This window comes from Trachemys scripta, chromosome 17 (assembly GCF_013100865.1).
Source record: "Trachemys scripta elegans isolate TJP31775 chromosome 17, CAS_Tse_1.0, whole genome shotgun sequence".
Lineage (NCBI taxonomy): Eukaryota > Metazoa > Chordata > Testudines > Emydidae > Trachemys > Trachemys scripta.
The window spans coordinates 19,315,703-19,387,791 of record NC_048314.1 but is presented as its reverse complement, the minus strand read 5'-3'; positions in this window follow the sequence as shown (position 1 = coordinate 19,387,791).

Here is a 72,089-nt window from a genome sequence, read left to right as displayed (position 1 = left end):
CAAGAGGAAAAAAAACCCTTTAATTTGTCATGGCAGTTGCCTCCAGTGCTGTGTGAATGGGCAGGTGTCCTGCAGCTTGACTGATTGGTAAGTTTAGCTGACTTCCCCCTGGCGACACACCACAAGACAGATTTTTACAAGGGATCTAGAAAACTTCCTGTAACAAGGAGAAGCAGGATATTGCTCCTGGCAGCTCATCGCTCGCTCTTTCTGTTCATCTTCCAAGGAATCCAGACGCCTCCACTTGCAGGAGATACTACTGAGGATAGCACAGCATCAGCAGATGCATCAGTTAGAAACCCTCAAAAGGTTTGGACGTTCAGTTTGCAGGCGAGAGGTTTGGTCTGAAGAGTCTCTGAATGATCTGGGTCGGGGATGGTCATATGAATCCACCTCCAGAGGGGATTTCCTTCTGGAGTTTCCTGTGCCAATAATGGGGTTTCCCCTCATAATAATCTGGTCTAGTACATGTCTGTGTCTCCCTCTACTGGTTGTCCCCAGAGACTACAGTAATTTACTACTTGCCCACGGGTTAAATGTTCCCCTTTAGCTCCCCACAGGTTCAAAGCTGCAAATCACTGGGATGTTTGGTAAGCGGTTGGCTGCAATTCACTGAATTCTTCCTGAAGGAGAAAGCATTCACTTTGACAATATTACATTTCCTTTTTTATCTTAGTATTTCAGCGGCGCCTAAAGATCCCAACCGAGATCAGGCTCCAATCGGGCTGGGCACTGCACAGAGAGACTGAGAGTTCCTGCTCCCAAGAGTTTACAGTGTAAATGGAAAAGGCAAAGGACAGGAAGGGGCACAGAGAGGTGAAGTGACTTGCCCAAGATCACACAGTAGGTCAGTAGCAGAGCTAGAACCCAGGTCTCCTGGTTCAGGGCCCTGACCACTAGACCATGCTGCGTTGCCCATTACAGCTGATCACTAACCTGCTAACCCTTTCCTTTCCAGAGAGAGTGGAGATGTGACAGCTACTTCAGCCAAAGGATGTAATCAATGATCGCCGAGTCAGAATTTCAGAAACTGCAATGCACACAGGAAACTGAATCCTCTGTTGTTAACGACAAAGCAGCAGGATTGGGAGCTTGCTCAACCTCTTGCAACAGCAAGAGTTAAACTCACTCTGCGGCATTGCTTGCAAGCCTGTCCTCACCTGACTGTCAGAGACTGCTGGAAGCGCTCCAAAGGCAGGGTGTGGAGCTCAGATTGCTCTAAGGTGACCCCTTTCCCGCCAGTTCAAGAACTGCAGGCAGCTCCCCCAGCTAGGAGCATGCTTCTTGAGGCTAGAGGGGTCTTTATGTCTCCAACCCGCGGAAAACCAAAGCAGGTCATTTCCTGAAGCCATGGATGATTAACATATTGCGGGGGGTGGGCACCAAAAGGGAAAGTGATCCCTATGGGAGATGAAGTATTTTAACACAGAGAGTCTTTATTAGAAGATGGAGCAAGAGAATGAAAGGAAGGATAATGATAGTTCGGCTGATGCATTTATATTCGCAAAAAGGCGTTTTGCCTGAAACATGAGTCATGAACTCTCTCGTGCTCTACACCCCATTAGGCACTTGATGAAGTTTGCACACCATTAGAAGGGGCTTTTGAACACTAATTTTTTTTTCTCAGTTGCAAATACTTTCACCCTAAGTCACCTTCGCATTGCAAAGACACAGTCATTTCTCTCCCAGCGGTTGCAGTGCAGGAAAGACGACAGCATCCCTGTTTCCAGCCTCTATGGAAAACTATTCCAGGGCTGTCTATCCGCACAGGTGAGAGAGCATTTCTCAGCAGGCGGGGCTGGGTGCAGGAGGCAATCGGAGACTTCTGTCTCTCTAAGGCACTGTGTACCACACACATCTTATCCTGACGTCTGGAACACGATATTCAGCTCCCCCATGAAGGTCGCACATAACAAAGCAGACAAATAGAGCTGGTTCATTTGGTGTGATCAGTGCTGCCAGAATATAATGCCTCCCAGGGAATGAACCATTTGGAGGAGCAGCCCCTGTGCCCCCTTTATTAAATAGACACAGGTTGAGTTCTTTTTGCTGCAACATGCAACCGTAAGATTAGACTGAGGTCCCATAATCAGACGTTTTACACTCCAGGCTGGGTTTCATAAGGCCCAAATCCCATTGAAAATTGGGCACCTCTCTCCCCTTTAAAAATCCCCAGCCCTGGGGAGGGCTGGATCAGATGAGAAGCCAAGCCCCAGGTATTCTCTGATGCTACAGCTGGCAAATGGTCTCTAGAAGCTAAGCGTTCATTTAAAACCAAACCTGTTTCTAGTTCTCCTGGTTGCCAAGCAAACCTTGCAAAAGCGCCATGCGTGTGACTGGTGTCATCTTCATGAATCTGCAGACAGCCATACAAAGCAGCTCGGCGCTATGGGTGCCAATTGCCAGACTTCATCTCAACGGGGCGTTAACTCTGAAACCTAACAAGCGCTGTTCAAATGCCCAGCCAGTTAAGTATTTCATTGCTGATCATTTTAGCAGAAGTATCTTGCTAATGAGCTAATCCCGAACTGCCTCCCCAACTGCCTAACGCCTCCATGTCCGCCCTCACCGAGCTCCAGAACCTGCCTCTGATCCCAACAACTTCTACAATGCCGTTTGCTTAGCTTCTTAAACACGTGTGTTTGTTGCTTTAAATGAGGCCGCAGCAGAAGTTCCAGACTGAGGCAGGAGCTTGCCTCTGAATCCAGGGACTCTGCTGCAGAATCCAGGCCCAGTTTGCCGCACAGTGCCCAGGGCTTGGTGCATAACACTCCTCTTACCCACCCTTCAGGGAATGTGAGATACGGTTGCCCTTCGTCATCATGTAACGTTCAAGCATGTGATGTCCAAATCTGTGGGCTCCACATGCTTTTCAGCCCCACCTTAACTCTTGGTGGAGAGGTAGGGATGCCTGTTGTGCACAGCACCATTCCTGGCTGTAGCTACCCGTCTCTGTCCCAAGCTTTCAGGAGGCCCAGACATTCGCTGGACTAGCTCAGGAAAAAAGTGTCAGAGCAAATAAATGGCAGCACGCCACCGCCAATCTCCCTGGAGCCAGGGGCAACCGCACCTGCTCACACTTGTTATTTTAAGCAGCAAAGTGAGTCTTCCAACAGAATATTAGGCAGACTGTGCTCTAGGGCCTAGGGCCGTGGTGTAATCATTACCCACATTTCCCAGTGGCATTTCTTCCGTCTCCAGAGACACGATTCCTCTGGGGTATTGCTGGCTCCAATGAATATTTAACAAGAGACAGGAGGGGATGGCAGGAGAGGGGAGGAGACCTGGCTCATAAATCACACACATGCAGTGAAGGGGCTCAGAGGTCACAGCTGGGAAGGGGAGGGATTGGAATACCTTTCAATGTGTGCAATAGCACCGCACGCTGGCCAGTGCCAGAGGCCTCAAGCCTGACTCATGCCTACAGCAGGTTGGCATGCGGGAGGTGGTTCAAAGTGTGAGGCAATAGCACAACAGCAGAGGTCAAAGACCCCCCCCCTCCCCAAAAGCTGCAGCCAATGGCAAGGACGCATGAAACTCCCAGCAGCGTGAGGCCTGCGGGTTAGACTGAGTCGCTGCATCTGATTCCATGCCAAGATTTCTGGAGAGCTCCGTGAAATCTGTTTCATTCCAAGTGACTGAACCTGGGGTGGGATTCCTAACCTCCTCTCTCAGGGTATGTGATGTAGGGATGGGCGAAGTGGGCTGGAAAAATTAAGCCTCCCCTAAAATACACTTTCCCCCCCCGAGGAGATTTACCTCTGGGGCCCAAAGTGGAGCTGGGGAGCTGAACGCTTTTTGACCCTTGGAAAGTCCACATCCGAATCCGGCTCAGTTCAATGATGGAGCCAAACTGGAGCTCCAGCTCCAAACCCCCACCAAAGCTGGACACATCCTGGCTGGACGTCTGCAGAGAATTTTGAACACTGGGGCCTTGGATAAAAGCTGCAATGGCTTCTTCAGAGCTGGTCAGTTTTCCAGAGAGGCTGGAAAGTCAGAGCAGATCTTCCTTGGGTAATCTGACACATGGGATCCATGTGGTGTGACTTCAATGGAACTGCTGCAGTTCACAGCAGCTGAGAACCTGCTCCCTTCTGTGTATCCAAACCTGGGTCCCCCACCCCACAAGAGCCGTTCCATAAGCAGTTTTTGCCATTAAAATGGTATCTCTTTCAGCCTGATGCGGAACCACAAGTTTCCCCATCAGCGTTTCAAATCCATTGCTCGCTCGGGGCACTAGGTGAATCTTCTCCCTGCATCAGACTCACTTTTGGCACAACGGTAGCGTGTTTAACACAGATATCTTAGTCATTTGCTGGGACACAGAAGGCACAACTCCAATTCCTTGTTAGCACAGACAAAAATCATCTCTCCATGGGGCCCTTGCTCCTTTAAAAAAAGAATCTGCATGTAAACACCATACTATTATTTGTCCTCAGGGGGAAGGCAGCAGGCAATAGATATCTCTATCCCCCTCACATGGCCCACAGCGCTTTGCCCAGCTGACTTGCTTTCTTTGCAGGAAGGAAATCACAGCTGCATTTCCCATTTGGATCGGGCCACCCAGAATCCTTGCTCTGTTGAAAAGGTGAGAGCTGCAGAGCCAGAGAAATGTCTCTGTTGTTAAAGACTTGCTGTGCGTCTCATTATTCCCCCCCTCGCCCCCGACAGTGCCACGGTGGGAATATAAACCCATCGTGCAATATTTATAAAGCTTCCCAAGCGGACATTCTGTTCCACTAACAGCAGGTGAGCGTCAAGCGTAAATAAATAAAACCCCAGTGAGGAGGACAATTCATGGCACTGCTGGGCACGGGGAATATATTCTGAGATAGGCCAATGGCGGGGGGCGGGGGGGGGGAGAGGGAGAGGGCTGTGGAGAGATGGGTGCTACTTTGAACTGCTCCAGACTATAAGAATGGGGGAAGAATGGGGTCACAGTCGACTGATTTGAGCACGATTTCCTACTCATCTGCAAGCCTGAGACACTAGACAATGGGAAAAGGAGGGAACAGGGAGGAGGGGGCCTAGAGGGAAGAAAGGAAGGGATGTCATTAGCGACGGGTTTGGAGGGTTTTCTTACAGGTGTCTGGATTATCTCTGGTCCAGAAATCAGTGCCTAGACACCATAGTGGTGGGCATATTCCTATATGCCTAGGAAAGACAGAGAGTGTAACAGACTGGCAGTGCTTGCTGAAATACCATGTCCTCTTAGCAGGTGTGAGTTTAGCTGAGAAAATAGGTTTAGCTAAGTTAAATAGGCTTTGCTGACTCACTGAAAGCAGGTGCCTCATTATCACACCCAAACATAAGGGATGTGGAGTCAGGGGAAGATCTGGGGTGTGGGCTGAGCTGTCTTGAGGGAGGAGTCATGCCTGGGAAGAAGGTTTGATCTGATCTTTACGTTACCTTTGGGTAGTTTTCTTGGTTAACAGAGTCATTCCTCAGAAAGGGAGCGAGTTTTGGATTTTACACAGTGTATGGACTTAAATTTAGAGCAGGTTGTGAAAGGCATATGCTTACAGACAGATGGAGACTGCCCTGGAAATTTCATAACCAAGCTCCAGTTTCTAACTAAATTCTTTATTATAGTATCAGTCACTGTGCCGACTGGATCTAGGCACCGAATACAGGAATGTTATGGAGGTTCAGTGTGATCTTGGTGGAACTAGACTAGTTACTTCTCTGCAGGTTCTTTGCCTCTTTCTTTCCATGACATCACACTGGTCCCTGGATGGAAACAAGGTCAGGGAAAAAGAAGAAAATTGCATTAAGGTGAGTCAAGGCAGCTGTGAACAGTTACCCCCCCTTCTGGATTTCTTTGTTAGCATTTGACCTTTTCCATCCAACCTCCTGGAAAATAATGAAGTTATTAAAATTGAAGCTTTGGAAGTTTACCATGATGCCCTGATCTAAACCAGGCCCTGTCACTGACTTTTTATGTGCCAAAGCCACTTTTATCTCTCTGTGAATAACCACTAGGACTGTAGGTAACAAAGTCTTGCAAGTACCAGCGACTTCTCCCTGCTCTTCTGAAATGTCAGTTCGGTGAGGATGCTACTGCCTGCAGGGGTGGCTGGCAGGGAGATGGTACTTCCAGAAGTAGTGGCAGGTGTCATGGGGTGACGGGAGGTGAGTAGCGCATCACTCTTTGTTCTGCAGGACAAATGCCATTAGAGAACCATCTATCAGTGAGTTGGTTGGTACCTTCAGCGCTTAAAGGTCTCGTCATTTTCCCAAGGAGATAATGGATAGTGACATTTCTATGTGAACTCCATGGTGCCAGTAGAGCTGCTAACTTTCCTGTTTACCGAAGATGCTGTTTAGCCCAGGAGGCTGGATCTAGAAACTTGAAGTACTGGGAGAGGGTCTGAATGCATCCTCTCGCCAGAGTACACACAACAAGCTTGTCATTACGAAACTTCTTCCTATACACCCAGCCTGACCTGAGCTGACTCTCTTGGTCTATTTGCTAATTCAGTAATGGGCCTATCCAGAGATTGTCACTTTCACTGACAGTCTGATTTCGTGCTCACTGCCATGGGAAACGGTCTGGGAATTTCTAAATTAAAAGTACCTTAAAAGTAGACTGGAACCAACCCCCCCCCCCCCCCCCCCCCGTTTGCCTGCTGGATATAATGCAAATACATTCTACCAGCCAATGCCAATGTAGTGCTTTGGAATACAAAGTCTGTGTCAGCTGATTTTTCACCTGATCCCTTTGCTTTTGCGTAGACGAACCTGCCAAACCCGGAAGTGCTCACTCGGTCTTTATTTCTATTTATTTCAGTGGGAGTTTGCCTGTGTGAAGACTAGTAAGGACTTCAGGGCTTGGTCCCTAGAAATCAGAGATTGTCCCATCTAGTTATCTTACTTGACCAGAGTAAGATTGTTCCCAACAGTGGACCACAACCTCAGCTGGACTATACCCATTTACAAGAGCTGGCTCTAGACCAGGATATTTTCTAGAGCAGTGTCCACTCTAGTATTAAATGTCCCAAGGAATAAGGGTTTCCACCATTGTTTCACTCACAGTCTATTAGAACTGAGTGTCAGGAGACCCAGTAACTTAAGCTCCCACTCCGAAATGTCTCCATCCATAACCCCCTCCATCCGCCATCCATCTCCACACATAACCCTCTATCTGTTATCTGCTCATACAGATCCCCCTGCGTGTCTCTGGCTGATTGAAAATTAAAGCAATTGTGTTTAAAAAAAGTTGTAACACTAACAATAAATCATGTCCACTGAAATCAGCCTCCCATATCCCAAGTCCCTGGGAAGTAGCAATGCAGGAATGTTACACAGAGCTCTGATTCAAATCCTCACTTACATTCTCTGGGGAAAAGCGTGGGTCACCGGTGAAAAATTAAAGGAATTAATCTGGTGCAGCAAACCTGTATGGCTAGCTCTAATATCCCTGCAGCCTCTATGTAGATCTTTTTTTTTTTTTGGTCTGCTAATTATATTGCTACTGTAGGCCATCGGAAGTAGCTAATCCTGATATCCTTGCAATCAGACGGCTAAACTCCAAAGAGCCCTGCAAATGAAAATGAAATTTCTCTTAATAATGGAAAATAGTAATTAACAAGAGAGCATTAGATGCTGCCTGTGCATGTGTGGCTCTGCTGTGTTTTACGTTGCAAGGAGATTTACCGAGAGAGAGGCTGGAACCCATTACAATGTTATTTTAAAAAAATATTATTTTAATCCAAACAAAGCAACTTTTTCTGTTTTGCGGTCTGATGGCTGGGAAGGAGACGCTTGGGTGGGAAGATTAGTAGGGGAAATTGCCTGATTTCAATGCATGCAAAACAGAATTATTCTGGTTCCAAGTTATGCAGATAAATTAATGATCCCTATTCATTACTTCTTAACTTTCAAGCCAATGGGCTGCTTCACCCTGTGACAGCAAGAGGGCAAAGCACCACCACTGAGCGCCCATGGCCAAATCCTGTTTGTATTGAAGTCAATGACAGAGTTTCCATTGACTTTAATGGAACCAAGATTCGGCTCATTGATCATGCAAGGTGCTGAGTGCCTCTGGTTCCCATTGTTTTCTAGTCAACTTTGCAGGATGGACCCCACAATGCGGAGATATTCACACAGGAGCAAACCTGTAGGTGTAGGCCAGCTCTGAATGAGGCCGAGGGGGAATGTGGGTATGATTAGGGTGGGGTAGGAGTGGAAGTAGGGAACATCCAGAGAATGCCCTTTGACAGCCCTGAAAACCACCAGTCTGGTTCCCCCAAGGAGGAGCAGTGGCTCACTGGACTGTGCATACAGTGAGAGTAGCACAAGCAACCCGTGGATTCTCAATGGACATTATCATTGCTTAATGCCTCCTGACTAGAGCTTGTTGATGCAAAGGTTTGCTGCGGGAAAACAGGGTTTCTGCCCCACACTGTATTTTGCACAAGAAAAATACCACTGACTTTTTTTGATTTTCCAAACTTTTTTGATTAACTTTTAATTAAAGGGTCCTGGAGTGAAAAGTGGATTTTCCTAATTTTCTCACACTTCTTTTTGCCCTTTCCCCCTTCCCTTTTCCAGTTGGGGAGGGGAAGGGGGAAGAAAAGGGAAAGGGAAAAAGTGGAAATGAAATAATGTCTGAAGTCAAAATGAAACAATTTGCTTAATTTCAAAATTTCCCGCTGGGTAATTGAAGTTCTCAACCAATAATTGTCAACAAGGAAACCTGTCCTGCAAAGTTTTCCTCAGAAAGAAACAAAACCAATTTTAATCAGTTACACTCATGATACGGGCTGGATGCAGTTTTTTATCCACCACCGCACCCTCCCATCCTGCAGCTCGCGGTGTAACTTTTACTTGGTGTAGCTCCATTACCACGAAGAATCAGTGGATCCTGAGTAACAAAGCATCAGTCTCTGTGCTGCTGGGACACAAACCATCGGGCACGTATAGGGCAAATCCAGCCATGTCAGCGGAGCGCCCCTTGGCACCGTAACCAGCACAGTTCTGTTGCTCCAGGTGGAATATATAAGGGGTGCGCGCACTGGCTGCACAGTGCCAACGTCTGCCTTGTGCGATCTCGCAGCCTGGAATCCCACGTGGAGTAGGAGGGAAGGGAGGTGTGCTTGGATCAGAGGGTCCTCCTCCTGCAGGAAGGCTGCACAAAGGCCAGTGGAGGCTATGAAGTTGGCAGGAAGAATTCCTCTGCTCTGCTTCCCATGCCTGGGGCCAGGCACTGGGCTTAGAATTAACTTCTCCCCCTTCGTGAATAATTTAATGTTACGAAGACTAGCCAGCGGCCTGTGCAGAATGCTACTACTTATTCTGATTGCTAACCTCTGTCTCCGCTGTGCCCCTTTCTTTGGCTGAAGTTGCTATGCTGAGCTGACAGCTTCAAGGCAGGTAATAATTAAGTAATATCCCACTGCAGGACTGCAGGTCACTTTGCTCTCTTGTCCCGGTAGCGCTGTTTTGTTCCCGTGACTCATATCGCGCAAAGCTCCCCTTCCAAATGGCATAAAGTTCCAGCCCCAAACGCATCCCCATTTAGCTTCCAGTTTTTGTCATGGTTTCCTTTGCCGACGAACAGACTTCCTCATAATGACTGCACAGCTAAACCAATGACTCCACAGTGAGCAGGTCGTCTTTTCTCCACAGAGCCAAGTCTCCTGGGGTTTGGCTTGCTCTGGGAAAAAGAAACAACAACTTTGCACTCTGAACAAATGGAGGTTCACCATAGTGTCACGGCTTGTAGCTAATGACTGCCTGCTGTCTGGGAAGATGTGAGATATATATTATAGTAATGAGCTTGCAAGCACTAATGAAGGGGAGGGGAAGAGGATGTGATTGCGCTGTTCCAAACTCATCTCAGCAGAGGGGCTTCCGGCTTGCCAGATGAACCCCAGTGGCACTACAGAAATAATTAAAACCCAGAGAGGGTTGAGCTGGAGTCAGACTTTCCCAGGGGCCTGTTTTGTAATAGAGAGATGGGTCAGCCGTGAAGCTTGGAGCCAGGAAGGCTACATCCAGGGTTTTGGTTCAGGCCAGTCTCTAACAATAAGAGGCTAAGGGATGAATTTGGCCCACGGTGTACGCTCTATGCATGATGAATTCCCCGGGAGAAAAAAGGACCTACTCTAGCACGACCACAGTGTAAAAGAAAAGCAGGCCTCTTCTTCAACGGAAGGGTACAGACCGCCCGGTGCAGGTTCCTCGGCTGTCTTTTTCCTCACACCCAGAAATCCAGACTTCAACAGGCCAGATTCTCAGCTACAATTTCAGTAGAGTGATGCCAGTGATGTTGGCAAGAGGGTTAGCTTGGTAGCAGTGACATTCTCTGGGAGGAGACTAACCAGCTGTGATGCCCAGAACTTTGGGAGCGCTCACTAGGTCAGTAGCAGGGGTCACGGGTGGAGCATCATTATAGGCTTGCAGCTGGCTGGAGCTAACCTGTGGATCAGTATTAAATGTTGCCTCAGAGCACCTCTGTGCAGTCAGAGCCACGGCTAGGCAGGCAATTTGACTTAGCGCAAACTAGGCGAAATAAATTCAGCGCACGGAAGGGACGCCTTTAGACTCCAAATGCCGCTGCTAGGCACAGTAAATGGGAGGCAGGAAGACAGCAAATCTAGGGGAAGTCACACCACAGCCTCAGATGGATAAATAACCACAGCACGGAGCCCCGTTAATCCATTCCGGAGGTTTAAATAAGGCAGTAGTGAGCTGAGACCTAGCCTTGGCTGCCCCGGCTGAAATGATGACATTTCCAAGGTTCCCACTCCCGTGTCACTGAGATTTCCTCAGCTCATGGGGTGGAATTCACCCCCATGTAGAATTGGTGTTTGAAGGCTTTTGTTTTTATGGCATCCATCAGGGAGATGCGAATGGTCCAGCCCAGCCAGGCTGAACAGGGAACTGTGTGTACAATCCTGTAAGAGCTGTGGGTATTGTATTTGTGGATTTTGTTAAATAAAGGCGAGAAAGAAGGGGGAAGACAGCTTGAGGCATAGGAGAGAGGCATGTATGACATGCCTTCCAGATACCACCTCAAGGGAGTCGGGCTATTACAGACAGGCGGATCTAGCCCTGTGCAGGGAATGTACAGAAATCCTGTCTTGTCTCTGTGCCACCTGTGCAAAGTGGAACAGGATAGCTGTCGGCATAAGCAAGGAGAGGTGCTCAGTCTGTTACCCATCTAGGGAGCAACTCATTTGGTAAGGGGTGGGGAGGAGACATGGCTGTGACCCCACTCCTTCTCCATGGATGCCCATGCAATGTGGCACTGGTGTATGTGTGAGGGGAAGGAACAAACACCAGGAAAGATGATTATTTATTAGTATTATGGTAGCACTGAGAGGCTTTAACTGAGGTCTGGGCCCATTGTGCTAGGCACTGTGCATACAGATAAGAAAAGACAGTCCCTGAACCAACGAGCTCACAATCTAAATAGACTGGACAGACAAAGGACGGGACTGAGGCATGGAGAGATTAAGTAATTTGCCTAGGCTAATACAGGGAGTCTGTGGTGGAGCCAAGACTTCAACCCAGATCTCCTGAGTCTCAGCCCAGTGCTTTAGTCTTAAGACCATCCTACCTTCCATTGTGTCTCATGGCTATTGATAATCTTTTGACATGCTAAAAACTAACCATTTACTCCTACTCTCAGCCAGTTTCTGATCCATGACAGGACTTTACCTGTCACCCCATGACTGCTTAGTTCCTTAAAAGATTATTGGGAGGGACTTTGGAAAATCTGGTTCTTGCCCAGCTCTGCTTTGACTGTTTGTGGGAAATGCCATGATTTTGAAGGGTTTCCCATTCCCAAGCAGTAGAAAACCACACATATCGAAACGTCCCATGAAATGACATTGTGAAAAAAAACATATGGAGAGTTTCAGGTTGATGGAAACACTTTGTTCAGATTTGATGTTTTAAATTTCTTTTTAATATAAAAATATTCAAAATGAAGTCACTTCGAAACAAAAGAATGAAACGTTCTGAAAGTGTCCCCAAAACAACATGTTGTTGAAATTGATACATTTCTGTGAAACATTTGGCTCTCCATGCGTTGGCATTTTCTGTCCAAAAAATGTTAGCTGGAAAACTTCCAACCAACTCTATGTCAAAGACTTTTAAAAGTCCAAATAAAAGATCTGCGGGTTCTCTTTTCTCCATTACTTTGTTGCCATACCTCAAGAATTCTAGTAGATTGGAGAAGCACTCTGACTTATGCCATCCTGTCTAGCATTAATTGTAAGTTCTTTCAGGAACGGACATAGGCCAACTTCTGATTTCTGTCACATCCGTGGAAATCCAGAGTAACTATTGACTTGGGTGCAGTTACTGCATATTTTCACTAAAGAATTTAGCTGTCGATCTTTTCATGAGCTCCATAAAGCACTTAGCTCACTTTTTTGGGCAATGGAAAAATAAATAATAAACTTCTCAGTAAAATAATCAATAAATGATAACTAAATATTTACTATCAGAGGGGTAGCCATGTTAGTCTGGATCTGTAAAAAGCAACAAAGAGTCCTGTGGCACCTTATAGACTAACAGATGTATTGGAGCATGAGCTTTCGTGGGTGAATACCTACTTCGTCAGACACATGCTAAATATTTACTTTATCTTGTAGCGCGATCTATTATTTAAAGTGATGTTAAGCCCCCAATGAATAAGAAAAGCTTTCCTCCAGTGATCCCTGGAGATGAATGGTGTTGCTTGACCTAATACTGCCTAGTAAATGAAGGAAGTAGTGCTTATTTATTTAATTGTTTCTTGGTCTGAATCCTGGCTTTAGTGATACTGTCTTCTTGGCATTTTCACAGTCCAGGCACGGTAGCTTTGCTTCTTCTGAGTGGGATGGGACTTCCACCTTCAACTCTGTGTGCCAAAGAGAAAGTCTTGGGGGTAATGCTCAGGAGGATATTTCTGTTGCAGTGAAAGGATGTGGGTGAGGAGAGGGTGCAAGACTGGGCCCGTTCTTTATCTGTACTGATTTTAGATAGTGCCATCAGGACTTGGGTAGTTCCTCCTTCAGGTCCTGAGCCAAAGACTCTTGAAGTTAATGGAAGACTTTCATTGGGCTTTGGAATCAGAGCCTTAGTACCTGATCCAAAGAGCAGCCATGGGTCCCACTGACTTCACTGTCTGTGGGTTCTTGAAGCAGCTAGCACCCTGGAGTGAAAAAAACACTGCAATGCCATTCTGCAGAGGGAGAACATATGGAAGGTTTTAAGCTAACAAAGGCAGATATTTACATTGTGCAGGTCATTTTATGGAGGACCTTTTACCTCCCTGGGCCATATCTGCTCCCCCAATCTTGGGACAACTGTGCCCAGCCCTGTCCTCTAATATGAGGGAGAGCCGCTTCAGGATACTTGGGTACTACCCTTGATTCTGTCACTGGCTCTCTGCTCATCCATTTCCCCCATCTGCGAAATTAAGGCACACTTACCCCAGCTTAGCAACGTGTTATGTTTCACGACATACAAAAAAGGGAAGTTAGATGAAAACATAAAAATACTCTCGCTGGAAGGGTGCAGTGTATCACTGCTTAATTTCTTCGAATTCAGAATGACCACACAAGAACCCCAAAACAGAAAGAGACAAAGCAGGCTGCTCCCTAAGGCAGGCAGGTACAACCCAAGCCACCATTTTCTAAACTGGCTCTTCTCACATTGTTTGCATGCAGTGCCCATAGCCTGCAAGGTGGACCACGAACTCTCCCACCCGACTCTTAAAGTGATAGCTTGCAACTCCAACACAACCCTCAATAAACCACACACAAAGTGCTGTGGTGTCCTGGGATAAGTACAAGCTGTGATTTATTTCCCACAATTCTCTGCTTGCTCCTGGCTTCTCCTACTCAGAAAGTTGATTCCATCTTAGAATTCCATTCACAACAAGGTCACATCAAGCTCATGGGTTTTATTTAGTGTACAAGTGTGTTCCTGTGCTTTACCATTAATACGGATGCTTTTAAATATGACCTCCCATTTTGTTTCTCCACAACAGCTTTCTCTAAACCTGTCGTTCCCCACATTCCACCCATACTCCCCCATCTCTGCTTTCCCATCTCTCTCTCAAGATAGGGAAAATCGCCGCAGTCAATGGGTGTAAATATTTCACAATTTGTAATTAAATGTGAGAAACAAATAGAGACTATGAACAGGGCATTTTGGAATATGAATTATACAGAATCCTCCTCCCCAGATGTTCGTTCCACCCATTTACGCCTCCAGGTATTTCAAGCAAATAAAATATAAAATAAACCACCTTTAAAAAGAACTAGCACCACAGCTGAGCCTTCCTTCCAAACCTGCTTTGCAAAAGGGAGGGAAATACCCACCCTGTTTGCTCTTAATTACGTGATTGATTTTAATACCATGTGCATTGGAAGGTGTTTGGGTCTGGAGAGTCACAGCTCAGCTATAGAAATGATGGCATCACAGCTGCACAAAACTCTTCTCTAATGTGCATGCATCTGCTCCTGGATGCAGCTGCTCACGAGCCTTCTCATCACAGAGATTAGAGTCTGGAAACTTGCATTAGCGCTGCTGAGTGCCTTGATTAGTAGCAATTGGTCTGTGGCAAGGGGGGGAGGGAAAGAGAGGCTGGTTATTTAATTGCATCAAACGCCCCTCACTAGAGTTCTAAGGGTTCTGTTACCACGGCACAAACTCAGCGGAGCTCGATTCTGTAACCTGGCCTCACAGAGCAGTATGTAAGACTGAAGTCAATGGGATGCCTCGACGGAAGGGATGCAGGATGAGACCCATTGGATCGTACTTCTCTCCACATTGACATAAATACTGGAGTGCAAATTTCTGGCAAAGTGCAAAGGGTGAAAATCATACCTGACAGTGATAATCAGGTCTGCGTGTGTCATATGCCCCCACTAATCCTCAGAGAGGATAACTGTCTACTAGTGCTACCACCAAAGCAATTATTCTGTATGATGCCAGAATATAGAATACTTGTTTAATTTTTTAATCAAATGGTCAAATTAATAAAGTTTGGAAACAAAAATGTCCCCCCCCCCTTCTTACACGGCCCTTTTATAACTTCAAATGCCCACGTTACTAGTGAAAAGTGGAATTTCTTTTCTCCCCAGCCTCTGGGAAAATGGGATGCTTTGCAGAAAGGATGCTAAATTTCACCAAAAAAGTAGCAAGATCGGGACAAATGTCATACCTCATCTTTCTCTCTGGTCAACTTGACGGATCAAGATTTGTTGTCCTGACATGAGCAGAAGTTCCATATGGAGTGGATCAGAGAGGCTGTTTAGCTCCTGAGTATTTTAGAATTATCCTTACATTTTTAGAATTGTCACAAACATTTTACAAAGCAAAGACCTCAACCTTAGAGCTGTCCCAGAACCAGAATTTGATATGTCCCGCTTCAACATTTTTTAAACAAAATGTTTCAATTTTTCATTTTGAAATTACTTTTCTTACATTGTAAGAAGTTTTTGGAACAAAATGTTTAGCTTTGCTTGAAAGGAAAGATCTCGACTGACTCTGAATGATTTTTTTAGAATTTCCTTTTGCAAGAAATTTCAAATTTTTATTTTTGCTTGGTTTTGGAATGGAAAAAATGTAAAAATCACAAAATTTCCTGCGAAATAGAAAATCTGGTTCCAGCCCAGACCTACCAAAATCACTAGTTACTTCAGAAAAGATTGTTGTATGTTAATACATTTTCTGTAGCTCTTTGAATGAAGACCTCAGCTCTAGTCCCAATCAAGTGGTGCTGTCCAGAAACAAGATTAAGGTGAATAGAATGGGCCAGGATTGACCTCTATGGATCTATGCTGATTTACGCCAGTTGAGGATTGACCCAAATGTGTGCTCAGGTTATGTTATGTAGTTTATTGTTCTTGTAAGCTTGGAACACTGTTCTTATCAAGAGAGTTTTCTTGTGCCCAAGAACAATCAACAGAAAGCTGCGAACTGTCCCTGATTGAGCGCACACTGAGATACACATTGCATAGGCAGATATTGGGCAGGCCATATGGCTTCATCCTAGGGTGAGATTCAGCACAAGGCCTATGTCCCACTTCAGCACCCCTTAATTCCTATTTTGAGGGTGTAAGTGATTCAGAGGCTTTATGCTGGATCTCTGGACTGGTCTGAATTTCACCCTAGGTACGTTTACATTTAGAAATCATCCTACAAAGTCACCCAAATCTCCTTTATCTTACCAAACCTGCGAAATTGTTTGCGGTGCTGTGGCTCCATTGACCTAGCAGAAGTATGGACAATGCTGTCTGAGAAGAACTGAAAGAGGCTAGGAGAGGGTGGGAGTGAGCTAGCGCGGAGGGAGGATAGCAGCTCAAACTTACTGCTGTCACCGTCATGGTTTGCAACTTGGTTTTAAAGAAATTAACCACCATAACCACTGGGTGCATTCATTTCCCCAATGAGTTGGTGGATTTTGAAGAAAAGCCTAATTAATCTAAATCAAGGCACTTATAGTTGTCAGGAAGCAAAAGCAGAGCTTTACCCCCCCCCCCCGCAAACTTTATGAACCCAGAGGGAACAAAATAAAAAGAGTTCTTTATTCTGCTGAGATCAAACATACGTTGTCAACAGTTAGTGGCACCTTACTCCTTGATGCAATGGAAACCAATCTCTCACTGATGAAATACATTATAAATGACAAACGAGACTCTGCCGCACATCATAATAATTCATGCTGCTCCTAAGAGAAAAGGGCTCAGAAACTTGGTGAGAATTCCAAAGGTTCAGAGTGATTCCATGTTCCTTAACTGCAGCGTAGCAGCTCTTATAGTTTAAAGACTTAGGGTCAGATCCTGAATAGGTGTAAGTTGGTGTAGCTCCAGTTCAAATGAGCAGAGGATCCGGCCCTGGAGCCCAATCCAGACTTCATACGGATGGGAAGTAGAAGTAACTGCACGGAAGTCAATGGAGCCGCACTGATGTAAAAAAGATCAAAATCAATCCCTTCAACATTGCAAGAGTCTGGAGCCATGCCAAGAAAATAGATCATCCTCTTTATAGAGCTGCTATTTGGAGCGAAGAAATGTAATAGCGAGATTACAAGAGTTTATGTCATTATTTGCTGTTTATAATGAGACTGGCTTTAGGTGGCAGTCTAAGATATATTAGCCTTTTTGCTACTAGATTTCTCTAATAATAGTGCCCTTAAGTGAACCTTCATCTACTTCTAGCTAGATTTATAATTGCGATTGATCTGAAAGATGCTGAAACTTCATTTGATTTGTTCAGCTCAGTTTCAGGTAACTTAGTTTCCCTTTCCCAGGCTTCAGGGCTAATATTTTCTTTGAATGGTTAGTACCAGGCAAGTACCCATTAATGGAAAAACTTCCCGTTAAAATAAGATCCTCCGATCCCAGGAACTTAGTTCTATACTTTCATTCAGCCAACAGTGGGCCAGATGCTCAGCAAAGCTGACCCACAATGAAATATTAGACACTGAGTTTAAAATAAGTTGTTGTCTAGGGAACTCATTGATAACCTCTAGGAATTGTCTGAGTCATTCCCTTGTCCCCAGAATCTGTTCAGAGGAACAGTTCTCAGTGTTCGGTCCATGGACCACTGTTGCTCCACAAAGAGCTGGTAGATCAGATGGAGCTTCTACTGTTTCCCCCAGCTTCTAAATTCCAATAAAACCAGTTACAATATGTTAAATATTCCCCCAGTGTAATTGCAAATGGAGCACTGTAGTTGACACAGGGATGTTACATTATGGTGAAAGGGAAAGGTGATGTTTCCCTTTGACAATGTCTTTGTTAAAATGGGCTCCATGCGATGGACTCTTGGATTAGAGCATGTGTCATGTGTTGGAGCCCTTAGCAGCGCAACTTGGACTGGGAAGCAGGAGCAGTATAGAAAGTTAGCTTAAGGAAAGTTAGCTATAAATGTGCATAAATCACTAAATCCCCATTTCTCATGGCTTAAAATGAAAGTGAAGGGAGCTGGAGGGAGTTAAAGAAACGCAGGAGTATCCCAATTCTCAATATGAACATGAGTGTGGATATCAAGTTCAGATGAACAATAATTTCAACTGACGTACATGGAAGTCAAGCTTGGTTTTTATTGCACGTTGTGCTAAGATTCATGGACCCCTTTTGCACACCTGGGCGGAGTTTGGGTTTACACTGAATAAAACAGTTTCAACTGAGGATTGAACTAACCCAACACCTCAAGGTCAAATTTGTAAACAATTAAAAAGGCTCATGGGAACTCAGTTGCCACGTTTTGTGCAGCCCTAGTTATTACGAAGACAAATCTAATGGGATGTAATCTAACTGGGCGCCAAAGAATGGTGACGACCAAGGGCTGGTACATCGATCTGAAACAAAACATTTTGTTTTGACACGTCAAAATGTTTCATTTTGATCCAAAATGTGGACTTTTTCCAGTTAGACATTTCTGAGCTGAAACTTTTGGGGGGATTTTCTTTTTGGGTAAATTTTTGATATTTTGATTTGTGTTTTGTTTTGTTCTGATTTGGAACCCGGAAAAGTAATTTCAAACCATCAAAATTTCCCCTAAGAGGAAAATTCCATTCTTTCAAACAGCTCTAGGTCTCCCTGCGACGAGAGAGGAGTAAGAGAGATACTGTCCCCACTTGTGAGACAGTATTATGGCACGGAGCCATCTCTTGTTGCTGAGAATGCTGTCTGATTGCTAGATTTGATTTCCAGACATTTACAAGTGCAAACCTTAAAGGATCCCCCCTCCCCCCCAGCTCACAATCCTGATGATTCACATTTGCCACTAGTAGTCTTCCTCTTCGGTCTCATAAACAAAAGTTTCAACTCAGTGAAGGATCTTTTGGTCAGCAACTGACCCAGATTGCAACCCACATCAACGACTATTGGATAAATATACAATGTAATTGCTTGCTTAAAGGGCCAGTAGGCTCTCTATTACCTTTAATTAGCTGCTGAAAGAAACCGGGGGGGCTGTTGTTTTTATTTTGGAGCTCTGGCTCTTTGGTCAATATCCCTCTCCTCTGAGAAAGCCAATCCAGTTCTGCACGGACTGCTCAGCACTAGTGATGTCCCAAGGACTTTGTTCTGAAACATGAGTCTTTGAAATGGAATCAACAGGCCGTAAGGCAGGTGAGTAGGGGGACCACCTTTTCAAAAGGCAAAAACAGGACCTACGCGGAAGCCCCACCCCCCCGCTGTGGCCCCCACCCCCTGCTCCTCTTCCCTCTGAGGACCCTGGCCAAGCCGGAGCCTGGTAATAGTAACAGCCGTCCAGGGAGCCTGGGCTACTGTGGGGAGCCCTGGACCCTCCACCTGCCCTGGGTGGGGACTGGGGTGCCCAAGAACAGCCCCTGGCCCATCTCCCCACCCCTGTGGGGCATGCTGCCCAGGGCAGGTGGATGATCTGGGGCTCCGGAGTTCCCCACAGTGGCCTGGGCTTCCTGGGCAGCTCTTATAACTGCCCAGCTCTGGCTTCTGGCCTCGCCAAGGGTGAGGCCTTGGGGGGAAGAGGAGGACCAGGGGGTGGGGTCTAGTGGCAAGGGGGGGGCTAAGGCCCACCTCAGCCCCCCCACCAGGGAGAAACTGTGACCTCCCCTGAGCCTCAGGCAGGCACAGAACCGCGCCGCAGGGAATCCAGGACAAATGCTGTCCTGGAGTCATTCAGCCTGGGATCAGGACTTTGTACATTTTGGACCTGTCCTGCCCAGTTCGGGATGGGTGGTCACCCTACATGTGAGGGGTGGGAATGTGGTCTAGCGCTTAGAACGGGGACGTGGCATCCGAAATTCCTGAGAACTATTCCACACTCTGACACCAAATGGCAGCCTGACTTTAGGCAAGTCCCCATATCTTTCTCTGCTTCCGCTTCCTCAGATGCACATCATTATTATTTGTATTATCGTAGGACACAGAGGCCCCCAAGCCCCAACCGAGATGGAAGCACCATTGTGCCTGGGACTGCACATAGGCATAGTAAGAGACAATCCCTCGCTCAAAGAGCTCAAGGGAGCTAGTGGATATTATCCCATTTTACAGATGGAAGCACAGAGAGAATAAATGACATAGGCAAGGTCACAGGAAACGTGAAGAGGAGCCAAGAAATGAACACCAGGTCCATCCTGTCCAATAGCTTAACCACAAGACTGTTCTCCTTCCCCTTAATAATATGTTAAGCACCTCATTGGTGATGTTGTGGTGATCCTTTGCAAAGTACAATATTATTATAATGAACATCGTGACCTTAATATCCTTTCCAGAGAGTCACAGTACATGTCAGAGAAACCCTTATTCCTGTCACTGCAGCAAAAATAATCCCCGCCGTCTAAACTAAATCTTGCTTCAGAGCATTATTACCAAATCATAGCCTGCATATCACATTCTTTTTTTAAAAGATGGATTTTTTTTTGCATAAAAATCCGAGCAAGCTGTCGCAAAAATAATAACAGATGAAACATGTACGCTGAACACATTGTTATTAGCTGAAATGGTTTGGCTTTCTTTCTCTTTTTTTCAGTCATGCTGTCTGCAAGCAAAACCAACCAGCTTCATTATGTATAATTTATTCTAGATTAGATCAAAGGAGCAGTTTATAGGGTGGTTTTTTTTTTTTTGCTTTTCTATTTATTTCAAATATATATTTATACATATTTTTTTCCATCTTCCCCTTCTCCCTTTCTTTCCTGAACAAATTATAAATTATTCACCATGCAGTATCACAGAAGTGCTCGTACAGAACCGGCAATAAAATCAACGGGCTCCGGAGAGTGGGGGCTGTTGGTGGAGGAGGGGACCGCAGCGGAAGCGCGCTCTGGAGTAGCTTAGGACTGTTGATAGGAATAGCTCAGTGGTATATGGATGGTGGAGTTTGGTCCAGTCAATGACCTTGTCACTCCTGCGCCCTTCCAGATCCAACCTCCCAGAGCATTGCTAGAGGCACTGGAGATCCTGGAGCAAAGCAGTCAGAACTAAGAGGCATGGTGGTTGCAAAGGGCATTGTCTGCATCACCCTTTGCACTCTAAGGGAGGAGACGTCTTACTTTTTCATGCTTGACCCTGGTCCACTCAAGTCAATGGGTGTGTTTCCATTACTTTCAACGGGTTTTGGATCAGGCCCATAAGGTGCTGAATGCCCTCAGTGGAAAGTGGAAAGGCAGCTGTGCACCTTGTAGGACTGAGCCTACAAATCTGTCCAATCTAGCAGGGTCAAATCTACTTTGCTGGTTTAAAAATAGGTCCTGCCTGGGTTACTCCATATAGGTGAGGCTGGGATGGATTTTCATTTGTGCTCTGGAGCTGAACAGGGGTAGTAAGGATTGTTGGCCACCTTTTTCTAAACATGATGGAAGTGAATTCGCTATTTGGCACCTTACACCAAAGGATCTCATAGCAATCAAGAAATACTTGTTAAATAAATGTCCCAGCACCTTCTGTTGGTGAGGTTAGATAAGGGCTCATATCCCCATTTTGCTGATGGGGACACTGAGGCACAAAGAGGTGAAGAGACTTGCCCAAGGTCACGACACAGCAAGTCAGTGACAGACCCAGGGAGAGAATGTAGGAATCTAGATTCCCACTCTCCTGCTCGGACTAGAAGTCTTCATTGCCACTGTTGCCAAGGTGAAGCCCGGAAGAAACATTGGTCTTTATTCTCTTTCTTTCCGAAATGTTTCCCACTGCATCACAGAGCTTTGTAGCAACTTGCTAATCGCTGCAGGGGCAACCCAGGCAAGTGTGAATGCAAGAACAAGGGGGGCAGCAAATGGTTGAGAAGCAGAAGGATAAATAGTTGGATCTGAGCTGGGAGGTTTTAAAACTATAGTCTTTGAACTTTGGAGCAGAAACTTCCATACGTATGAAGTTCCTTGACCTCGGCTAGATGATTTTCATCACCTAACAAAGAAAGTCTCTGCCCCAGAGAGCTCATAATCCACATGATGGACAGTAGGACAAAACAGACAAATAGGGTGGGAGGGTGAGGTGATGAAATGAGCAGAGTTAAGGAGAAGATTGGAGTTTGTGAATTGCCTATGCTCCACAGAAAACCGGTCTGGAATTTCTCCTCCCATGTGTGACAGTGAGATGAGTGACAAAACAGAGGTATAAGAAATTCCCTGGGCTAGTCATATTTCATATCCCATATCAGGTATTACATAGGGAATACAAGAACTGACGTGCCAGATAAAATCCATAGTTAACCTAGTCCTCGTCCCCTGTGCTACCTCTAAGAGTGGCTGGTCCCAGAGGACTCAGACAGAGGAGAAGCAAGAAACTCCATCATGTAGAATTATGGAATAACCTGCCCCTGAAATGCAGCATTCGGTAGCATTTTGGCTGCAACACATGCAGGGAATGAGGGCAAAATAGTACAGGCACAAATGGTGTGTGTCTAGCTATAAACAGACGCTTACTTTAAAAGGAGTTTGTGAACTTTGATGGGGCTGGGAGGCAGCGTACCGGAGCTTTGCAGTCAGATATTGTTTATTATGCACTCAGCACCACAGGTATGCAAGGGCACTCTGTAGACAAATAAACAATGACAGGGCCCTACCCTGAGGAGTTTACAACTAAATCAAATTGAACACAGCAAAGAATGGTGACAAGTAAAGGGTTGGGAGGGGGGTGGAACAGGACAAAGGGCTACACCAGTGAAAGCTCCTGAGATGAGATCACTGCTACGAATGCACCTCTGAAATAAAATTCATTCCGTATAACAAAGGTGACCTTTCAAGTGGCGTGGGCCCTTCTTTTGAGGGTATAGAGACAGAATTTTTTAAAGGCTGTTTTTATGCTTATTTTTTACATTAGAAAATCAGGTCCTTTTCCCTGGATGACTGGAAAACTTGGTAAAATTATTACTTCCTGGACACCCTACCACTGTGTCTCCAGCAACAGCTCACCACAAATACTCAAACACACCATTTCCTTCTCCCAGAGAGGCCTGTCTGTGGTGGATACAACGGTCCTGGCTTGCTTTGAATCATCCCCGCCATGGACTTTGTTTTTGTGCCAGCTGTGCTCTTGGAGTTAAGGTCCTGAACAATGACTCTAGAGATCTGGGTTCGATCCCCAGCATACCACAGCTTTCCTGTGTGAACTGGGGCTAGTCACTTGGGCATCTAATAATTTACACCAGCTAGGGAATATGCCTCCACGTCTCTCTGGACCTCATCTCATCTGTCAAACAGGATCCTAATACTCCTTTTCTTCAGAGGAGCAAGGATAGATTCCATTAATGTTTCTGAGGTACTTGGTAACAGGTAAAATGGTAGGTAGAAAAGACCCCATTGAAAAGAGCTGTGCTTCTCAACAGCACATCTTGTCTCAGTTAGCATAAAGTACTGTAGGGGTCTTCTTGGATCCTATAGCATGTGGTGTTATAGCTGATGCAGTCCAATTTATTACAGAGCAATGTCCTTTTTAAAGCCCAGCAGAATGGCGTGCTTCGCGAACGGAGTGTCTGAGAAGCAGACAGCTTGCTGGCGCTGTAATAAGCTAATGCTAATTTAGCAGGAAGCTGATCTAGGGAGGCATCTGCCTGCCTAAACTATCATAATCCCTAACCCGCTGCAGTCTTATATTTAAGAATTACCCGCTCAGATGAGCACTTCCTGCAGCAGACAGAAAGCGCCGGTGATGTATAAACTCCACCGGTGCTCACTAAAATAGGACTGCAGCAGCATGCAAAATCAGGGAGTGAATGCACCAGCAAACACACATAGTGAGTTCCCTGCACTCACAGAGTTAACAGCTGAGATCGGAATGACAGAGGGACCGATGCCTCGTTATTCTTAATCTCTGTTAAAACTGGATTCCATACTATAGCTTGGCATTAATATTCCTCCCTGGAAAGATCCCGATGACAAAGGGGCTATGGGAGGCCACATATGCCGGGAAATTGATGAGTCCTAATTGCTAGAATGGGAGCCCCCTGTGGCTGCATTTCCACATCTCCTTCGGTTGTCGCACCACCATGGACGGAGCCAAGATCACAGGAGGCGACCGAACAAAAGTGCAGGACCCTAAAAGTGCCCTTGGAAACAAAAGAACTGCACATGTGATAGATGGGCAGGAGCTGGGGATAGTAATAAGGAGCCGTTGGTGCCTCCCCGGGGCCTGCCATCCAGTGATCTCGAGTGGAGGTTTCAGTGGATTGAGGCAGGATGCGGGAGCACACTTCATGCCACCCAAGGAGAACGTGAGTTGTGGGGGAATGTTGCTTATCCAAGCCAGGGAGAGCTCCCTGCTGCTTTGAGAAGAGGAGAGAGAGCAATGCTGACCTGCTTTCCAGTGCATTAGCCCGTGATCTCAGGCCCTGAAGGGTATGTCTACACTGCAATTAGACACCCGCGGCTGGCTATGCCAGTTGACCTGGGCTCGGGTAAGGGGCTGTTTAATTGCAGTGTAGACATACCCTTAGAAACATGAAGTCTCACAAGCAGTCCATGAGCTGGGTCAGCATGATCATCCCTTTTGTATAGATGGGGAAACTGAGGCAAGAGAGGGGACATGACTTGCCGCAGGTCACAGAAGAGGTTCATAGGAAAGTAGGGGCATAGAATTTATGCGTGGCTCCCACTCCGGCGCTTTAACGGGCAACACCATCCATGGTGATCTGGCCATTATGTGTAATTGTTATGAGCTGGATTAAAAGCTGCCGTTTTAGGACTTGGGTAAAACCTCAGTGAAACTGACGTGTGAACATGCCCTTCATGTAAGATTGCTGTACGAGACAGTTAAGAGGCCACATCCCAAAACCGGCCTAACTCCAGTCTGCCCAGAAGCGAACACCAGGGGGGCAGAGAGTTTTGCTCTGACCAGTTGGGTGGGTGTGTCTGTGGGTTTGTGAGAAAGACAGGCTGGGGTGCAGACATGTAAGAGAAAGAGACTGAGAGCAGAGAGAGAAAGCCAAGCAACAGCCCATGAGCATGGTGGGACCGTGGGAGAAGCCTGGAGAATGGTGCTGAGTCGGGGAGTGCCGGCTGAAATAAGTTGAGCTTGTAAGCTAAGAAACTGCTCTTTTTGTGCCTGGATCCTTCTGGCATTACAGGAGAAGGACTTGGTATGTTTCTTCTAAATAAATAAGACTGCATCAAAGCAAATACTAGACTCCATCAGCAATTTGTAACCCCAACTGGAACGTCCCAAGGATCCCCAACTGTGACTAACTGCTTGGGGGGATATATATTATCTAGGTTCTATACTGTGACCATCACCATGGTGTTTGAGCACCTATTCAATAGGTGAACTTGTTCAGGGGAAGAAAGAACTGACCCAAACCATCTACTAAGGCCTGGTCTACACTGGAGGGAGGGGGGGATCGATGTAAGATACGCAACTTCAACTACGGGAATACTGTAGCTGAAGTCAAGGTATCTTATTCCGACTTACCTCCCGTCCTCACGGCGCAGGATCGACAGCCGCGGCTCCCCCGTCGACTCTGCTACCATTGCTTGCTCCGGTGGAGTTCTGGAGTTGACGGGGAGCGCGTTTGGGGATCGATATATCTCAACGAGACGCGATATATCAATCCCTGATAAATCAATTGCTACCCGCCGATACGGCGGGTAGTCTGGACGTACCCTAAGACTCAAACTGATTTTTTGTTAAGGTTTAGAAAGTTTGGCTAACTTATTTTGAAAATTATGTGGCGTTTTCCTAATCTCCTGCCGTTCTTTTGGTTACAGTCAGGATTGGATGCTTCTGGGGATAAGACCACAGATAGATAGACGTGGAATTGCCCGATTACCACAAGAAAGGGTGTTGCCCCAGCATTCCTGACCCAACTGGGAGAGGGACATCCTGTTGGGATCCTGTTTACATGACATTTCCAGTCCAAGCGGGTTGGGTGCATAGAGGAAGACGCCAACTCTTTGGGGAATTGCCCATCAGTTAGTATAACATGAACCCCCCAAAAAGGATTCTCTGGGGTCCCTCAAGGAATGTGCACTCCATACTGCCAGGCAGAGGTGCACCTCAAAGATTGGGCATTATGGCTGAGGTAAAATGTTTCCAAGAACATCACAGTCTAATGTTGTCTGACCTACCTAAAGGTTAAAGAACCCAGACATCCAGCAGAGATAATTTATCCTAAAGACCATAATCAACAAACCAACAAGACATTGGGTCTAATTCTGGTTCCTAAGCAGCTCAGAACTCACTCTTTCTGGGCACTTATCACCTGAACCTGCTTACACCAGAGCTCAGCTTGCTATTGGAAGGAGCATGGTATAAGTAGAATCCCTTCAGCTGTGGACCATGATGAAATTTACCGGAGCTGGAATCTGTTTGGTCTTAGACTGAGAATTCCTAGTGACCGAAAGCCATTTTCTTACCCAGATCTCCTGAGATTGGTGCGAACCCCACATTACCACCTAAAAGCAAATGCTAAATGCTGCCAGACCTCTGCAGGGGCCAGAGTTCTTGCTCCATTTCCAAGCCTTTGCAGAGGGCTCCTGGTAAGTTATCAGTGCAGACTGAATGTAGCCCGCTGCAGGGGTTCTTCATTAACATTTGTGTAGCAGATCCTCACAACAAAACTGGTGTCACATCTGAAATATACATGGATCACTGAGCAATGAACTGTCTGACAGGAATCCGATTTGCTTTCCACCTGTATGTCTTTCATAAATTGCTTCCAAGATGCCATTGCAGCCAGCATATTGCTAGCGAGGAGCACGTGCAGAGGGGTAGAGCATCTGACTCAATAGAGACATTGTGACATACAACAACAGCGTAAGTGGAGCTGTCAATGTTAGGCAAATCAGTTCTGATGGAACAATTGACCTCAACCTTTTATGCTTTTTTACACTTTCTCATGACTTCTAGTGTCAGTCAGACCAGAAATATAGAGCAATACATTCATTTTTACTTTTCATCTAAGTCAGGATTCAAATCTAGGACTTTAAATCTAGTATCCCATCGTGCCAGCTATCTTCTTCCCCCTCACACAGCCCATTAATGCAAATGCACCTACCCAGAAGAGAGATGCCATAGAAATAACATAGATCAGAGGATGGTTTTGTGGTTAATGTATAAGCCTTTTAATCAAGAGATCTAGATTTTATTCTTGACTTCGTTACTGTCTTGCTGTCAGACTTTGGATGAATCACTCAGCCTCTCTGGGATTGAACTCACATGCACCAGTTTCAAAAGCACAGGCTTCTACCATTTCAGGTTAAGGAGATTGTCCATTAGTTTATAGTAGTATTGGGTCTATGGCACAAAGTTGAGCAGTTCTGATTCTGTCTAACTGAGAGCAGGGTACACACGCACACACACACACACACACAATTATCCTTGCAGAAGTGGAGTTTTTACAGAGCCAATGAGAAACAGAATTCTCACTCTTTTGCTCTTGTGGTTTCAATTAAACTCAATTGAATCAATCATGTAAAAACTCAGTTCTTCACGGCATTTCTAATTTGCCTCCAGACTCCTAATGATCTTTGCTCAAACACAACAATCCCCCATGCCTGTATTATATTTTCCCTACTGCAGTTGCTTGAATCTGTCTCGTGAAACAATGGAGAGAGACTATTTCTATAAACAAAGACAGTAGCACGTTGTGCGGGCTGTAACTCTGCCCGTAGATTTTCATTGCATACAAAAGGCATCTCACTTGTTGGCACTGATGAATGGTGAGCTAACATTTTTTATGTTACATTTTGTGGATGCAGAGTAACCGGGACGGCAATAATTGGGAGCGTTGCAAGGAACTAACATTATCTGAAGCGCAGCAAAGCTTCTTCTGGCCTTTAAGTGAGATATATTTCAGTGTAACATAAACAGAACAGGCAATCCACAGCGTTCACATTAAAGTGCGAACAAGTCCTTGAAGAAGCAATTTAATTGCTCTGCCTCAGGGAAGGTACACTTGCCCACCCTTCCATTTCTGGCCAGATGTGGCTCCTTAATAACACCACCAGTAAGGATCCCTGAGTTAGATAGCACCTTTCACTCCCCCTTGGAAAAAAAAGAAAAAAAAAAAGCCCCCTATTTGGACCCCGGTGGACCCCATGTTCATAACTAGTCCCCAAACTGCATGTACAGATCCTGCAGTTGTACACATAGCTGGGCACTTAGAGCTGCAAATGTCTGTTTGCATGGGCAAATGAAGACTTTTGTGAGCAGTTCAGGTGGCCAGTTTTGGGAGTCTGCCTTCCAGTGCATCTGTATGTGGATGTGGCTCATTTACTCACTACTGAAGCGTAGCCCTCCCTGGGAAAGGAGATGTTGCCTGAAATATTTCTCCCAGCATGTCACAGTGCAGGACAGAACCAGCGCCGTGCTTTTCCTCTCATGTTACGGGTAACTAAACCTTTTGCTTGCTGATGCCTGGCTATTGGGACAAGTTTGCCGGGACTGTGTTTGTGCCCTGTTTGCTCTTTCCATGAATATTCTAGCAATACTGACAGGAACGCTGGCAGAAATAGCAAACTCAGGGCTCAGCTGTCCAGTGTTTGGGGAGCACATACTCCTGCCAGTAACCCCATGGAAAAGAATGGGTGAGTAACCACTCACCAGTGGAAGACATGTCTGCACAATCCAGCCCTCCTTGTACACCCAGGAATATTTGCAGCAGGCCAAATTTGAAATGGCGTATTCTTACCCGAAGCCTGAGTCTAAGAGTTACCCCGATCCAGCCCGGGATCAGAAATATCCCCTGTGGCCTATGCATTCAATCAAAGCCCCTCCCATTTGGAATATTGGCAACGTTCATGAGTGAGCTACAGACCAAGAACTGTTTGAGGAGATAATTCAGCGGATAATTTCTAATCATGCCTGAAACATAGGAGGAAATCGCCATTGTCTCACTGGCAATTTCCAAAGAGGGAGGAAGGGCATTGGGTATGAGGGGATCATCTGTCATGGCCAGCGTCCCTGCACACTGCAGGCTTGTGCGTTGCAGGGATCCATTTGCAGCAGCGTGCAGGAGTGGCCTGGGGTGAAGTCAGGCTGAGTGGGGAGGAGAAGGGCATGTTCAGAGGAAACAGGTCTGTGCAAATGGACCAGAGATCCTCCTGTGCCATGGAAACTACTACAGGACATGGACTTTGGAATGACTCTGCCTAGGCGCGGTGCCCTCCAGGGGAAGATTTCTGACCTGCAAAGCTTCCCTGCAGGGACTAGACTTTGTTCCTAATACAGTCTGTTCATCAGCCCCAAGCGTGTCTTGTGCTTCTTGTGCCTTTTCATCTGACTTTATTTACCTTTTTTTTTTTAATGAACTGTCTTAGGGAGGAATGAAGAGCCAAGATGGACTGAAAACAGGGAGGTGCCTTTTCTTTACAAGCTCTAGCTGGATCCAATCTGGAATCTTACAGGAGAATGAAAATTGGCTTAGCCACTGGGCCTCTGTGGCTGCCTGTTATTGGTGGATCTGCTCACAACTTGTGCTGTGGTACGAGGGAGTTAAAATGCCCGGCATCTTTAGTAACAGACACAAATCTACCTGAACAAAGGCCTGAGAGTTCAGCTGGACAAAGAGTTTACTCTGACTCATTGGCTTGGATTTCTCATGAGGGTTGATTTTTATAAGGCCCTTCTAGTCTGTGTTTGCAATAGCCCCCAGCCCCCATAAGGATGATGCAGTCACCTGTCACAGCCAGAAATGGAAAAGCGATAGCGACTGGAAACTGTACCTGCCAGCATTGGTGATGGGGGTTGTTCTCAGACTCCAGGTTACACCAGCCTTTCTGTCTGGCTGGGGGACAAGGGGAAGGGAGGAGAAGTGGCTGCTAATATGAAGATCCACCGTATTTCACAAAGGCTTTGCAATGTATCCTCTCTCTTTCCTCCCCCACAGAGGCTACAAGGGGTGATGATGTACATATAATGAAATATGATTACAGGAAAGGAACACAAGCAGCCTCTCCACCCTACTGCCGACAGATGCCAGTTTCCTCTGCTTTGCCAGACATCACCATTGCCAACTTCCCGTGGCAGCAAGAGTTATCTTTGTATTATTCATTATCTATATTGTGGGATAACCTAAAAGCCCTGACCAAGATCAGGGCCCGCATCATGGTAGGCGTTGTATAAACACATGCCATAGTAGAAGTACCGCCCTGTCCCAGAAAACTTACAAATTGAATAGATAAGAAAGACAAAAGGTGGGAGGAGAAACAAAGGCAGTGCGTGTGTGTGTAGGGGGGGGGAGTGCCTGGCCCAAGGTCACACAACAGGTCACTGGCTCAGGGCCGCCCGGGTAGCGGGGCAAGTGGGGCAATTTGCCCCAGGCCTTGAGCCCTGCAGGGGCCCCGCGAGCCCTGGCCAAGAATCCCTTTCCTCACCCGGCGGCGGTCCGGGTCTTTGGCGGCATTTCGGCGGCGGGGGGCCCTTCAGTGCTGCCGAAGACGCGTAGTGACTGAAGGCCCCCCCGCCGCCGAAATGCCGCCGCCACAGACTCGGAGTGCTGCCCAGTGAATACAAGCTCCCCCCTTTGCCCCAGGCCCCCTGAATCCTCTGGGCGGCCCTGCACTGGCTAGCCCAGGAATAGAACGCAGGTCCAGGGAGTCTTGGTGCAGTAGTGTAGCTACTCAGCATTCTTGGAAAAGCCAACTCTCTTGCCAGTCTTTTCAGCGCACAGGCCACGAGGGATGGCTCAGGCATGTATTTTGTGGGGATGGCATGTTCGTCTTCGATCTGGGCGCCATGAATATTAGATATTCCAAATGTGAACTGGGTTGGTCGGTCATGTGATGCTGTTTCTGATGCCTGGCTGGATGAGCAGAACTCGTAGAGTCTGGTTTCTGGTTTAAATGCTCCTGTTTGCTAGTTCAGAATTTGTTTTCTGCAAATATTCTTTGCTCTTCACTTAGAACCCATTCTTTCTGCAAGCATTCCTGCCTGTGCGCTCATTTACGAGGGTACTGGTGGAAAACACCAGCTGGTAAGTCAAGTCACTTTTTTATTGAAGGCAATATTGTCGGGAAGCATTTTCGGGCACTTGTTAGGCCCAGCAGTAGGGAGGAATGACCCTGAGCTAGCCTTAGTGGTGTGAAATCTTCACGTGTAAGTTCATTTGGGGGTCTCCTCTGCTGCCATCACAGCATAAGAAACATGAAATTTAAACATATCTATAAAATTTGTGGATGATTCTTCTGTTACACATACCTCAGAAGTGAGAATGCTTCTGAATCACAGCTTAAGGGCAGAGATCATTTATACAGCACACAAAAGTCTCACCTTTTAACCACACAGAGCCATATGAAACTCAATCTTAATGTCAGGCTAACCGGCATCCATAAATTGACAGATTGCATAGTTTGCAACACCCTAGCGCAACATGTTTTACAATTCAGTTCCCAGAAGTCCAGTGCAGACCTTGGTCATGCTGCGTCTCCTGTGACCTGGTCTTTACATTTCTGCGGCATCACAGACAGGATACAGAATATTCAGGTTTTCATTACCAAATACATTGCACAAATAATGCAGCATGTGCTGGGTCCTGAACTGTGGCAACCTGGTATAACACAGACTCATGGGACATTGTGCATTCATAGATAGGATTTTGTGCACATAGGGTAGGTCTAGCTTGGAGGTGTTACAGAAAGCTCACTGTGGCCTCAATCCATGCAGTAGACCTGTAAAATCCTTTGTGACCTAGTGTATGAGGTGATTTTAATGGTGGTCTTTGAGAATCTAAAGAATGTCGGTCCTAACAGAAGTGCTATGAAAACAGTCTGGAATGGAACCGTGGCCCCATGGGGACCGTGCCACGTCCCCTCTAGGTGTGTGGTCTCAGAACACTTCACGTGTAAGAGACATACCACGCTCGGTTCTGTGAGTCCCCGACACCAAAAGAGAACATTCTATATGGGGAGAGATGGAGGCCTCAGCATGGATCACATGGCTGACAGCTGGAATTTCCATACATCCCCAATACAATCAAATCATAGAAATAGCAGAAGTAAAATCCTCGACTCAAAGCCCCTGGAACTTCAGGGGGCTCAAAATCTGGACTTAAATATCGAGACTTGGGCCCATTTCCAGCAAATAGACAGCTTTTCATTGTGCTCACAAAGGGTTGGAAGACTAAACAAACAAGGAGAGAACCAGTCCCCAGCCACCCTTTTGTGGGAAGGAGGAACAGCTGAATGTCCCATTCATTCATGATCTCTCAGCACTCTCCAAAGCACGATATCACTAAAGAGCACGTGCTGGTACTGGTGGCACACCATTCTTAATAACACAAGTTCCTTTTGGTGGATTCCCAATGGGCAGTAGAGAGGAGCTGAGACCTAACAGAGCTCATGGCACCTATGTTTCCATGCCTAGGGCAGAACCTGTATACCAGAGGAGGAACAAGAAGAGCTTTGCTCACAATGCTAATCTCATTCCTCACTGTAGGCAATTAGACGTGAATGTGATGTGTTCCAGACCTGTGCAGTGGAGTAATGCGGCGCTGAATATTTTAACTAGTACGCTCCCTCCTCTTCTTTTCACCTTGGTAATTTGTTTCTTCTTTGTTTCCATCCAGGGGAGTGAAGGTGAACACTTTGCTCAAACCGTGCATCTAACTCTTGCGATTTCTCTGAAGCCGCCTCCCCGCGATTGTACTTGCACAGCATAATAAACTTGGGGAAACGGGGAGTTACTCATCTGAGTATTATACGGGTCTTAACATTATATGGGGGAGGATTTGTCAAATTCATAAATTGTGTTCCCTCATTGAGCCGACAAAGGCAGCCAAAGGCGCCGTGGCTCATTTGCTTTGCCTGTAATGATTTTATTATAAATCTCTTCCGTTATGAATGGGGGAGATGTAGTGCTAGGCTCGTTAACAGAATGTAGATTTAAACAGTGTCCAAATTGGACGCGGGCGGGAGACATTATTTAAAAGCTCCTGCCCTCTAAATAATGCCTTCCCGGGGGATATAGACCAGGCTGCCAGCTGAGCTAGTTTGACAGCCAGCCTTTGCTGGTGGTTGGTTTCGTTTTTAACCCACCCAAATGTTCACTGCTGTCCTGATCAGAGTGAAAACACTAGTGTTCATCAGGGACACAATGCTGCATAGCAGTCATGCACTCCCTAGCAACGCGGCCAAGTGGTTAGAGCACGGAACTGGGACTCAAGACACCTGGATTCTATTTTTGGCTCAGACTTCTGGGTGACCTTGGCAAGTCACTGCCCTACCCCATGGCCTCAGTTTGCCCATCTGTAAAATGGGGATAATGATACGGAGTGCTTCGTAAAACACTTTGAGGTCTACTGATGAAAAGGGCTATATAAGAGCTATGTGTTGTTGTTATTATATTCCTCATTTCTTATCACAACCCTTCAGAGGAAAGTATTTCACAGTGGCTAATGAGGTGGTGTGATGGTAGGTAACGATCCCTAAGGGTTTGCCTCTCAACCAGTAAGAGGCTTCAGAAAAGCAGCAGTGGAACTTCAGAAGTTGCTGGAAAATCCTTCTCTTCCTTCACCCACTGCCTTGCCCAGCAGGGGCTACCTGAGAGCCTAGAAAGTAGTCACTGGCCATGGGAGCATCTCACCAGTATAGCTGGCCTCGCTGACTGACTTCTCCCTTGCTGGGGAGATTCTGGGAGGAGCAGATCATGGGACACAGAGCTATGACTAGGTTGTCATGACAGCCTTATCAGACCACGCAGGCCCAGGGAACAGCAGACAGAGAGGGGTCAGTAAGTTGCTGGGAAGGGAAAGTGTGAAAGAGGTAGAAGATCATCCACACGGATGACAGCTTAAGATGGCCCCTAGCTGCCAAGTTCAGATCCAAACACCCTAAAGTCTGGGGGCAGGGTGGTTCGGCTCCAAGGGCATTTCTAACTTCAGGAGCGGGAAGGCTGCTTTTATAATTAAGGCATTGGACTGGGAATCAGAAGAATTAGGTTTAATTCCCAACCCTGCTACAGATTCCCTGAATGACCCTGGGCCAATGACTGGTCTTTCTATGCCTCAGTTCCTATCTACCTCACAGGCCAGGTGCAAGGATGACTCGATTAATGTTTGTGTGGCAATCAGACATTGTGGGCACCATATAAACACCTAGACAGAGCTATCTCCATCACTTGCAGTCTTTAAATCCAGACTGGATGCCTTTCTAAAAGATATGCGCTATCTCAAATAGAAGTTATGGGCTTGATTCCAAAATGACTGGGTGAGGCTCTCTGGCCTGTGTCATGCGGGAGGTCACACTAGATGATCATAATGGTCTCTTCTGGCCTTAAAATTAAGAAGCTGTGAAGTCAGTTGGCTTATCTCAGAGTAACGGGATGGCTGTAGTACAGTTAGAACTAACGACATTTGTCAGGTTCAGAGTAGCAGCCGTGTTAGTCTGTATCCGTAAAAAGAACAGGTGTACTTGTGGCACCTTACAGACTAACAAATTTATTTGAGCATAAGCTTTCGTGGGCTACAGCCCACTTCATCGGATGCATAGAATGGAACATACAGTGAGGAGATATATATATACATACAGAGAAGATGCTGGTATGGCATCTTCTCTGTATGTATATATATATATACACTCTTATTATATGTCCCATTCTATGCATCCGATGAAGTGGGCTGTTGCCCACGAAAGCTCATGCTCAAATGAATTTGTTAGACATTTGACAGACACACTGGGTACTTCCTCCCCTCACAGATTTCCCATGTTAATAAACTCTGAGAGCACCCACCTCTGAAAGCAGTTACTTGTAGCGCAAGAGTATCATCACTCCTCATCCTCTCTCTTGGTTGGAGAGCCCTGCCCAGCTTTTTTCCAGCAGCCAAAGTCAAAACAAGCACCCTGTGTTACAAGGAGCTCATTATCGCAACTTCTTGCTAAATGAGATCTGCGGGAACAGAGTGATTCAGGCTGCGCTGGTCTCCTGGGAAAAAAGATGGACTGATATCTGGCTGTTGTGGAGATAGATCTATTGTTGATCTGTAACCCCTGACCTGATCTTAGGGTGCAAGATGAAATTACATATCCTGTGCTGGGGCATTTTAAAAATGTGTTAAGCTAGCAAAATAGAAGCTATTAGACCTGTAATGCAAGGAGGGAAACATAAGAATATGTAAAATAACTAAGGTAGGCTTTGCAATAAACTGAGGCCTGCAAGGCCTGTTAGTAGTTCTGATAGCAAAGGAGTTCGCATGACTGCTTAACCTAAGGTTATAAGATTTAGCAATATTTAACAGTAAGTGCAAAAGCTTTTTTTCTCCCGCTGATAATTGCTCATCTTAATTAATTAGCCTCTTAGAGTTGGTAGGTCAACTCCCACCGTTTAATGTTCTCTGTATGTGTATATATATCTCCTTATATATGTTCCATTCTATGCATCTGATGAAGTGGGTTGTAGCTAGGGTGACCAGATGTCCCGATTTTATAGAGACAATCCCAATTTTTGGGTCTTTTCTTATATAGGCACCTATTACCCCCCCACCCCCATCCCGATTTTTCATACTTGCTGTCTGGTCACCCTAGCTGTAGCCCACAAAATTTATTAATCTCTAAGGTGCCACAAGTATTCCTGTTCTTTTTGTGGATACAGACTAACACGGCTGCTACTCTGAAACCTGAAAAAGCAAGCTACCGCAAAAAAACCCAGTTTATTCTTGAAATAACAGATTTCTAGGGTATTTTTTAGTAAGTATAACCATAAGGCTAGACTCATTAACATACTGGAAACACTGGGAAATGTATTAATGCAGTATTGATGCAAATAACTATGTCAGCCATCGGAACTCTGATTATGGGTACTTGGAAAGCAACCTCTGGGTAAAGGGCCAAGACCTAAGTAAATATGGTCACTGATATGTAAATGTATGAAAAAGGGCTATGAAACCTTATATAAATCCTGCATCTTGGCAGGAGGTTAGACCCTTGCAGTCCCTTCTAGCCTGATGGTTTATGAAAACCTGATGCATGAATGATCACAGATGGGAACTGGAAGTGACTGAGTGGCAACAGCCCAAAATGTCATCTCTTCTTGTGGTGTGCTCCGGTAACTGTGTCTTCTATCTCTGTTTCTAAGGGTTTCCATAAGGTTATAAATATGTCAGCACTGGGGGATTGCTTTATCTTGTACCAGCCTAAGACTAAGTATGTACGATCCAGGGGTCATATTTTGCTGTACTTATTATTCTGTTTTTTTTATAATTTCAATTATACTCACCTTTACTACATAAAACTCAGTCTCTGTGTGTGGTTCACCAATCTCCAACTCAATAACATTTTGGCATTGCCGTCTGAGTAAAAGAACCTGTTATTAGTGACTAGTGCAATTTGCACTCTAAGCTTATCACTATTAAAGTCTTTGGAGGACAGGCAGAAGGGACTAACAGGAGCTTCTGTGAGAGGAGATTGGATACTAATGGAGTGTATTCTTGCTACTGTACTGTGCTATGAAAGATCCTCATCATTAGAAATTCCTCCACATTGCTGAAAATGGGTTTTCTCCCTTAGAGAATCTTAAATTATTATTGCAGAAGGGTGAAACCAGGCCAGTTCGGTGCATAGTTGAAAGAAAAATGTTCCTTCTTCTTGGGCTTCCTAGAGACTCAGATGAAGTTATCAGAGCCAGAAGGCTGTATCGTCCTTGTATGCCAAGTCAGCAAGTGCTGGTACATGGAAGGAAAAGAGTTTAGCCGAACAAAACCTCCTTTATTAATGTCATGTTTTCCAGATAGAAAGAGCAAGCCTGTTCTCTCAGCCTGAGTGACTTATTTTAGATTAAGGGGAAAACAATAAATCAAGAAAGAACAAAACTAAAATCCCAGTGAGAGGGAGAGAGCGCAGTGTCTCTCTCCCTGAAATATGCTGCAGCTACTTAGTGATGGGAGGATAATGCATAACAAATAAAAACTTGTGAACAACAAATGATGAATGGCAAGTACTTTTGTCAGTGCCTGAATTCCCTTGTTTGCATGTGAACACTGGCATGTGGATGTATAACCACCATTCCCCAAACATCTCTGTGACCAAAAACCCACCCAGTTACATTACACAGGGTAAAAAATGCATAAAGGATATGAACCCTCAAGCTTCAGGATATAAACCAACCTCTAACTAATGGGGGTCAGGAAGAAACTTCCCCTTTGGATAAGTTATATTACATAATTCTCCATAATGGAGTCCACGCACCTTCCTGAAGCATCTCCTCAGAAACATGGGCTACTGCCAGCCCACCAAACCTGCCCACTCTCTACACTGGCTTCTCATTGAACATTGAATCAAGTTCAAGGTCTCTGTGCTTCTTCAAGGTGCACATGGCTTGGCCCCAGCCTATTTAAAGATAACCTAGAGCCCTAGGATGAAGACTGCGGTTGACAACTCTGCTTCTGGTAGAATGGCACTTTCTACGATAATGGTAGAGCTGGTCTGTGCAGGAGACAGAGCGTTCTCGGAGGCTGGTCCCAGACTGTGGAATGAATTCACACAGTGACTAAGGACCACTACAAAACTCCCTGCCTCCCGCTCCAAGTGCCAGGGGCACTTCTCCGACCTGCCTTTATGAAGATAAACACACAGCAGCATGTACACTTAAAAAACAAACAAAAACAAACATGTTGTGAGTTCTGCTTCCACCTCGCCTAATCACCATCATTCCCAGAGCTGGCCACCTCCTCAGATGTGCTGATGCAGAAGAACACAAAAGACAGTTATGTTGCCTTCTGCTGCAGGAGAACAAGGCCAGAGAAAATGTGTGATAACTGAGAGTGGACATAAACAGGAGGGATGCAAGCTTATTTTCTGGTCTCCAATGCTGCAGCCTGATTCTCACAAGTGGACCCCCCATGCCTGCACAGAACCCCAATAAAATTCAGCTGCAGGATCCGGGCCTACGAAGAAAGTCTGTATAGATAAAGGTTAGAGAAACCTTTAAAACCAAAAACTGTAAAAAAAAAATAATAATAAGTAACTGTAGTAAGCCGAGAGCGGCCTGTGACTGCAGCAGAGATGCACCAACTCGCTAATGTATCCTGGTGTGACAATTAAAATGAATAAATAATGCAGCTCTCTCCATCTGCCTTGCCAGATCGAGATGGAATCTCATTCTTTTCCAGAACTTGTCTCAGTGGAGCGCCCCAAAAGTAAAATTACACAAGTTATTAAGACTCTTCATATCCCTCAGGAGGTCATCTTTTCTCCCCGCTGCTTGCTACCCCTCCCCAACCCTTCTGTCATTTGCTCGCTTAGTCTCATTCCCTCCAAGGTCTCTTCCTTGCTCGGTTTCTGTTGCAAGGCTCATCCCACCACTGTTACCATCCTGCTATACCACAGCTGCTCACCTGTAACCTCCATCCCGTGCTATCTTCCCCAGCAATCCTGCCTATTTGTTACCAACTGATTGCCTCGGAGGATGCCTTTGTGAACGTTTTCGCTAACATCTATCGGGGCCTCTGAAGATTTGCAAACTAGAAAATCAGATGAGCCCGTGAAGCATAGCGAAGCAAACTCTGAGCTTTCATCCACAGATATGGTCACAAACATTAGTTTCTATTCCCCAGCTCTACTTAGCACCGTGATTTAGTATTAAATACATGCCGTGATAATGCTGCTGCTCACAAAACCATATTTTCATTCCCCGAGTCTGAGAATATTTAAGACCAAATTTGGTATTTTCTGTATTACTGTGATGTCCTAGAGAGAAGGGGAGAAACACTGATACGTATTGTACATTTTGAGTAAGTCAGAGCCCAAAAGCCTGCTAAGTGTTTATAGTCCTGCTCTTATGAAATGTACAGGTCTGCCAGGAGTCTAAGAAAAGGTGCCAGAACACATCGAGACTGTGTATACAACCTTAGACACCTAAGTGCTATAAGACAGAGCATTAGTCTTATGGCTAGCTTCAGGGAGGCCTATTGTCATTGCATGCCCAAAGGAAATTTTAGGAGGGTATTGCCACTGCTATGATTTCTTATATGCCTTTGTGTTCCACATGCTGTATCTCCAGTGCTAGGCTGCCAAGCCAAAGGATATACCATCTCATCAAAAGGATCAGAGCCTTTATATTGCAAGATGCATTATATGCCTACATATATATTATACATACGCACACCAAAAGGAAGTTTTCCCCAGTGAGGGCTGAAATCAGAGATTTAAAATCAGATATATCCCTTATTTAAATTTTGATCCACAGTGAAGTCCGAATGCAGCTGAGCGAGAGAGTGGGATTAGTTATAATTGCCACGAGGAAGAGGTATGTTTTAGACATAAGAGCAAGCTCAAAAATCCAGATCCAGATTGAATTTGGAACACCTGCAAAATTTAGCAACATTTAGATCCTGGGTTTTGGTACAGGCCCATCTTCATTTCTGTAGCCTAGGAGCCAACCTATTCTAATTAAAGATGCATCTGCTCTGAGGCCAGAGATTGCACCAATTTGGAACAAAATACTGACCTCCAACTTCTGGGCATTTGCCACCCAAATCAAACCAAGATTATTAGATGGTTCCTGCCAGGACCGGAAACAAAAGCGCAGAGACCTGTTTGATAAGATTCCCTGTATGGGTCTTTGTGCTCCAAAGGTTCGGCTAGTTTGGGAAAAGCTGGAATAAGCCCTCAACTGTGTATGCTTTTTCAGGATCAAAAATGGGACACTCCTCCACAAACACCCAGCGTTGGCCAACGCATCACGACAGCCCCAGCAAATAATTGTCTCTGAGAACTCATCACCGCCAGCCTTTTTTGAAGCGAGATGTTTTCCCAGCTGACGAAGGCTGCATTTTGATTGTGGATATTAAATAAAACACTGTATGGCCAAGGTATTGTTGGGTTCCTAATTAAATGTCATAATTGTGCATGTGCTATGTATTAATAATGCTAGCATCTCGTGTGGGTGTGTGTGTATGTATGTGTTGCTTATTTATTTTAAAACATGTCTTTTTAGGACATGTTGCTCGAATCCTAAAATACTTGGTGCCCCAGCCAAAAGAGACGTGCTGAAAGGAGACACAATGTGTCGGAGACCATGTCAGACTAACAGCAGAAATGTGTTTCTTGCAGGGTTATTATAACAGCTGAGACAGTCGTTTCACTCCACGTTCCAGCAGAAGCAAGCGGTGCTGCAGCTGCACGGCGGGCAAATGCATCGTTCCATCACTCTCTAATGCATGCAAACAAAGTGACACATTCTCGACAACTTGATGTTAGGTTTGATGATAGCAGGAACATGGCTTATTTTAACGCACAGAAGCTGCAAACTGACAGTTACCCAGAGAAGTAATGAAGTCAGAGGAACATATTTTCACCCGGAATCAGACTGCTGGGCCAAGTCTAGCATCTTGCCTGCAGCCACACTGAGTAAAATTAAAAAAAAAAAATTAATGGAGATATCCCATCTCCTAGAACTGGAAGGGACCTTGAAAGGTCATCAAGTCCAGCCCCCTTCCTTCACTAGCAGAACTAAGTACTGATTTTGCCCCAGATCCCTAAGTGGCCCCCTTAAGGATTGAGCTCACAACCCTGGGTTTAACAGGCCAATGCTCAAACCACTGAGCTATCCCTGAGTATCTGGAGGTAACTCCACCCCCATAATTCACACAGCAGCCAGCCAAAGACGGGATTCCCATCTGACCCTTGGAAGTTATCAGGAGCCAGACGCATCATTGCCCATATTCTCTTAGCACATATAGCTACATACATTGCTAATGGACATGAAATAGGCTTGGCCCTCTCTCTTATATTCCCTTAACAGTATATATACACTGTGTAGGCTTCCAAGGTAATTGTTAAGTTTCAGAGTAACAGCCGTGTTAGTCTGTATCCGCAAAAAAAAGAACAGGAGTACTTGTGGCACCTTAGAGACTAACAAATTTATTAGAGCATAAGCTTTCGTGGACTACAGCCCACTTCTTCGGATGCATATAGAATGGAACATATAATGAGGAGATATATAGGTAATTGTGTGCGGGAGGGGTGACAAAATAGGATTGATCCACTTAATAATTTAAAAATATATTTGAAGGCTCATGGAAGAAGGGAGGTGGCATTTGGTCCATCATGTACCCTTTGAAATAGGCTGATGGTTTCTCCTGAAACCCTGAACAAGCACTAACAGCCTATGAATACGGCAGTTCCAACATGATGCTAGAACTATGCGCTTTTGATTACTGGGCCTATGTGAAGACGCAATAAGTACATCAAGGGCTAGTAGAAGTGGGTGGGAGGTAGATAGCTAATAGGAGGTCTCCAGAGATGAAAGAGGATTTGGAAATAGGTTAACTTTACCTCTTGAGAGTCCATGAACCAAGAGGAAGTTGGGCCTCTTAAGAGAGACAGTTACTCCCACAGGGAGGCAGGCAAGAGAAACAGCATGACAGGCTCTCAGCGAGGAACAGAGAGGATCAAACAGAGGGATCTTTGCTTCTAAGGGAATATAAGCTTGTTCTTCTCTAAATGAATCTGAGAACCTGTCTTGGGCTTAGCATTCAGGCAATGTAACCTTAGGTACATTGATGGAACTATTATCTTTTGTTTAACATATTTTCCTCTGTGCTTTTTTTTGATCTTCAAATACAACTTGTTTTACGAAGAAATCTGCTGGCTGTTTGGAAAGAGCCGCCCAGGTCTGTCATCTCTGAGAAGAGTAACCCTGCAGATATTGGCAACAGACAGAGGTCGGAGGGCCTGAAGGCACCTAAACCTTTGTTCTGCTGCAAAGGGCAAAGACAAGCGAATCCTCTCCTAGGGAAGTGCGTTGTGGATGGCTAAGGAGGGTAACAGCCAGGGAGTGAGAGACCAAAGAGGGCAGTTTACAGTAGGGTTGACTGGATGACCTGCGCTCGAAAGCCCTAAGATGGACCAAGATCTATCCATCTAGGTTTTCACACTTTGTTCATTATCATAGCATTTAAATGCCTTGGCAACCGTCTGATCAGTTAACAGGATGGAGAGCACTGGGGGTAAGGAGACACTGCTCTCAAAACAGCTGCCAAACGGTCATCTCCATAGACCATGGAGACTGTTTACATGGACCTGTCCTAGGCGTCTTATTTCAGCATTTCAGATCCCTCCATTGGCAAAAGTAACAAGGGAAAGGGCTAGTGCTGTATTTTCAGGGGTCTTTCAAATAGTGATGCTGTCAGTTTGGGGCCTGGTTACCTGAGAGACCCTTTTCTCTCCCCCCTTGAGACTCTGCCACAGCTGTGATCAGTGGAGGCACTTGACTAGAGCTCATTTGGGGATTGCTGGGCAGGGCATTCCTTCTGAGAAGATCCCTTGGTTTTGAAAGGTGCAACCCTCTTGCGGCATGGATGCATTGACTTTCCAAGCCTGTCTTTTCCCTTGGGCGTTTGGGGAGGAATTGGGTTTAGAGGCAGATGTGCTTGGCATAGGGGGAGTTTAGTGGGGGTGGTGAGCTCCTGAAGGGAGGGATTGAGCCTTCTTTTGTTTTTCTACAGCACCTAGCACATTGCAGGTGCTACCAGAAACAAATGACAATAACTTGGCTGCTCTAATAACAATGGTTGGAATTTGTATATTGAAGATTGTGGGTTAAAGTTTGCATGGGGCCTAGAGTATAAGAGATTGTGCTATAAAACTCGAGAAAACACATTTTTGGACTGCTTCAAGTGAGTCTTTGGCCAGAAAAATATCAAGTTAGAAATAAGGGCTGCATTTCTAACAATAACAACAAGGAGTCTGGTGGCACCTTAAAGACTAACATAAGGTGCCACCAGACTCCTTGTTGTTTTTGTAGACACAGACTAACACGGCTACCCCCTTATATTTCTAACAATGAGAGTGAGTCACAAATTACAAGGGACATGGTGGATTCTCTGTCTCCTGAGGACCTCATATTAAGACTGGATGCCTCTTTGGAAGATTTGTTTTAGTCAAACACAAGTTACTGAGCTCAATGCAAGGGCTGCTGGTGAAATTCTACAGCGTGTTCCACAGGAGGGCAGACTAGATGATCAGCTAGTTCCTTCTGGTCTTATGATCTATGAATAGTGTGTCAAACTTCCTGCTAACTGCATGCACAAGAAACTCCAAATCCACTGTTAACTGAAATCTTCTGACTTATATATCTTTCTACTGTATTTTCCACTCCATGCATCTGATGAAGTGGGTTTTAGCCCACGCAAGCTTATGCCCAAATACATGTGTTAGTCTCTAAGGTGCCGCAAGTACTCCTCATTCTTTTTGCTGTTACAGACTAATATGGCTACCACTCTGAAACCATCTCTTGATCTGGTACCCCATCCTTGCATTTTTCTCTCTTCTTTGTTTCCTTATTTCTGCCACATGTTAAAACTGTCGCCATGACATTGAAATAAAACAAAAACATTCATTTCCTGCAAATGAGGAGGGTCTCCTGGGTGTGGCACTTTGGCATAGTGTGTGGCTGGGCTGATTTTCAAACAATAGCACCATTCATGTGGTAGCATGGTAGGGTAGCTCTGGGCTCATTTCAAGTATCTCGCCAACTCCAGCCTCCCGCCTCCATAACCTCCTCTCCTCTATAAGAGATTTTTGATTGCAACATCCTTAAAACCTCATTGGAAAGGTGAAAATGGTCTTAGTGGCAGGTGCTGTGCAAATCACCCAGATTCATTACCCCACTAGGAGGAGAGTTTAGGAAGATGTCGGAGAATTTTTGAAGCGCAGAATTCAATGTGATCGGATTTGCAATGACTTTTGTAGTGTGTTTTCTACAATTCTTGATATGCACATTGGCATCTCTCTCTTCCCTCCTTCCCTATGTGCCCTTGATGGAAACGCCAGCTGCTGTTTTTACTGCACTTGTTTGCCAAGCACAGAGCCTGGCTGTGGCACTTGTATGAGTGTTCATGCAACACAGATCCGCAGAAATTCAAAGCCCCGGGCGTGTTCCTTTTTCTGCAGAATTTACTACATCACAGAGCCCCTTTCGCTGGGATGGCCCTTTGCTTCTCTGAGCTGGGATGTATCTGCCATGCCTTCTAGCAGTGGCAGGTAGCAAAAGAGCATGGCATCCAACTGTAGGTGCTGCACATGGTATTTGTAGCATATAGGAATTGGGTAGTTCCTCTCTAAAATAGTCTGTGAGCGCTCTAGTGGCCCTCGCTGTTTTCTGTGCTCCAGAAGCCACCAGAGCCCTGCCAAAGCAGCAGCGTATGTAAGGCCCTAGGCCTTGCCTATTGTGTGAAGTTAGTAAATATGGTTATTCGGACCCAACTGTGCCCCTTATGATTCCTTCGCATTATATTTGCGTGAAGAGCACGAGATGCAACAGTGTTCGAGGCTGACTCCCCATCGCAGGGCAACGCTACCACTGCATTTCTGTGACACCTGCCGCACAAGAATCAAAGAGGAGCTCCCCGTAAACACCCACAAACCAACCTCATTATCCTCCTCAAAGCACTTTCCTGGGATCCCGACAAAAAAACACCTGACAACACTTCGGCTGCTGAGGTGTGCATAGACCACTGGACATCACGCTGACCATTTCTGCCTCATTGTTTCCTTATACTCCGCCATCTGGCTCTATCTACTTGTTGTCTCTTGTCCTATAGTTGGACTGCTAAGCTCTTTGGAGCAGGGCCTGTAGGCACCATGGTAACACAAACAGTAATAAATGCAGAGTGCCCTTGGGCAGGTCTAGGTTGTAGCAGAATCAGAAACCCTGATCATCTGATCCCCAAGTCTATCCTTTAGCCACTGCTAGAATGCTTCCCCTCCGTGCTTCAGAAGCCACTGAAAGGCCCACAAGTTAAAATTTACAGCAAGGCTTGGTTCTGAGTGGCACCTATGGCCTATAAGTCCTCCTTCCCCACAGTCGGGCTACTCTACCTCTTCCTTCAGTCCTCTCAAAGCGTGTATTTGACCTTGTTGGAATAACACTGTAGAGATGTCATACACCCTGACACTATAACTAGCTAAATTCATGTTGAGGAAGGCCAGGTAAGTAGAGAAAGGGGCAGAGGGGGAAGCTCTTGGTTCAGAGAGTTGATGCAAATGACAAAATCAAAGAGATTCTAGTAGTCAGAGCCAGTAAAAATGCAGAGGCTGCTCTCCCTCCAAAATTTCACTACAGGAATGAGAGTAACAAGGGTAAATCTGTCCCCGACACTTCCTCAAACTCAGAGAAAGCAGCTGTCCTCGGTGATTCCTCCGTTATAATGTCTGAGTCCTCTAATGATGCCATTAACCCCAGCTGAGTTCATTCCTGTCCTTCCTAATGGAGCAATTCACTCCAGCTGAGTGCAGAATTCTCATTCCTTTCACTCTCTGTGCCCTGCTTGTTCACGGATGGTAATTTTCCACCTGACCTTAACCTCTTCCTTACTGGCCACTGGGTGGTGATAACTAGAGATGGGACTGAATCCACAAGCCCCGATCTGAACCACCCCTGAATCCTGGGTAGGTTCAGAGGCAGATTTGGATCTGAACATCATGGCTGGCCCCATTTGTCTATAATGGACCAAAGCTAAACCCTGATCCAAAAAGCTCCTGATATTTGGGGAAGTTCACATCTAGATCTGAATCTAAATTTGGCTGCTCAGGCCTATCTCTAAAAATAACCATTCTGGAAAGGAATCTGCTCTGTTATTACATGACATTGGCAAGCAAACCCGATCGAGTGGAACTTGGGAGAGAAGTGACGTCCTCCCTTACAATGTGATATTCATCCAAACAGAACTTCTCTGGAAATGGGCATGAAGTTCAGAGAGTAGTTTCTCCTCCCAAGCTGCCTGTCTGGCTTTGGTAGTGGGAAAATCCTGGTTCCACATCTTCTGGTTCACAAAAGACCAGCTGGATTTGTCCCACCAGTTCTTATTGCAGTCCTGGGGCTGGGGCTATTCCCAGCTCTGCTACTGCCTTCCTGTTGACCTTGGGCAAGTCACTTCACCACTTTTTCTGCCTCGGTTATCTGACCTGTAAAGTGAGGCTAAGAATATTTATCTGCCTCGGAAGGCTGTTTTGAGGATTAAGGGATGTGCTTTGGAATACAAAAGAGGTGCTAAGAATGAGAATGAAAAGGCTTGCAGCATCTGTTCTGTCCCGTCCCCCCGTCAAATCAAGAGCATGTCTGCTCATCTCTCCTTCACTCCACTGCCCTGTTCAGCACATTTCAAATAATAAAAAAACGGCCAGGTTTGAACTACGTTCTAAATCTCTTTAATCGCTTGCATCACGTCTGTTTTTAAAGAATCGGTGTCAAGATAAAAGTTATATTGAAAATATACCAGGCATAACTATTCAGAGGTTGGGGAGGACAGCGCCGTGTGCACGTGACATCCTGCTATAGGTCACAACACCAACCTTCTCGCTAGCAGCAGGTTTTAATTTAATACAGGGATACAGGTTAGCTGCTTGATATAAAATAAGCAAGTCCAAGACTGAAGCCATGACGATCAGAATAATAGCCGTTAGCTCGTCTAGCTTTGTCCTCCCATCCATAGGTGCCAAACTGCACTAGAAAGCACAGAAGTCTCATTATCTTCATTTTACAGATGTAGAAACTGACATTCAGAGAAGTGACCTGTTTGGTCCCAGAGAGCTGGGAATAGAACTCACATCTCTTCACTCCCAGGGCAGGGCAGAGCCTTGGCCACCGGACTGGCTACCTCTTGAGTGTGTAGGGAAGCAGAGGTGGATTTTGATGCCTTGGCATAATCAGACACTTGGACATAAAAGCCCAGATCCCATAAGGTATATAGGCACCTAACTCCCATGGATTTCAATGCCTAAATACATCTGAGCATCTGGGCTCAAGTCTCTGTAGGAGAAAATTTGAACATGTTGAAAAAGATTAGGTCGACAGCTTGTGCAACCTCCACCCATGGCAGGTTGAGTTGGAATCATTTAAAGGAATATTTGTGGGAAAGTTGCCCAAGCAAAAGGTGCAGGATTGAGACCCTGAGATACGCCTTCTGCAAGCCCTAACAGAGGGGTGATAACAGAGCACAGAAACCTGTCAAGAAGAGGCCTCAAATATCGCCAAGTCACTCACCACCAAGGACCAGCATAAAGTCAAGCTGCAGCCAGGGTGAAGAATTCAGGGGGGGTGGCATTAATATTTTTCATTTAGGGCCTTTAAGAAACTGGCTGTGAATTCTCTCATGCCTCACCTGTGTACTAAAGGCATGAGTTCAAAGGCTCAACGGCCAGTGGTTTAAGCTCTCTGGGAACACCCCCTGCTCCAACTGGAAAATTGGCACTCCCTCCTTCAGATGAGAAATTTACTTTCTGTGCCTCAGCTTTCCCACCTGTAAAGTGGGGATAATAATACAGACCGACTTCAGAAGTCTGTTGTGAGGATTCTTTCACGCTTCACCATGGAAATGGCTCGTAGTGTTGCTGAAAACATTAGTCACTCACTCACACGCAGTCTCAGAGGGCTTGTCTACACAGCAAGTTAGTGCACAGCAAGCCAGGGGGTGAACATACAGCGCACCAGCTTGCTGCGAAGTAGTTCACCACAGGGATGCTGCTACAGCGCAGTGAAGGAGCCAGTGTACAGCTTAGTGCTGTAGTGCTCAGGGTGAAGGACGCCAAGTTGCACTTTGGGACTTTCAGTGCGCTGAAGCAGCGTCCATGGTGAGTTACTGAGCAGCAAGCTGGTGGGCTGTACAAACACACCCTGGCTTGCTGCACAGTAACTTGTCACGTAGACAAGCCTGCAGTCCTATCTCAGTCACCGGCTCCCTCCCCACTGGGCTGACGTACTCTGCTGCCCGTCAGTCATTCATGGGGTTTTCCCCCCTGAGTTCTGCATTCTGGATGATCAATTATTTAAACCAAGTGGCACGTTCCTGAGCTTGTAACTAACCAAAGGGGCTGTCACCCTCTCATTAGGCATTTATTAAATTGAATTTAGTGAGCTGAGGCCAGGGCGCTAATGGGATTGCAAAAGCACTGAAGGCTGAGCGACTTCTGAACGACACACACCGGTGGGCTTGATATGGGGAGCTTCAGCTTCTTTCCGGTTCGGATTTTGTTTCATGAGGGCAAGGGATGGCGGATATGGAGCCTAGGTCAGATGAATCCCAACTATTAGCTGAACCTGCGAGGGAGCGGGCAGGGTGAAAATTGGGTTAACCCCTCCAGGTAGCAGCAGGTGGGTGAGGAGTGAAGCCTGCTCCCCAGCGTGGACATATACAGGGCCAGTTCTGTGCTGGTGTCAATGTAGCAGTGCCTGTTTACACCAAGCGAGAATGTGGCAGATAGAGTGTTTACTCCTGATTCTTCTCACAGATACTGGAGTAAAGCAAGAGTGACTCCATCAACATTAATGGGCAAAAGCCGTGTGGGAGCAGAATCAGGCCCCGAGCAAGTCTCCATATAGGAGCAGGCTGGCTGACATAGCACTTGGTGAAATAGATTCCCATTATTACATGAAAGTTACCAACAATCTATTAATGACAGGTTTCAGAGTAGCAGCCGTGTTAGTCGGTATCCGCAAAAAGAACAGGAGGACTTGTGGCACCTTAGAGACTAACAAATTTATTAGAGCATAAGCTTTCGTGGGCTACAGCCCACTTCTTCGGATGCATATTAATCTATTAATGGTGCAATCAACACCATTTGTGAGAAGGGTAGGAGTACTTCCTCAAGTCAGCAGGGTGCACAGCAGAGATGACTGTGCTAAATCTGAGAGGAGGTTAAATTCAGAGATGATACTGTTTGCAATAATTGCTTTGGTAGCATAGTCCATCTCGCCACCTACTAGCTATCCAAAGCCGCAACCCTACATCAGGCTTGATTCACATTAGTAATGAAGCCTCAAGGAACGGCCTGGCAAATTAATCCATTGCTGTCTTACTCTGATTTAGAAGGGTTTTTTTGCTGCTGTCTAATCTAGTACTCCCCATTTTTTAGTGACAGGCACATTATTCCTTGTTATCCCCTCTCTTCAATAATTCTGCTGACTCTGTTTTTGTCATCGCTGCTCCTCAGAGCCTGTTGTAATGAGACGGAAAACTTGGGCCAGATTTACCAAAAAGTTCACAAACGTTTGGGCAATCTTAGGCTGAGTTTCAAGAGAACCTAGTCGAAGGGTGAAAGCCTGGCCCCATTGAAGTCAATGGGAATTTTGCAATTGATTTCTATGGGCCAAGTTTTTACCCCAAGCCTCTAGTGAAACTGGTTTGATTCACAGGATATGTCTACACCACAGTTAAACCCCCCGGCCAGCCTGTGCCAGCTGACTCGGGCTCATGGGACTTGGGCTATGGGGCTGCGCTGTAGACTGTCGGGTTCCGGCTGGAGTCCTGGCTCTAGGACCCTGTGAGCTTGGAGGGCCCCAGAGCTGGGGCTCTAGTCAGAGCCGAACCATCGCAATTAAACAACCCCTTAGCCCGAGCTGCTCGAGTCACCTCACACCTAGTTTTGCCTAAATCTCCGAACGAGTCTTTGGATTTATTTGAATCCCTTGAAAAACAAAAGCAAACAAAATACCCATTATGCTCAATGACTGGACACCTCTTTGTTTCACAGGGCGATTACACCCCTCAGTAGCTTATAGATGGTCACGCTAATCATCTGTGTTTCATTTGCTAAAATGTAGAAGGTTCGGATTAGGGCAGGTTGAAAATATTCTGGTTGACTCTTCTATGGCAAATTGGGATTTTGATTAAATGAAAGTGTCTGCTTGCCTCCAAAAATGTCATTTTTTCCTTGAGAAAACAAAAACAAAAATGGGGGGAGAGGGGAGCCGTTTTGGGGTTTGGGCTTTTGGGTGAAAAACTGAAATTTTCCATGGAGGAGGGGTGGGAGCCCATTTTCTAACCAGTTCTAGTTGGGATTCCCATCAGTAACCAACAGAGAGGGGACAGGTTTAGAACCTAGCATTGTAGTGAGGGAATTGGAAGGACAGAGTGGAGCGCTGAGTGCACGAAGGGCCAGTAAGGTAAAAGAAAGTGCCAGATAGGAAGTTCCTATACATTTACTCCATGAAATGAACTCCCAAGGTTGAAGAAAGGGTTAAGGCCATTATTATCTTCAGTCGGCGTGATATGCATGATAAATGGCACCATGCATTCTTCCAATAGATAAAAATACAGATTGCCCATAATCCCGAATATTTCTGATCATCCCTTTTTATCTCGTTGCTAAAATACCTTTTTGGATTTACTGTAGTGCCTTGAAAGTGAGAGTCTGATAGCTCTGAGCACACAGGTGCATAATGGAAACAGGCTTCCCTCAGCACATGATTCTTTCAATACACCCCATCCTTGATCTGCATCAAACCTGGCCCTCTCCTGAGTTGTGTGCAGAGACCGACCTTTTTGGCAAGCTGCTTTGTGATGGGGGCAAACATCCACCAGGGACCGGTATGAGACACAGTGACTCATTCTCATTTAGGAAGGACTCCACAGGCAAAGAAGAATGCATCCGAAGAAGTGGGCTGTAGTCCACGAAAGCTTATGCTCTAATAAATTTGTTAGTCTCTAAGGTGCCACAAGTACTCCTGTTCTTCTTTTTCCACAGGCAAAGTTGCAGCCAGGCCCCTGGAAGCAAAATGCTAGCACATTAATTCATTGTCACCTAGCCCTGATTGTAATTTTGGGACTGGCTGTCTTACAGAGGGAGTTGTATAGCAGTTAGTGATTCCGATGGAGCAGATCCTCCTTCCATCCGGGTGTGATCTGCTGTCATTGGCCACACGGCTGTAGGATCCGACAGATCCTTATCAAAGAAAGCAACAGCTCTGTGAGCTGGAGCCAAACAGGGTGCTAAAAAAACAAACCAACAACCGCCACTAAAATGCAGCCCCGTCACAACCGGCTGCAGGCAAGGCAGGCTCTTCCCGGATTAAAATGCTATTCTTCATGGTGCTCCTCGGCTTGTGGAAATCAGAGTCCATTGAAAGGCTGTAAAATTTGGCTGATTGGAATTTTATGAGGTTTTGAGTGCAACAAACGGAGCCATTAACAGCTCCGCCATTAGAGTATTGAATAGTTTAAGCCTTATTAGGCTGAATTACTCTCCACCCTGGCACTTTGTATACCACACTGCATGGAAGGGAATAATTAAAATGAGACAAAGGTCCCCACATTGGCCGTGGCAGTTGTATACCTGTGTAACCGCACAGAAGTCTGTGAAGTAAGGTGCGGAGAATCCGGTCCAATGGATGCTGTTCCCCAGAACTCCTTCGGCGAGCGTGAGGAGGTGCGATGGAAAAAGTCAGCAGCAAAGGAAGCCAAATCCTTCAGAACCAGCCTTGTTATTGCTTTGCAAAAATCACCTGGGGAAATGATGAGCTTTATCTCCGGCATCAGGACGGCTTGTGTGAACGGTGATTAAGATATCCACAAGGAGTATTGTCCTGCCTGTAATGAGCGGAACCAGTTGCTTGCAACCTCCTTGATGTGCAAATTCTGTTTTGATTCAATCACACTGTAAAAGAAAAACAGACTAATAATAATACGTTGCAATTTCTCTAGGGCCTTCCGAGGATCTCAAAGCTCTTAACAGACATTCACGAATTAAACCCCAGCTCCCCTCTGTGCAGCACGTGTGTTATCTTCATTTTGCATGATGGAAAAATGGAGGTACAGATTATTATTAATTATTATTATGATTTGTATTATGGGAGCACCTAAACCAAGAATCTTGCCCCATTGTACTAGGGCAGATGTATAGTAAGAGATGGTCTTTGCCTTTTTGACCATATGGGTTTTGCAGGAAGCAGAGAAAAAAAAGTACTATTATCTCAAATGTACAGATTGGGAACTAAGGCACAGAGAGATTAAGTGACTTGCCCAATGTCACACAGGAAGTCTGAAACAAAGTTACGAACAGAACAGCTCCCAATCCCGTGCTTAACTATCCTTTGTCCCCTCCACTATTACATCACAAATAGAAACGTTGGGCCGAATTTAACCCTGTTGTGATATAGCATGTAATTCGCTCACTGTAGCGCTTTGTCCAGTCTCTAGTGGTGTCTGGGCCTCAGGCAGAGGTTGATGAACCTGCTACAACCTTGGCTAACACACTGGACTCAGTGGAGCAACCCAAAGGGCGGAATTCAGCCCATTATGTATTTTGTTCAGGCGCAATGAAGATTTTGGACAGATCTTTTCAAGTACAGACATTAAGTCCTGGGAGAGCTGGAGGAAAATCTGCTCGAGTAGAAATCTGTCTTTCAAAGGGAAAAAATTCTTCAAGTTCATGAGCTTTAATTAATTATTGGGGAGGGGGAAATCTCTGCTGCCTTTAATAAAGGGATAACGTTGAGTCTAAGAACCAACCGACCAGCTTTGTTTGATTTTGAAGTAGAAATGGAAAATATTTCAGATAAAATAAGAAGCATCCCTTAAGCTTCACCCAAAGTTCAAGCAGAAACTTACCAGTTTAAAAAAGTTCCATTCACTTCTCACACCCCGTTGTTTTTCGGCATTAGAATCATAGAATCATAGAATATCAGGGTTGGAAGGGACCTCAGGAGGTCATCTAGTCCAATCCCCTGCTCAAAGCAGGACCAACACCAACTAAATCATCCCAGCCAGGGCTTTGTCAAGCCTGACCTTAAAAACCTCTAAGGAAGGAGACTGCACCACCTCCCTAGGTAACCCAGTCCAGTGCTTCACCATCCTCCTAGTGAAAAAGTTTTTCCTAATATCCAACCTAGACTTCCCTCACTGCAACTTGAGACCATTACTCCTTGTTCTGTCATCTGGTACCACTGAGAACAGTCTAGATCCATCCTCTTTGGAACTCCCTTTCAGGTAGTTGAAAGCAGCTATCAAATCCCACCTCATTCTTCTCTTCTGCAGACTAAACAATCCCAGTTCCCTCAGCCTCTCTGCATAAGTCATGTACTCCAGCCCCCTAATAATTTTTGTTGCCCTTGGACTCTTTCCAATTTTTCCACATCCTTCTTGTAGTGTGGGGCCCAAAACTGGACACAGTACTCCAGATGAGGCCTCACCAATGTTAAATAGAGGGGAATGATCATGTCCTTCGATCTGCTGGCAATGTCCCTACTTATACAGCCCAAAATGCCGTTAGCCTTCTTGGCAACAAGGGCACACTGTTGACTCATATCCAGCTTCTCGTCCACTGTAACCCCTAGGTCCTTTTCTGCAGAACTGCTGCCTAGCCACTCGGTCCCTAGTCTGTAGCAGTGCATGGGATTCTTCCGTCCTAACTTCAGGACTCTGCACTTGTCCTTGTTGAACCTCATCAGATTTCTTTTGGCCCAACCCTCTAATTTGTCTAGGTCCCTCTGTATCCTATCCCTACCCTCCACTGTATCTACCACTCCTCCCATTTTAGTATCATCTGCAAACTTGCTGAGGGTGCAGTCCACACCACCCTCCAGATCATTAATGAAGATATTGAACAAAACCAGCCCCAGGACCGACCCTTGGGGCACTCCGCTTGATACCAGTTGCCAACTAGACATGGAACCATTGGTCACTACCTGTTGAGCCCGATGATCTAGCCAGTTTTCTATCCACCAGCTGAAAATAGCTGCACAGAGGCCCAGAAATCCCTGAGAAGCTCTGTTTTCTGCCCAGTTTTCCAGACCCAAGATTTTCAGGGTGATGCTGTTTTGAATGGAAGCTCCTAATCTGCCGTGGTTCCATTTCATGCAACCGGGCATAACGTGAACGCTGTCATGGCACTATTATCCTGCACTGGCTGCCTTGCTCCCAGTCCCATGAACTAGACAAGGACCCTGCTCTGTTGGCTTCTCATGTGTGTACATTTCAATTTGACCACTTCCCAGCTTGTAGGTTTCAGTCTATCTGCCTCTTGGTTGAGAGCTATCCTATGGCTGCCCCCAGAGTTCAGAGTGAGTCTGCACTCAGGGGTGTAGATAAAGGGAGGTCTGAGATTGGAATGAGCCTCACTGCTCCATGAGTTCAGAGCCAAGAAAAGTCCAGATTCAAAGCCTAACGGGGGCCAAATTACCAACGCTGGAAAGGGATTGATGTTTTGGGAAGAAAGGTGATACAATTCCCTGGTTTCAGCTCTGTGATTTTGAGTTCATTAGAACCTGAAACTCAGAACGAAACACCCTGGGCTGCGAACCCCATGTGAACAGAAACCAAATGGAAGTTCACATAGACACTCTGAAAACTGGAGCCACTAACTCTCTCACAGCTCCAGGCAGAGCAAGTGGTGGGAGTCCGGCCAAGCTATGTAGCGCTCCCTCACCAGAACAGCTCGCAGTGGGGACGCTGAATGATTCACTGCAGCTCTAATCATTAACTTCAGTCAGGCCGGATGAAACAAACCCAATTATAACGAACTCTGGAAGATGCTCGGTGTTCTCAGGATAATGCCAATTAGTATGTGTGCATACGCACAAGAGCTGGTTGTTCACTGCCTCATACTGTGCAGCTCGGACATCTTCAGTGCAGATGCACAGACATTTTACTATGCAACTGCTCTGACTGCAATGCAAAGCTTCACTTTTTCTACTCCATGAGCAATGAGGCCTGTGAGCTGAGATTGGTAAGGGATGGAGCGCCTGCTTGCTCCTTCAAAAACAGACACACCTAAGTGATATCAGGCACCAGACTGGAACTAAAGCAACCTGGAGTCTATTCCCAGCTAAGCCCCTGACCTGTTCTGCGAGCTGGAGAAGTCATCACATTTCTCTGTGCCTCGGTTTCTCCTTTGTCTGTCTTATCTATTGATTACACAGTTGGTTGAATATTTTCCATCAAAATGTGTGTTTGTTTTTTTAACAGAAAGTAGCTTTTTTGGACAAAATGGGACTTTTTTGAAGAAAAATTTGACCAAACATTTTTGGATTTTTCACTAAAAATCGAACATTTTTGGATTTCGGCAACTGAAGACTGATTCCCCCCCTCCCCCGCATTTTCGAACTGAATATTTTTTGCTCATTGGTCAGTGGAAACTGAAACATTCAGGTTTTCAGTCTTTTGACAACCCCCAAATAATTCAAAGAAAAATCTTCAACAAAAATGAAAAACCCCAAACCGTTGATGTAAACATTTTTTGTAGGGGGAAGAGAGAAACACCCAAGAAGCATTACTACTTATATTGTAAGCTCTGCAGAGTAGGAACGCTCTCTCACTATGAGGTAATATAGCACCTAGCAAAATTGGAGCCCCTAGGCACTACTGTAATAAAATATGCATATGTGAATGAGCATATTCAGAGATCTTTGTCCGGGCCCTGTATATATTGGGTCTTTGGGCCATTATTATAATGCAAATAACAGGTAGAAGTACTGCCTCTGCTGATTACAGTCTTACCAACCCCAAACAATCACTTGGGAAGTATCCCATGATAGGGATCATGTGTGGTATATTAATTAGATGGAGTAGCACAATCTACCAGCCTTGCAGACTCAGCAGGTGGGAGCAAAGAGCAATCATTGTGCATTCGGCAATGGCTTATGGGTGGCCATGGACATTAGCACCTATTGTATTGACAGAGGGGACATTGGCCAGGGGTACAAAAGTATTATCCACAGCTCATTTCACCATGTGCCACGTGACTTTTAATTCCATCTGGACAGATGCCAGAGACAAGCAGATGGGTCCCACTCTGGAATAGCTCCCTCCTAATGAGGGCTGCTCTCTAAGAGTGAAATTCATCCCTGTGCAGGGGGCCAGTACAAGTCCTATGCAGCAGAGGTCTGCTCAGGCCTAAACCCGAGTGGATCACAGCCAATACTGACCCTGAACCAAGTTCCAGAGTGTGGAGTTTCTATACACGACCCAACCTCCTCTCCAAACGTACATGCTTCAAACTAAGGACGTGTCTACACAAACAGTTAGTTCCTGGCAAGCTGACATGTGAATCTACTCCACACTGGACTGCCGTAGATAGTTATCCATGTGCATCCTTCTGACATGTTCACTGACGGTTCATTCATGTGCTTGATTTAGTCCAGTTTCAAAGGGGACTAGGATCAAAGTGCATTAACGAACAGTTAATGTGTGCATCAGCAGACTCCACACAGACAGAAAGGCCCAGTGTACACTAGGAAATTAGGTCAGGATAACTACATTGCTCAGGGGTGTGAAAAATCCACCCCTCAGAGCGACGTAGTTCAACTGACGTAAGCCCCAATGTAGACAGTACTTGGCTGACGGGAAAACTTTCCACTGACAAGGCTATTGTCTCTCCATGTAGGTGTCGTCTTCATTGAAGTGCCACAGAGGTGCTGCTGAGCCGGCGCAGTGTTTAAAGTGTAGACAAGGCCTGAGTCCGCAGCAAGCTATTGCAGGGATGGGGGGAGGTTCACACCTCAGCTGGCCATGAACTAATGTTCTGAAGAATCCTTCTGCTTTGCCACGCACATTGAGTAATGCAACACACTTATGATAGCTACAATGAGCTTATAATGATGGGGGTGGAAGAGGCACCCTTGTTAGCTGTGCCATCTTTAAGGGGTTACTCACAATGTGATGATATTGTCTTCTTAGCTTCCAACTCCAAGAAGAAAGCCCCTTTCCAAAGCACATCACAGCTATAATGAGCAAAATTCTTACCCTTTGGGAACAGCAATATGGAATAAAAAAAGAAAAAGAAAAAGAAAACACAATATGTCCTGATCATAATCATCTCAGTATGTTTTTTCATGTTCAACTTTATAATTACCCAGGTTAAAAAAAATGAAGATATTTGAAGACTCTTGGAATTCATTAAAAATTGAGATTCATTTAATATTCAACAGCAAAGTTAACATTCAACTGAAATATTAAACCATGACTGTGGCTTTTAATAATATCATTTCTTAAGGTAAACCGGGGGGATCATGCTGTGTCCATCTTCTTGCAATAATTAAGTAATCCAAAAAGTCTTTCCTGATCCATGACAAATATTATTTTTGTCCCGTGGGCGAGCTAGACTGGATAGGAAAAGTTATTACATCCCTCTTAACAGAAAACAAACTGAAATAATTAATTTAAAAAGCTAATTATAAAATGTAACATAAGGAAACAATAGAGGCCACAGTTGATGGCTTGAGGACAGTCCTCTTCTGGTCAATTGTCCTTCTAGCCACACAGAAGTTCCTCTCACTGCTGCGGGCAGGAATACATAGCTCATGTCTAGCCAACATGGTCAATTTAGGCTACCCAGCAATGTGTTCCTTCCACCAGTTCAATGCATCCTGTTTATTTTCTGCTCTGGCCTTCTGTGCTGTATACTGCTGCACGTCACCATCTAATCCTCCATCATCACGTAGAGTGCCCCATTCATCAAAGCCAGGCAGTGCCTTTTTTGGCAACTGTTGGTAGATGGTCAATGACGTTGCTTTGCTTTATGGGATCTGCTCCGCCTCCTTTGAAGTTTTTGATTAGCCTGAGCACTTCAGAGCAAACTTCCTTCACCACTTGGACAGCATTCAGAGCTGATTAAATTGAGGCCAGAGAAATAGTGCTATCCTGTGTAAGTCAGGCATTTCCACTTTTTTACAATCCACTCGTAGCGTCGTTGCCTGACAACTGCCTGCACTGGAGTATCTGAAGAAAGAAGCTGACAATGTCAGTTAAGTTTCTCCAACCATAGTATTAGTAAGTTCAATGGTGGATACTTGTCTCCTGCAGTTCCCTTTTAGCTTCATAAAAATAGTTGGAGGAATTACACCAAACACTGTAGCATATCAGGGATGATGTTTTCCAACCTCTAGCTCTCCCCACACCCTTTTGGTTTTTTTGTGCGGCTCATGCAAATCTCCTGAATTGAATTCGGTGTCAGATACACAGTGATGAACCTGGTTTCTGCCATTTGCACCAGTTTTAGGCAACTGTGATGCAAGGCCAGATTGTTTGGTGAAATACATGAAAGACTTATTATGTATAGCCTCCATAACATTGGGAGTTTCGCGAGCTAATTCTGTTGTATCAAGTCCATGTAGAAGAACAGTATTATATACATAGTCTGACAATTTAGACATCTGTAGATCCTTACAGCAAACACTATATTAGCTCCTGATCTGCCACCCACACTACTTTATTTAAATGAGTTGCAACAAACCCAAGTGTATTCACCAGCACCTTTAAAAGCTCATGCCTAATGTTTTTGCTTCTTCTGAAAGAAACACATTGGTAGCTAAGATTCTGGCTCTACGTTTAAAAGTCTGATGTGATGTAATGGCAAGTCACTGTCATATAGTGTATTTTATGGTAGCTGTCTGTCCACAGATTAGTTGTCAGAACCACCAGAGGCTCATCTTTCAGTACATCATCAAGCTGAGGAATTAGTTCTTTTCTTTTCAACTAGATCACAGCATCTCCTTGAAACTGTACTTGGGTGTGGAAACACACTACTGACTGGTACTCGATCGTAGGTAGCACCCGCATTAATCAGCTCTTGCGATAGTTATATGAAGCCCTTTCCAGAGACAATCTTAAAAGGACAAATGTCTTTGCAATAGAGATTCACGAGTTTGTCTGGCATTTGATTGTTTTATCTCCAAGTATGTTTTTTTCAGTCTGTACAATAGAAATCATGCACAACCAAGTTGGCTCAGCTACTACAGAGCAAATACATCCCTTTTCAGCGTGCTACTGCAGTGATGAATTTCCCATCTTTTTGCTGTCATATTTAAGTAATGTTTTGCATTGCACAGAGCCACGTGGACTTTTATTATCACTGAATACAACATCATAAATTTTCCAATCAAATGGATTTTGACTTACCCTTTCCAGCAATGGAAATATCCACTGCTACACATTCTCCTATTGACAATTTCCTTTTAACAGCATCAGCCTTCATACATTTCATACAGAGAATCTCTGTCTCTTAGGCCTGGTCTACACTACGAGTTTAGGTCAAATTTAGCAGCGTTAAATAGAATTAAGCCTGGACACGTCCACACGACGAAGCCCTTTTTTTCAACTTAAAGGGCCCTTTAAACCGGTTTCTTTACTCCACCTCCGACGAGGGGATTAGCGCTAAAATCGGCCTTTGTGGGTCGGATTTGGGGTAGTGTGGATGGAATTCGACGTTATTGGCCTCCGGGAGCTATCCCACAGTGCTTCATTGTGACCACTCTGGACAGCACTCTCAACTCAGATGCACTGACCAGGTAGACAGGAAAAGCCCCGCAAACTTTTGAATTTCATTTCCTGTTTGCCCAGCGTGGAGAGCACAGGTGACCACGCAGAGCTCATCAGCACAGGCAACCATGATGGAGTCCCAGGATCGCCAAAGAGCTCCAGCATGGACAGAATGGGAGGTACGGGATCTGCTTGCCATATGGGGAGATGAATCAGTGCTAGCTGAACTCCATAGCAGTAAACGAAATGGCAAAATATTAGAAAAAGTCTCAAAGGCCATGAAGGACAGAGGCCATAACAGGGACGCACAGCAGTGCTGCGTGAAAATTAAGGAGCTAAGGCAAGCCTACCACAAAGCCAGAGAGGCAAACGGAAGGTCCGGGGCAGAGCCGCAAACATGCTGCTTCTACACGGAGCTGCATGCCATGCTAGGGGGTGCAGCCACCACTACCACAACCGTGTGCTTTGACTCCATCAATGGAGAATCACGCAACAGGGAAGCGGGTTCGGGGTACAAGGAAGATGATGATGAAGACAATGAAGATAGCTCACAGCAAGGAAGCAGAGAAACCGGTTTCCCCAACAGCCAGGATATGTTTATCACCCTGGACCTGGAACCAGTAACCCCCGAACTCACCCAAGGCGTGCTTCCAGACCCTGAGGGCACACAAGGGACCTCTGGTGAGTGTACCTTTGTAAATATTACACATGGTTTAAAAGCAAGCGTGTTTAATGATTAATGATTAATTTGCCCTGGCAATCGCGGCCAGTACAGCTACTGGAAAAGTCTGTTAACGTGTATGGGGATGGAGTGGAGATCCTCCAGGGACATCTCCAGAAAGCTCTCCTTCACGTACTCCCAAAGCCTTTGTAAAAGGTTTCTGGGGAGGGCTGCCTTATCCCGTCCGCCATGGTAGGACACTTTACCACGCCAGGCCAGTAGCACGTAGTCTGGAATCATTGCATAACAAAACATGGCAGCGTATGGTCCCAGTGTTTGCTGGCATGCAGACAACATCCATTCCTTATTTCTCTTTGTTATCTTCAGGAGAGTGATATCATTCACGGTCACCTGGTTGAAATGGGATGATTTTATTAAGGGGACATTCAGAGGTGCCCGTTCCTGCTCGGCTGAACAGAAATGTTCCCCGTTGTTAGCCATGAGGTGGAGGGGAGAGATGAAGTGATCATCCCAGAGAATTGTGTGTGTGTGTGTGTGGGGGGTAGTTGGGTTTGTGCTGCATGTTAACCCGGAAACCGCAGCCTCTCCTTTTACATTGCAAACCCATTTTAAATGGCCAACCCAACGGTGCTTGGTATGGGAAATGAGGGCGCTACTGTTTGAAACCATTCTCACATGTTAAGAAGGTTAAAAAAGCCAAAAGACTGTGGCTTACCATGGCTGCCTGCAAGCCAAAATCTGTTGCCTGGCACTGCGTGAGTGATCTCTCACACCAAACCGGCAGGCCCTCAATATAAGCGGAAAAATGCGACCTTGTAACGAAAGCACATGTGCTGTGTAATGTGAACAGCAAAATTTAACGTGAAAGAGTGTACCCATTGTTCTCTAAAATGTGTCTTTTTTAACCACCTCTCCCTTCTCCTCCACCAGCTGCAAATGTTTCTCCTTCACAGAGGCTAGTGAAGATTAGAAGGAGAAAACGGCGGACTCGGGATGATATGTTCTCGGAGCTCCAGATGTCCTCCCACGCTGACAGAGCACAGCAGAATGCATGGAGGCAGTCAATGTCAGACTGCAAAAAAGCACAATATGAATGAGAGGAGAGGTGGCAGGCTGAATTACGGGCTGAAGAGAGCAAGTGGCAGGCTGAAGAGGATAGGTGGTGTCAGCTTGCTGACAGAAGGTAAGAGTCGATGCTCCGGCTGCTGGAGTATCAAACTGATATGCTCCAGTGTATGGTTGAGCTGCAGGAAAGGCAGCAGGAGCAGAGACCGCCACTACAGGCCCTGTGTAACCAACAGCCCTCCTCCCCAAGTTCCATAGCCTCCTCACCCAGACGCCCAAGAACGCGGTGGGGGGGCCTCCGGCCACCCAGTCACTCCACCCCAGATGATTGCCCGAGCATCAGAAGGCTGGCCTTCAATAAGTGTTAAAGTTTTAAAGTTTTAAACTGCAGTGTGTCCTTTTCCTTCCCTCCTCCCCCAACTCTCCCGGGCTACCTTGGCAGTTATCCCCCTAGTTGTGTGATGAATTAATAAAGAATGCATGAATGTGAAGTAACAATGACTTTATTGCCTCTGCAAGCGGTGCTCGAAGGGGGGAGGGAAGGTGGTTAGTTTACAGGGAAGTAGAGTGAACGGCCGGGGGGGGGAGGGTTCATCAAGGAGAAACAAACAGAAGTTTCACACCGTAGCCTGGCCAGTCACAAAACTCATTTTCAAAGCTTCTCTGATGCGCACCGCACTCTGCTGTACTCTTCTAACCGCCCTGGTGTCTGGCTGCGCATAATCAGTGGCCAGGCGATTTGCCTCAACCTCCCACCCCGCCATAAATGTCTCCCCCTTACTCTCACAGATATTGTGGAGCGCACAGCAAGCAGCAATAACAATTGGAATATTGGCTTTGCTGAGGTCTATCTGAGTCAGTAAACTGCGCCAGCGCGCTTTTAAACGTCCAAATACACATTCCACCACATTCGGCACTTGCTCAGCCTATAGTTGAACAGGTCCTGACTACTGTCCAGGCTGCCTGTGTATGGCTTCATGAGCTATGGCATTAAGGGGTAGGCTGGGTCCCCAAGGATAATGATAGGCATTTCAACATCCCCAATGGTTATTTTCTGGTCCAGGAAGAAAGTCCCTTCCTCCAGCTTTTGAAACAGACCAGAGTTCCTGAAGACGTGAGCATCATGTACCTTTCCCAGCCATCCCACGTTGATGTTAGTGAAACGTCCCTTGTGATCCATCAGGGCTTGCAGCAGCATTGAAAAGTACCCCTTGCGGTTTATGTACTTGGTGGCTTGGTGCTCCAGTGACAAGATAGGGATATGGGTTCCGTCTATCACCCCACCACAGTTTGGGAATCCCATTGCAGCAAAGCCATCCACTATGACCCGCAAGTTTCCCAGAGTCACTACCCTTGATATCAGCAGGTCTTTGATTGCGTTGGCTACTTGGATCACAGCGGCCCCCACAGTAGATTTGCCCACTCCAAATTGATTCCCGACTGACCGGTAGCTATCTGGTGTTGCAAGCTTCCACAGGGCTATTGCCACTCGCTTCTCAACTGTGAGGGCTGCTCTCATCCTGGTATTCTGGCGCTTCAGGGCAGGGGAAAGCAAGTCACAAAGTTCCATGAAAGTGCCCTTACGCATGTGAAAGTTTCGCAGCCACTGGGAATCGTCCCACACCTGCAACACGATGCGGTCCCACCAGTCTGTGCTTGTTTCCCGGGCCCAGAATCGGCGTTCCACGGCATGAACCTGTCCCAGTAACACCATGATTTGCACATTGCTGGGGCCTGTACTTTGTGAGAGGTCTATGTCCATGTCAATTTCCTCATCACTCTCATCGCCGCGCTGCAATCGCTGCAATTGCCTCCTCGCCTGGTTTTGCTTTGGCATGTTCTGGCTCTGCATATACTCCAGGACAATGCGCGTGGTGTTCATAGTGCTCATAATTGCCGCGGTGATCTGAGCGGGCTCCATGATCCCAGTGCTATGGCGTCTGGGCTGAAAAAGGCGCAAAACTATTATCTGACGGAGGGAGGGAGGGGCGAGTGACCACATGGCTTACAGGGAATTAAAATCAACAAAGGTGGCTGGGAGAAACACAAACAACTGTCACACAGAATGGCCCCCCCAAAGATTGAACTCAAAACCCTGGGTTTAGCAGGCCATTGATTTCACAGAGGGAGGGGGAAGCAAATGAATACAGAACAAATCTGGTCCATCTATTTTTTACATCTTAAGCTGGCAGCAGACGGTGTAGCATGACTGATAGCCATCGGCATCTTCTGGGTGCTTGGCAGAAAATGCTGTATTACGACTGCTAGCCATCATTGTCAAGACAGTTCAATAGGACTGCCGGCAGGACTGAGTCTCCAGGAGACAAAACATGTCTGCCCAGGTGCCTCTGACCGAACTCACTGAGGAATACGACGACGAAGGATACCAGTCATAATACACCATCCACTGCCAAAAGGCAAGGAGCTGCTGCTGTGTAGCAATGCAGCCCCACATCTGCCGGCACCCAGATAGCCGATGACGGCTACCAGTCATACTGCACCATCTACTGCCAAAAGGCAATTAGCTGCTGCAGTGTAGCAATGCAGTACCACGTCTGCCGGCACCCAGATGACATATGGTGACAGTGAGCTGAGCTGAGCTGAGCAGGCTCCATGCTTGCCATGGTATGTTGTCTGCACAGGTAACCCAGGTAAAAAGGTGCAAATCAATTGTCTGCCGTTGCTCTGACGGAGTGGGAGGGGCCTGACGACATGTGCCCAGAACCCCCCGCGACACTGTTTTTGCATCATCAGGCATTGGGATCTCAACCCAGAATTCCAATGGGCGGCGGAGACTGCGGGAACTGTGGGATAGCTACCCACAATGCAACACTCCGGAAGTCGACGCTAGCCTCGGTACTGTGGACGCGGTCCGCCGACTTAATGCACTTAGAGCATTTTATGTGGGGACACACACAATCGACTGTATACAACCGATTTCTATAAAACTGGCTTCTATAAATTCAACCTAATTTCATAGTGTAGACATACCCTTAGATATATAGATTTTCAGTAAACTAACCTACAATCCAAATCGCAGCAAACATATCTCACTAACTGTGCGTTTTTAAGGGCAACGCCTCACTCACATGGGATGAGTAACAGGCACAAAAGGAATTTGGACGAGGCCTTTAGGAACCAAGTGGCTGTGCACACAGGAGAAAAAACATGAAAACATATTGAAGGACTTGCAGGTTTACAGTGGCAAACAACAGAACCATAGTCAGACTCAGCATCAGCACACTCAGGACTTGTCTACGTGAGCATTTAGTTTGCAACAAGCTGGGGTGTGAATCTACTGCACTAGCCTGCTGTGGACTAACTGTGCACCCTGCTGATGCCAGTAACAAGCGCATGAACTGGTCATGAATGGGCTTTCCTCTAGTTGTCCTGTTCCAATGGGACTAGATCAAAGCGCACGCCACTGACCTCACTAGGGCGCACATGCACAAGGACAGTTAGTCCATGCCAGGCTAATGCAGAGAAGATTCATACCCTAGCCTGTTGCAATCTAAATGTTTGTGTAGACAAACCTTGAGTGATAGGAGACTACCTGACACAAGCCACGCCTGAATGCATGCTAGGTAAATTACCCTGACTCAAACCCGTTCCTTGTGGTTGGGTCCAGACCAGCAAACCTCTGCTGTGTGGTACTTAAATCCCACTTAAGATCTATGTTGAGGACTTGTCTTACGTGTAGGATGACCAGATAGCAAGTGTGAAAAATCAGGACTTTTTTTCCCCCACGGGACAGTGTGTGGGGGGTATATTTGCATATATAAGACAAAGCCCCTAATATTGGGACATCTGGTCACCCTACTTACACGGTGCCTTGTTCTTGTCCCAGCCCTGTGACTGGGAGTGAACATCACCTGGCTCTTCTCTGCCATCAGTTCTGTGACTGTGAACTGGCAGAACGGCCTAGTATAGTCAACAGCACAGCCTTGCAGAGGGAGAACTTTCTCACAAGCTTTAAAGGCAGGCAGGTTTAAAACCAAGCAGAGTCTCCTTCCAACAGGAATAAATGTCCCCTTCTAAAACAAAGCCCGTCTTTCTGAGTGAGTATGAAGCACAGCCTTCACAGAGGCTCCTGATGAGCGCTGGGCACAGAGTGGAAAACTGGGTTTGTGAAGCCATCGATCGATGCTAACTAGTAATTTGATTTCACCCTTGCTCCCCGTTTGTGTTTCCATGAAAATATGTATGATTTTAGTCATACAGGCATTTGGGAAGGAGCTTTTATTTACATGATTGTGGTTATTGGGATATTAATTAGTGTTATCGCAGGTAGACAAGTGCATTCAGAGAGGGAGGATAGTTTTATGGTTAAGTCACTCGTCTAGAATTCAGGAGATTCAGGTTCAGTTCCCAATTCTGCCACATATTCCGTATGTAAGCTTGGGTGGGCTAGTAAATCTCTGGGTGCCTTGGTTCCCCATTGGAACCAAATCCTTGCTCCCACCCTTTCTCTGTTTTTAAGGCTGTAAAGTCCTTGGGCCAGTGATTGTCTCCTACTATACATATGTTCATTGCTAAGCACAATGGGGGCCCTGATTTCAGTTGGGGCTACTACATGTTTCAACAATATCTGCAAGTCAATGAGCATGCTCAAGTGTCTTTGCCCAGCTCTGCTATATATGGACTTCTCAAGATTGCTTCCAGCCCTCCATTTCTATCTCTATTTCTATATTCACACAATTACTTGGTGGGAATATGAGAAGAACAAACCATATGCAAAATCTATTTTAAAATTTGAGGTCCATGTATATAGACAAATAGAATCCTATGAAAAAGCAACAGAGGGTCCTGTGGCATCTTTAAGACTAACAGAAGTATTGGAGCATAAGCTTTCGTGGGTGAATGCCCACTTCATCAGACGGAAGTAATGGAAATGGGTTTTTTTGAATGAAAGGGAAATGTTTTAAATGTCCAAGAATGTCCTAGGTGTGTGTGCACATGTGTCTGTCTACTCGGTCTCTCTCTCTTTCTAAAACATGCCTTCCCCACTTTTCTTGAGTGACCCAATGCTCCAACAATTTCATCAGGTGCTGTTGCTGTTTAAAAACATTAGATCATCAAGTCAAGGAACAGACACCACCCCATGAGGGTTAGGTGACCAAATTCTGAACAGTCACAGCTCCCAAGGAGCACATGCTGTGGGCCCTCACTGATGAATTTATGGGCCAATTTTGAATATAGAAGAAATTAATAAAATCAGGGAGTGGTTCACAGACAGTGTGTTGGGGCGGGGAGGGGGGCAGGCTAAACCTAGTGAACACATTGGCTGCTCTCTTCAGTGAGAAACAAATAACTTCATAGATTTTAAGGCTAGATGGGATGATTAGATTATTTAGTCTGCATAACACAGCCCATAGAATTTCATCCTGTTAATCCTGTATTTAGCCCAATAACATGTGTTTGGCCAAAGCATCTCTTCCACAAAGACATCCAGTCTTGGTATGAAGACAATAAGAGAGAGACAATCCATGGTACCTCCTATTAGTTTGTGCCAATGCTTAATCACCCTCACTGTTAAACATGTGTGCTTAATTTCTGAACTGAATTTGTCTGATCGTCAGCTACCAGGCACTGCTTCTTGTTCTGGCTTTTCCTTTAGTAGCCAGTGTTTTCTCCATCTACTGCTGGCTCATTGCGAACTTCTGTTCTCCACCATTTTGACTCTCAGGTCACTTCATTCCATCCATGCCTGATGGAATCTTCTCCAGGAACTCTACCTCATTCCACCTCTTCTTGAAAAGAGGATGGTTTTAATTCAAACTAACATCCTCTCTGCTGGTTCTACACCCCACTGCCGAAGCCTCAGGGCAAACTCAGCCCTAGTATGAGTGGAAGTAACTCCAGTTAAGTCAGTGGAGTTTCCATGGATCACACTAGGTCTGAACTTTGGCCTCGACCCTTGAGCCCACAACCTTGAAAGAAGAAGGAAAAGCATTATAGAAACGAGAGTACTTGTGGCACCTTAGAGACTAACAAATTTATTAGAGCATAAGCTTTCGTGGGCTACAGCCCACTTCTTCTTTTGTAGCCCACGAAAGCTTATGCTCTAATAAATGTGTTAGGTTTCAGGGTAGCAGCCGTGTTAGTCTGTATCCTCAGAAAGAACAGGAGTACTTGTGGCACCTTAGAGACTGTCATTATAGAAACAAGCACTCAGTATCTAGCTGTCCACTGCAGAGATTTTGCTCACTCTGGGAGGTCTGTTTCCTGCAAAGATGCCAAAGCATCCCTATAATTGCAAATCATTTTTGCAGTGCTCAGAGTATAAAAGATGTTTAAGATGTCATCAGTGATTGATATATTTGCTAATTGCTACTTTCACTTGGAGCATTTTATTGCTTGTATTATTTTAGGTTATTTTATGAGTGACATATTTGTGGCAGTGCTTCTTTAATCTTCATTAGCTAATCCCGGGAGATGAGCGGTGGAAAGAGCCATGCTGAGCTGATCATTAATGGGCAGAGAACTCTGAGGAACAGAAAAACTGCTGGATGGAGCTGCAGGTTCAAGGGTGGGGAAGACGGGAAGATGAGGATGGAATTGGACAGATCGAGGAACATAACTGCCTGCTGCTTTGTCTCTCTAAAAGGAATGTTTGGAGCTTAAGAGGCTTTAAAGATTAAGGTCTAGTTCTTCTCTCACGGACCCCAGTGCACAGTAAATCAACAGTAATTGCAATGAGTTGCAGCGGGGTAAAGTTTAGCTGAGCGGAAAATCAGACCCTTAAGAGTTAAAAAGAAAAGACCTGATTTGCTAAACTGCGGAGTAGCTCCTGCTTCAGAGTAGGATCTGAAGGACTGAAATCAAAGGGGCGTAGGCACCTAACTCCTACGAATTATCTGGACTGTAGACACTCGCAGGATCAAGACTAAGGGTATGGTTACACATTCAGCTGGGGTGTGATTCCCAGCTAGGAGACACACTTATGCTAGCTCTGATCGAGCTAGTGTACTAGAGATAGAGCGTAGTCACCGGAATGTGACTGGCAGGGGGGCTAGCTGCCCCATGAATATACCCATCCGAGACCCTAGGTGCCATGGCTAGGTTCAGTTTTTAGCATGCTAACTCAGTCAGAGCATGAATATCACACACACACACACACAGCTTGAAATGTAGACATCCCTAAGGTCTTCCGCCTGTTCCATTGACTTTAATAGAGAAAGGAACGTGTCCTAAAGAATAGCTCACAGGAGGTTGGGTGATCTAGTCATAGAGCAGGGAACTAGGGAGTCATGGTCCCTAGCCCTGCCAATGCCTCACCATATGACCTTGGGCAAGTCATTTCACCCCTCTGATGCCTCAGTTTCCCCATATGTAAAATGGGAATATTAATATTTACCTCAGAGTAGTGTTGAGATTTGGATTAATGTTTGTGAAGGGCTTCGAGACCCAGCTGCTACTAGAAGGGCAAAGTCTTGTTCAAGACTGGAAGTGCCAACATGGGGAATATATAATAACTTTTACTTGGGGGACTTGTTCTGGGACGAGCTGGTCAATATATTTCAAAGTTGCAAATTTTGACAAAAGTTTGAAAGTGGAAGTTTCTAAATAGGAAATTTTGAAATCCAGGAACAATTTCAATTTTTTTTTGTGAAAAGAATTCCCCCCCACCTTTTCTTTAATAGAGCTAATTGATATTTTTTGAATTTTGAAATTTTTAAGAAAGGCAAAGATATTCCAAAAAAGTGGTTACACATTTTGGTCCCCATCACCCCCACCCTTTTTATTTTAAACCAGCAATAATTCGAGGATATCTTATTGCTCACTCCACACTCATATGTTCATCCAGTCTCTTTTCTTCCTCGTCTCTATCCCTCCATCTCTCAATTGTGTCCTCACTTAGGACCCTCCAGTTACTCCAGGATAAAACGCACATAAGAGTCACTTCACAGTGTGTTCAGTTAATCATATGAGTCTTTGCAGGATCATGGCCTTGCTCTTTAAGTCATCAGCACATGATTTGGCTGAACATCTCACAGTGCTTGATACGCAGTTTGGTGGACTCACCCTAGCTTCTAGTGGACCTTGCTGTGCACTAATTAAACTACTCTGGAATTGCTGGTTGTGCCTGTAGGAGACACACAGGAGTCACTTAAGTAAAGGGTTTCAGGGGTAGACAGAGATGGGTTTGAAGAATTAGGCGTGAGAAATTTGCAGAGCAGAATAGTTCCCCGTTCCTCCCTTTCACAAACCACATCAAAATCCATGCTAATTAAGCATCCACCCATCTTTACTCCAGCTTGGGGACTACGTCAGGGCTACTTTCATGTACTCCCTGTCCAGTTAGAGTGAGCGGATAACAGAGAAGCCACAGAAATCCCTAACATGTTGGCTAAACAGCAGCCTTGTACTGCAAGCCACTTTAGACCACACAACCAAGCAAAACGCTCAGCATGAAATAAATAAAAGGCAGGAAATGTTCTGCTCTCATGGAGGACTGCCGTGCAATGGGCTCATTAGTGAGAAGTGCACTGAGCTAATTTGTTAATTTCTCCAGTTGCTGTTTCAAGAGAACTGCAAGTTTCTAACATTGCCTATGGAAAAAAAAAAAAAAAAAAAAGAGAGAGAGAGAGAGAGATAATTAAAATGCCAAAGTGTGCAAAGACTAATGAAGTGCTGTAATTTGTTGTACGATTTCTACCTCCCCCCGCCCCAACCCTTCTTTAAGCTGCCAGTGAGAGTTTCATTGTTTCGGAATAACTAGATCTGGCACAAATGCACAAGAGAGAGGAGGAAGAGTTGCCAGAGCAATTATAATTGATTTCCTATCTCAGCTCAAGTTCCACACACTGGCACCTGGGTGGGTCCTTTATGGATGAGACTTTAAAAACATGGCTCTTAAAAAAGCATTGAACTAGAACTCGAGAGAAGGGGATTCAATTCTCAGCTTTGGCCCAAACTGCCTATGTGACCTTGGGTAAATCCCTTAATCTCTTTGCCCGTCAGTTTTTCACGATGAAACCTATGCCTGTCTTGGCTATTTCGCTTGTAAGTGCATCAGGGTAAGCACTGTTTGCCCAATGCCTCCTAAATTATTATTTGTGGTGTGGGCAGCACCTGAAAGCCCCAGTTAGGGTACCGTTGGGCTCGGTGCTGTCCACACATGTAACAAAAACATCATCTCTGCCCCATAGAGCTGAAAATCTACCAAGTGCCATGGGGACTGTAGTAGGGAAACCACTTGCCTGGATCTCTCCTGAGGCCAGAGGTGTTTCCACAGTGGCTTCCATCTGCCCCCTCTCTTCAGGGCCCCTTAGAAATGCCATATAGTCTCACTCAGGGAAATTATCAGCCCACCCCCCCGCTTGAAACTGGGTCAGTAACCCAAAGTAATTCAAAATAGTCCTCAGTGTCCCAGACACAAGGTCCATCATAGCAACTCCATAGTTCAGACCCATCTCCAATGCTGATACTACTGACCTGGCCTGGCCTTCCTTCCTCTGTCATCAGGAACCCTGTTCTGAGAGGGAAGACAGCATATATATTGCTCTCCTTCTAAGAGTTCCTCCTGATTGGCTGGGAGAGAGGAGCCCTGCCCCACCCTGCATGACAGAGATCCCGATCCCAGGCCCTTACAGTAAGTGTCCTGAGATCTTCCCAGCCCACTGCAAACTCCCTGGGACCACCTCCTGACTTTCTTTTCAGCCAGTTCCCAAGGCTCTGCTCACCCTGCAACAGGGTCTTCTGGCTTCCCCAGGCTTGAAAGGCCCATACTCCTCATTACAAGGACCTAGTCGTGGTTGGGGCCACTAGGCTGCTCCATGTCCAAGGTCCTGTTTGTTCTGTATCAGTAGTGAAGATCCCATTGCATCTTTGTAAGAGAAGTGTCTCGCCCTATTGTCCCCAGTGAAAATATTTCTCTGCCCCCCCCCACTGGCTTGCAGCGCATTGTGTGCCAGTTGTTATCTTGGCTGTACCTCGCCTCCCCAGAGCTGGCTGCATTCCAGCCTAGATTCATAGATTCCAAGGCCAGAAGGAACTATTGTGATAATCTAGTCTGACCTTCTGTGTAACGCAGGCCATAGGACTTCCCTGAATTGAGCAGCAGGTGAAGGGATTCATATGTGCTTAGTTATACAAATGGTGCGTTACATCTATGCAGCTTTTGGTATGAAAGAGCATCTTTAAAGAGAGGAGGGAAGGTAAGATTGCATTCTATTTCCAGCTGAGCCCCATAGGACCAGATTTTCAAAGGTGGTTAGGCTCCTGAAGATGCAGATAGATGCTAGCGGGATTTTCAAAAACACCAGGGGCCTGAAACCAATGGAAGCTGGGAGCCTAAATACTTCGAGAATCTGGGCCTATGTTCCTAGGTAATTAACCACTGGAACAATTTGCCAAGGTTTGTGGTGGATTCTCTATCACTGGCAATTTTTAAATCAAGATGGGATTTTTTTTTTCTAAAAGATCTGCTCTAGAAATTATTTTGGGGAAGTTCTATGGCCTGTGTAATACAGGAAGTCAGATTTAGCATCAAAACCATTAAAGTTTGCGATCTATGAATGTGCCAGCATGTTTGCTTTCAGTATTAATGTCCATCTGGCAGACAGTGCTAAGGCATTTGCTTTTCTTTCTGTTTGCAAAAAGAAATAGATTTGCAAGCATAAAAAAGATTACATATCTGGGAAGCAAGACAATTATTTTTCATTGTTGGCACATTGGCCATGCTTTCTGGGCCCACTCTTGCTAGGATGCAAACAGAAATCAGATCCCATATAGACAGGTAACTCCCACATTTACCAACTCAACTGGTGTAAATCAACATAATTACATAGCTTTGCTGACTTCACGTCAGTGGAGCTACACTGATTTATACTAGCTGGAGATCAAGTGACTGGAATGACACCAATTTATACCCGCCTACTCCCTGTTAGTTAAAATGCCTTTGTGTCCCCACCCCACCCCAATTCTTGGTGTCCCCTGAGACTTTCTCAGATGGCCAGCTTTTCACAGCGCCTATGCATGGGGCTTTCTTGTAGGAAAGTAGCCACCTTTACGTTAACCATGTTGGGTTGCTAGAAAAAATAAAAAGACCCCAGGGCTACCCTCCTAGTTAGCATCACTTCAACAGAACTCTCTGTCCCAGAGAAACAGGAGTTATTTACACCTTTGCCTGCTTTCTTACACACCGTGGGCCAGTCATAAGCTACAAACAAGATATAATGAAGCCTGGCATGCCCTTTAAAGCATCCGCTGCTGCAACCACCCCTGCCAGCACTCTGTGGGTCGACAATAGACTTTTTCAGTCCTTTTATAGAAGCCCAGCATGAAGGAACTCCAGGATACCTTTATAAACAATAGGGCAAATTCTTCACTGAGCTATCCTCGGTGCAGTTCCATTGGCTTCATGGGACTAGCATAGGATATAAGCCAATGCAGAACCCGGCACAACATGCTGAGAGCCAGTGGTATTACACCAGCAGAAGCTGTGGCCCATTATCTTTCTAGAAGTACCTACAAGGCACAGCGTATGTAGCACATAAACACA